General features: G+C 39.5%; 5 protein-coding genes and 2 non-coding genes across 10 annotated transcripts; 3 read left to right on the plus strand and 4 right to left on the minus strand.

Annotated features, from left to right (window-relative positions):
• Nucleotides 1–11,876: 11,876 nt before the first annotated feature.
• Nucleotides 11,877–14,475, plus strand: LOC131315924 (universal stress protein PHOS34). 2 transcript variants are annotated; one of them, XM_058345166.1, is made up of 4 exons: nucleotides 11,877–12,350; nucleotides 13,459–13,568; nucleotides 13,662–13,780; nucleotides 14,149–14,475. In XM_058345166.1, the coding sequence occupies exons 1-4, from the start codon at nucleotides 12,173–12,175 to the stop codon at nucleotides 14,231–14,233; spliced, it is 492 nt and encodes a 163-aa protein (XP_058201149.1). In that variant the 5' UTR covers nucleotides 11,877–12,172; the 3' UTR covers nucleotides 14,234–14,475. The 2 variants fall into 2 exon arrangements, with proteins under 2 accessions (XP_058201149.1, XP_058201148.1); XM_058345165.1 differs by having other exon boundaries at nucleotides 11,980–12,350; nucleotides 13,662–14,475.
• Nucleotides 14,476–15,334: 859 nt separating this feature from the next.
• Nucleotides 15,335–16,473, plus strand: LOC131315923 (pectinesterase 1-like). Its single transcript, XM_058345164.1, has one exon. The coding sequence runs from the start codon at nucleotides 15,599–15,601 to the stop codon at nucleotides 16,304–16,306; it is 708 nt and encodes a 235-aa protein (XP_058201147.1). The 5' UTR covers nucleotides 15,335–15,598; the 3' UTR covers nucleotides 16,307–16,473.
• A 1,242-nt stretch (nucleotides 16,474–17,715) lies between these two features.
• Nucleotides 17,716–21,395, minus strand: LOC131315925 (ubiquitin-conjugating enzyme E2 32). 2 transcript variants are annotated; one of them, XM_058345168.1, is made up of 6 exons: nucleotides 21,287–21,312; nucleotides 21,104–21,242; nucleotides 19,785–19,916; nucleotides 19,517–19,601; nucleotides 18,395–18,558; nucleotides 17,716–18,309 (listed from the first exon to the last, which is right to left on the minus strand). In XM_058345168.1, the coding sequence occupies exons 2-6, from the start codon at nucleotides 21,212–21,214 to the stop codon at nucleotides 17,914–17,916; spliced, it is 888 nt and encodes a 295-aa protein (XP_058201151.1). In that variant the 5' UTR covers nucleotides 21,215–21,242; nucleotides 21,287–21,312; the 3' UTR covers nucleotides 17,716–17,913. The 2 variants fall into 2 exon arrangements, with proteins under 2 accessions (XP_058201151.1, XP_058201150.1); XM_058345167.1 differs by having other exon boundaries at nucleotides 21,104–21,395.
• Nucleotides 19,220–19,327, minus strand: LOC131318222 (small nucleolar RNA snoR100). The gene has a single exon (XR_009197557.1). It is a non-coding gene; the product is annotated as a small nucleolar RNA snoR100 (small nucleolar RNA).
• A 10,025-nt stretch (nucleotides 21,396–31,420) lies between the features above and the next one.
• TRNAH-GUG (transfer RNA histidin (anticodon GUG)) lies at nucleotides 31,421–31,492 on the plus strand. The gene has a single exon. It is a non-coding gene; the product is annotated as a tRNA-His (tRNA).
• Nucleotides 31,493–32,114: 622 nt separating this feature from the next.
• Nucleotides 32,115–34,866, minus strand: LOC131315927 (lichenase). 2 transcript variants are annotated; one of them, XM_058345170.1, is made up of 3 exons: nucleotides 34,803–34,866; nucleotides 33,187–33,575; nucleotides 32,115–32,810 (listed from the first exon to the last, which is right to left on the minus strand). In XM_058345170.1, exons 1-3 carry the CDS (start codon nucleotides 34,861–34,863, stop codon nucleotides 32,184–32,186), a joined length of 1,077 nt encoding a protein of 358 aa, XP_058201153.1. In that variant the 5' UTR covers nucleotides 34,864–34,866; the 3' UTR covers nucleotides 32,115–32,183. The 2 variants fall into 2 exon arrangements, with proteins under 2 accessions (XP_058201153.1, XP_058201152.1); XM_058345169.1 differs by lacking the exon at nucleotides 34,803–34,866 and having other exon boundaries at nucleotides 33,187–33,718.
• Nucleotides 34,867–38,336: 3,470 nt separating this feature from the next.
• On the minus strand, nucleotides 38,337–41,183 carry LOC131315928 (DNA-directed RNA polymerases II, IV and V subunit 9A). The gene is made up of 4 exons (XM_058345172.1): nucleotides 41,002–41,183; nucleotides 40,738–40,813; nucleotides 39,596–39,754; nucleotides 38,337–38,682 (listed from the first exon to the last, which is right to left on the minus strand). Exons 1-4 carry the CDS (start codon nucleotides 41,028–41,030, stop codon nucleotides 38,602–38,604), a joined length of 345 nt encoding a protein of 114 aa, XP_058201155.1. The 5' UTR covers nucleotides 41,031–41,183; the 3' UTR covers nucleotides 38,337–38,601.
• Between the last annotated feature and the right edge of the window lie 20,699 nt (nucleotides 41,184–61,882).

A 61,882-nucleotide genomic window follows, 5' to 3' on the forward strand; every position in this document is an offset into this window, starting at 1 on the left:
TATTGTTAATGAGAGAGACCAAGAGTCAGTCATTGTCATTTTTCCAGAGAGAGAGAGAGAGAGAGAGAGAGAGAGAGAGAGAGTGTGTGTGTGTGTGTGTGTGTGTGTTATTTCTTACACAAGGTGGCGCTAATGCTCACTACGTTGGCCAATTGAAGTATGAATTGGGAAAACTGGAAAAGACGATTTGTTACTCGGAACGAAGTTGGCCTATTTCCGCCCGTTTATGATCCGCATAGTTTCAAAGTACAAAGAAGCGCGCTACCGGCAGAGCTCACTAATTTTCTTAATTGTGACTTATTAAATGCAGCATCCATAAACTATTCGAATTTGAGCTTGTGTTCGTTCATAGCAAAGCTTGGCTCGTTAAGGTTTCAAATCAAGCTCGTACAAATAATTGCTTGACTCCTTCAACTTGTTATACTTAAAATTTTTAAGCTACTCGAGATCGGTTAGTGATATGCTTGATTAAAGCAAATTTGAGGACGGTTCATCTCATAAACAAGACAAACTTGAGCGCTCGTTCAGTTTGTTTTTTTTGGTACACCCTCATTTAGTTCGTTAGTGAACCCTATCAGCAACTTTTTTCATAATAGTGAGAAAAATATTTTGAACACTAATGTGGATAGACAGATCTACTAAGCCATTCGATGAGTATGAATTTCGCGTGCATCAAATAGTTCGGAACACATTCGTGGATAGACAGATCAATTTACAAGCACATCTACTAATTCTGGAGCACTTTTGAGTTTACACCAATGTGGATAGACAGATCAATTTATGAGCACATCTACTAATTCTGAGGTTATCCATTGTATGCTAGGGGCCCTGTTTGCAACCCTTGTCCACCCCTACATCAATAGGGATTACATGAATAGTGTTATTTATCGTTGTTGTTTTATTTGTTTTGGGTCTCAAAACTCAACTTCTCACTCTGATCACCAATAAATTTTCTCTATCTCTTTCTTTACTCATTATTCCCAAAAACCATCTCAAAATCCAAACCGAACAAACCAAGTTCGGTTGAAGACTTCTACAAAGCAAGTCGAACCCAAAACTAAATAAATTGGAGAAGGGCATGGAGATGAGAAGACAAAACTGCCACAACATTGCGTAAGTGTTGTTTTTTGATAAGTCAACATTTCGTATGTTCAGAGTTTGACCAGCGTGATCTTGAGGGATCTGCTGGAAATCAAATTGATAGATCATGCATCTAATTTCATAAACATTGGGGGATCGGGCATGAAATCTATGATCTAACAAATTTCTCAAATATACCGCAAATAATTTAAAGTCATCCTTCAAATTTTCTCTCTCTCCAAATTTAATTAGGAATTGCCCTTCACCCCACAAATGTCAAAATATTGTTATTTTAATACTTTCTTTTACTATGTCGGCACTAACAATATACAAAAAAGTAAGCTTTTTCCAACCAAACATACAAAAAATTCTTTTCTTTCATTTGTTTTTCTTTTGTCGATTTAAACATGAATTCCCAAATTAAAAGTTCAAGTATTTGAGGAAAACCTAAGTGCTTGTTTTTTTGTAATGCGAAGACCATATCATTTTACATTTAGATCAATAAAATTAGAAATAGATCAAAAGTACATTACTCTCTCTTTTGTGAAACTTTCATGTAATCGCAAGCGCATGAATCATATTGCAATATGGTATGGAAAGAGCAAGGTCGTACCTACAAGAACTTGTGATTTTTTTATTAGAAAAAACTGAAAAAACTAAGTGATTAGACACAAACAAGTGACTGATTTCTAAAGTAAAAATAAATCAAACAATGACAAAAGGAAACAATTAAATTATCGTAGAAAAATAAGTGAAGATTATGGGTTGTGAAGAATAACTAGGTTTCGGAATTCACATCCACAAATTTCTGTTAATTAACGTAACGAATTTTCATTTAGAGGTCAATTTTAACCATTCTATATAATATATTGTTAAGCCCTTCTTATTTATAGCCAAAATATGTTATTCCTCTACTTCAAAAGTTTAAGCCAAAATTATCAATTGTATTCGAAAGAACAACAAATCACAGTATACACTCCGTACTTAAATATGGACTTCGGTAAACCAAGCAATTCAAACAGTTCACATTTCACCCCAACCATGCAGCAAAAGGAATAACCAATTCATCAATCCCATTAAACTAGTGTTGAATTCAAGGCTAAATTCTAAACCTCCTGAATTCAGCACAATCAAGGTTGCGCGCATAGAGTTGTCGTCGGCTTCACATACACGCCAATAGATTCAAGAACACCTTCTATTGTAGTAGTTCCATGGAACCCACCAAAACATCTCCGGTCCTGCCCCATTTCAAAATGGAACACATAGTCCTGCTCACATTAATTTCTTTCCAAAGGGTCCATGAGTGCCTTGATTGGTACCAAACGTGATAGAGTTCATCACACATATATCCTCCAAAGTAAGTGCTGTAAGTACCAGAGATCGATGTTAGAAATTTGTAGACACCCCATTCTGGACTGTCCAGATAACGTTATTTGCCGATCATTTATTTCTCCAATGATGATTATAGTCGAAAACAGTCTGGGGATAATGTTGTGTTTGAGCTTTGAGCGTCCTTAACCTCTCTCAAACCCTTCAAACCAGAGCCAAACAGCCCCAGCAAAACCCAACTGGCATACGCCAGTGTATTGGAGGCGTACGCCAGTTAGCTGCCACGTGTCAGTCATCGACCGTTGACTCAGCTATTACTGGCGCACGCCGGTCCATATGTGGCGCACGCCAGTCAAACCCAGTCAAATCAACTTTATTCAGCCACATGGACGAGACTTTTGTGCCACCCTGACGTCGGCCACAGTAGCCCCCTGATGATTATATCGGCCAGGCCCGCTCCCCCTCTCTCCTACACCCCCCATCAACTAGTCCCATGCATTTAATGCATGGGAAGGCTCTCTTCTTGACCCAAGCCAGCCAAACAGGCCTTAGCACCAGACTGATCTCAGTCTCTCTCCCCTATAAATACCCCCCTTGCATTCATTTGCAAGGGGTTAGCCTCATTAAGAAGCAAAAAAGCTCTCTTCTCCTCTCTTCTTGCTCTCCATTTCTCTCCTTCCATTGAAAGAGAAAGGAAAGCAACCCACCTCCATACATCCTGCTGACATACAGCCACCTTCCAAGACTCCATCTTCATCCCTTAAGCTCAATACCCCCTTCAAACCTCAATACAAAAGGTATACCACCTTTATGTTCTTTTCTGTTTTCGACTCCTGAGGGGAACCAGCAAGGCCCAGGCTAGTAAACAATACTAGTCCTGGCCTTGGACTGGTAAAATACAACAATCGCCTGAGGTGACACATGGCGCACGCCAGTGACCATATGCCGTACGCCAGTCATGGCAGAACGAGCACTACTGGCGTGGGGATCATGGATCACCATTTCTGTCATTTTATCTTTCTGTCAATCACCTTTGCATGCTAAATAACCAGTTTACTGTTTTCTGTATATTTAGAACTGTTTAGATGTGGTGGTTACTGCTTACTCTTTGTCTGTTCAAAAGGCCTCTGGGATCCTTCTGGTCATGTTCCAGAACCCAGATGAAGCAAAGCCAAGCATTGGATTAGGGTCAAACTGGCGCACGGTTGTCTACAACTGGCGTACGACAGTTTTCCCAGGATCCAGTGGCTGGCTCTTGCATTTTAGCTTAAACTTGGCCTTTTTTATGTCCCCACTCTGTTTAGGGGGTTTCTTGTCTATTTTTATGGCTTCCAGTTACCTCATCTGTCTGTAACTATGAATATTTTGCTCTACTAACTGTGGTTTGTCCTGGGTGTGCGCTGGTCCTTTTCTAGAGCCTAGAGGATTGCAAACAAAGACTGTGAAACCTGGAGAGTGAAGTACGCCAGTCAGGTTGTGGCGTGCGCAGGTCGTCTCTGCATGCACTGGTTCGGACCCTGCTCATGCTCCTTCAGGGCAGCAAACTTCAAATTCAATCGGGTCGTCCAGTGCTTGTTCTCAATCTATGTTTATCATTGCAAGCAAGTCATTTATGAAGCATTTTGTCACTTAACTGCAACTTGTCACAATTTTAATCCCCATTAGCTGCTCCCCCGCCCTAACTGGCTAAAAGATGACCAAATGAGAGAAAAATGCGAACGTTTTTACAAAATGCCCGAGTAGAGACCAATCTCCGGATTGGGCGAGAGGGGGTGCCATAAAACCCTTCCCTTCTCGTAACCTGGCTCCCGAACCTCAGATATCGAAGGTGACGACGGACCAATCTACAAGCCTTTTCCAAAATCAAACAAACGTGGCAAACGTTTTCGAGTTCGGTTCCTTGGGTGCTTTCACCGCTAAAACCCGAGTGACGACTCTGAATCGAGGCGTTTCGCCGCGCTTTTCCAAACAAAAATGGCCGCACCCAGTTTCACAAGCAAAATTTCCGGGTAGCGCGCCCACAAAATTCATCTGGGTAGATGAGCTTAACCTGCTTTAGTTCATCGAAAAGTTTCAAAGGTTCAGAAAGAAAATGCAAAAACTGATAATGAATAATGGCATTTAGCCCACTAATTTTCATCGACCCAGCGGCAGACACATAAAGCGTTTCTTGATTTTGGATAAGAACTCGTTTAACAAGGCGAATAGTTCTTCCAGAAACTTATCAGGTGCTAATTGTTGGGTGGAGGAGTATTGATCACACACTTATAATGTATGAAACTCACAAGAGAATTGCACAAACACACTCACATATATTGAACTCATTCAATCTGAAAATAACATACAAAGAGGAGGAATTTCTCTCTCTGTAACTCTCTTATTCTCTTACTCCACTCACATTTTTTTCTCTCAATACAACCTGTATTTTATAGAGGAACTCATACAATTGTTCATAGCCATGCGAGGCTTCCAAGTCTTCAAGCGTGGGCTGCCAATTCCACGAATTCGGCTGAGCCAAGTCTTCAAGCGTGGGCTGCCAATTCCACGAATTCGGCTGAGCCTCATCCATTCCACAAAGTCCACAAAGGCTGCCAATTCCACAAACCCAATCAAGCTTACTGTTTATTTCAACATCCCCCCTTAAGCTTGATTCTCAGAGATTCTTCATTCCAAGCATTGTCTTCATTTTGACGAAAGCTTCATGTTTGAGGGGCTTCGTAAAGATATCTGCTGCTTGATCATATGTCCTGCAAGAAACTAACTCCACTTCCTTTGCTTTTACATGCTCTCTGATGAAGTGGTAGCGGGTATCGATGTGCTTGCTTCTTTCATGATGAGTCGGGTTCTTTGCAAGCGCAACTGCAGAGCGGTTGTCGACATAGATCTCTGTGGGCAATTTTTGCAGAAAGCCCAAGTGCTTCAGCACATTCCTTAACCATATAGCATGACAGACAGCTGAGTTAGCGGCAACATACTCAGCTTCACAAGATGACAATGTCACAATCGCTTGCTTCTTGGATGTCCAAGTGAAGGCAGTATCTCCAATGAAGAAAACGAACCCTGTTGTGCTCTTCCTTTCATCCAAGTCTCTTCCCCAATCGCTATCTGAATAGCCGGAAAGATTCAGGTCACCGCCTGACTGATAGAATAGTCCGTCATTATGAGTTCCTTTGATGTAGCGGAGAATCCGCTTTGCTGCGAACAAGTGTAACTGATCTGGCGTCTCCATGTATCGACTGACTAGCCCAACACCATAGAGTATGTCTGGCCTAGTACAGGTTAGATATCGCAGACTTCCAACCAAGCTTTTGAAATAGGTTGGATCAACATTCCCAGTATCACTTTTCTTCAGTTCCAGTCCACTGTAGACTGGAGTCGTCACAGGATTGCATGTCTCCATCCCGTACTTCTTCAGTATCTCCATGGCATACCTGCTTTGGGAGATAAAAATTCCTTCGTCACTTTGCGTCACTTCAATGCCTAGGAAGTGAGCCATAAGTCCGATGTCCGTCATTTCGAACTCTTGAAACATCGTCTTCTTGAATGCTTCAAACATGGCTGGATTGTTGCCTGTAAAAATCAAGTCATCAACATAGAGGCATGCATACAACTGGCTTCCATCAGTCTCCTTCTTCATATAGAGTGCATGTTCGTAAGGGCACTTCTCGAATCCATTCTCTTGGAAGTACTTATCAATTCTGGTATTCCATGCACGAGGCGCTTGCTTCAGCCCGTATAGCGCCTTCGTCAATTTGTACACTTTGTCTTCATGACCTTTCTTCACATATCCAAATGGCTGCTCAATATAGATTTCTTCTTCTAGAAGGCCATTCAGGAATGCTGTCTTGACATCCAACTGGTAGATCTTCCATCTTTTCTGAGCAGCTAATGAGATTATTAGCCTGATTGTCTCCATCCTGGCAACAGGGGCGAATACTTCGCCATAGTCGATGCCTTCTCTTTGTTTGTATCCTTTTGCTACAAGCCTTGCCTTGTATCTCTGAACCTCTCCTTGAGCGTTTTTCTTAGCTTTGTAGATCCACTTTACTCCAATTGCCTTGTGACCTTTTGGGAGGCAGGTTAGCTCCCAAGTCTTGTTCTTCTCTATGGACTGAATCTCTTCATCCATAGCCTTCCTCCATTTTCCTTCTTGGGTAGCTTCCTCGAAACTAACTGGATCACAACTGATTTGCAGACAGAACATGGTAAAATCTGCATCCATCTGATCTGTATTCTGATACAGATCATTCAAGTTCCGAATTCCTCTGGGCCTCATGTCTGAAATTTCTCGTTCAACTGGTGAGGATGGTTCACCTTGTTGTGGTGAAGAGAAACCACGGGAAGATGCTGGTTGATCTTCTGGTCTACCAGGTACATCTTTGGTTTGTACCTGTTCTTCATCTTCAAGTGTTAGCTCCATATTCTTGGTAGCTTCTATTTGACCCCAGCTCCAGGATTCATTTTCCTCGAAAATGACATCTCTGCTGAAAATCACTTTCTGAGTGATGGGATTATACAACCTGTATCCCATCGTTCTGTCACCATATCCAACAAGGATACACTTAACTCCTTTGTCTTCGAGTTTGGTTCTGTTAGCCTTCGGAACTTTAGCATAGGCAATACAACCAAACACTCTGAGATGACCCACACCTGGCTTGTGAGTGGACCATGCTTCTTGTGGTGTCTTCGACTGCACATTCTTCGTAGGACACCTGTTCAGTAGATAAACTGCACACTGAACTGCTTCGGCCCAAAATCTCTTGGGCATGTCTTTATCTTTCAACATGCTTCTAGCCATGTTGAGAATGGTGCGATTCTTCCTTTCAGCTACACCGTTTAGTTGAGGAGTATAGGCAGGTGTGCACTGGTGTCTGATTCCTTGTTGCCTAAGGAATCCCTCAAATTGATCTCCAGTGTACTCTCCTCCTTGGTCTGACCGCAATGTCTTAATGTGGTAGCCGCTTCCTTTCTCAACAAGAGCTTTGAACTCTTTGAACTGTTCAAATACTTCTGACTTCAATTTCAGAAAGTATACCCACGTCTTTCTGCTATAGTCGTCGATAAACGTGAGGAAGTATCTGTTCTGACCATTTGAGATTGGCTTTAATGGACCACAAACATCTGTGTGTACTAGCTCGAGAGGCATAGATGCTTTCCAATCAACTTGCTTTCCAAAGTTATTGCGGTGTTGTTTGCCAAGAATGCAGCTTTCGCATACCTCATTTGGATGTTGAATATGAGGTAAGCCCTTAACCATCTTCCTATTTGCCAACAGCTTCAAGCTTTCAAAGTTGAGGTGCCCATATCTGAGATGCCATATCCAATCTTTGTCATTGATAATGGCATTGAGGCACTTTGGCGTGTCATGAAGAACAGTTAGCGGAAACATCCTGTTCTTCGCCATCATTACTCGAGTTATCAGCTTCCCTCGAGCATCCGCAACCGTCAGCTGCATATCCTTCAGGCTAATTTGATAGCCTTTCTCAAGGAATTGTCCAAGACTAAGAATATTAGTCTTCATGTCTGGAACATAGTAGACGTTAGAGATGAATGCATGATCTCCATTCTTCCTTTTGATTATAATATCACCTCTCCCTCGAACTGGTACTTTAGAGAGGTCACCAAAAGAAATATCTCCCTGAACCTTTTCATCAAGTTCAGTAAAAAGCTGCCTTGAGCCAGTCATATGATTACTGGCTCCAGAATCAAGAAACCATGTACCTTGATCCTGCTCGATTGGGCTGTGTGCCATGAGACTCATTGAATCTCCTCCTGATGGCTCCTTGTCTGCATAGTTGGCTATTTCGCCAACTTGATCTGATGCTGATCTTCCCCGGCACTCGTTGCTATAGTGGCCATACTTTTCGCAATTGTAACACTGAACGTTACTTTTGTCAACGTTCGAACGATTGTTGTAACTGCCTCTTCTGCCTTGTCCTACTCCTCGTGGATTATGACCTTGTTGTCCTCGTCCACCTCCTCTTGGAGCATAATTTTGTTGTCCTCGACCACCTCCTCTTGGAGCATGATTTTGATTCCCTCCTCTGGAGAATCCTCTGCCACCTCTGCCTCTGGAATTTGAATTTCTAGAGCCTCTTCCATGGGAACCATAGCCTCGTCCCCTCTGAGATGTCCCCCCTTGCTCGTACCTTCCTTCATTGAGGGATAACTTCATTTGTAGAGCTTGTTCCGGGGCTCTATCATCGTCTCTGTGCAACTTCTGTTCGTGGGCTTGCAGCGAACCCACGAGCTCTTCAATAGACATGGTTGAAACGTCTTTAAGTTCTTCTAACGTAACAACGATGAAGTCGAATCTGCGATCCAAAGATCGCAAGATCTTTTCTATAACTCTCGTGTCGGTGAGAGTTTCGCCATTTCTCCTCATTTGATTTGAAACCACCATAATTCGAGCATAATACTCAGAAATAGATTCTGAGGATTTCATTCGTAAAGACTCGAATTCACCTCGTAGTGTTTGAAGGCGAATCCTCTTTACTTTGTCAGCACCTCTGTAGGTCTTCTGCAGCTTCTCCCAAATTTCTTTGGAAGTTTTGGCGGAAGCGATGATCTCGAATGTGGCTTCGTCAAGTCCTTGATAGATGATGGACTTGGCTTTGCAATCCTTCTTTCGCTCGGCACGAAGTGTGGTCTTCTGTTCCTCCTTTAAAGCTGTTTCAGCTTCTTTTGAGGCGGGTTCATCGTAACCTTCTTCTACCATCTCCATAACATCTTGAGCACCCAGCAGTGCTCTCATTTGGATAGACCAATTATCATAATTATCCTTGGTGAGCTTTGGAATAACAGCTTGGGATGTTCCATTAGCCATCGAAACTAGAAATGATGGAATCTAGTTTACTGGGGTCAAAGTGAAATCTTTGCAACTTTTGAACTTTGACTAGATAACTTCAAAAGTACAGGAGTTAGACTGCAATTGAACCTTCGGTGGACCAGCTTTTATGGAAAGTAGCTCGGTAGGAGTAATGGGATCAGACAACCAACTACCTCTTTGGTTTGTAATAATTGAGATCCCAATCAACCACCTCTTTTTCCCTTTATCACTTTTCTGTTTCTTCCGTCTTCTTCTCAAGAAAAAAAACAGAGACGCGTGTTTGCCGCAACTCCGTCGAACGGCAATTGCAACCTCTGTACACCTCCGTTCAAGATGGGTCTTGCACAAATCTCTTCGTATCGTCGAGATGCACGAGACTCAGGTATCAATTTGAGTCTTGGATAAGATTTTTGTTTCTGCAATTTTGGATAACAGCTCTTCGAGCAGCGCGTGAGGGCCACACCGGAATTTTTTCGGCGACGGAAAAATCCCTGGTGAACTTCTGAGTCCAAAGAACTCGTTTATGTGTCAAAACAAGTTTTCGATTAATTCGAAATTTTGGCCTTCAACCCAGTGGTTGTTTCGACTGGACAAGAGGCGGCTCGTTTTTGTTGCTGGATTTTATGGCGACCGACTGGTGTGGCTGAGACGATCTTGAACTCAAAAATATGATTTTGAGTGAATTGCTTTCTGGGCGGGCTACACAAGCAGTAGAATACCGAAGGTATTTTCTTTTGTGAGAGATTTTTTTTTTTTACGGATGAGCCTGGGGCTCTGATACCACTTTGTTGGGTGGAGGAGTATTGATCACACACTTATAATGTATGAAACTCACAAGAGAATTGCACAAACACACTCACATATATTGAACTCATTCAATCTGAAAATAACATACAAAGAGGAGGAATTTCTCTCTCTGTAACTCTCTCATTCTCTTACTCCACTCACATTTTTTTCTCTCAATACAACCTGTATTTTATAGAGGAACTCATACAATTGTTCATAGCCATGCGAGGCTTCCAAGTCTTCAAGCGTGGGCTGCCAATTCCACGAATTCGGCTGAGCCAAGTCTTCAAGCGTGGGCTGCCAATTCCACGAATTCGGCTGAGCCTCATCCATTCCACAAAGTCCACAAAGGCTGCCAATTCCACAAACCCAATCAAGCTTACTGTTTATTTCAACACTAATGGCAAGGGAAATGAATCAACTAATCCCCCTTTTTTTTTGAAAAAAAAAATAAAAAATAGACAATTAGATGCTCATATTGAACAATAAACTGTCCAGAGGCTACAAACACCCAAATTCCGGAGCCCTCCGTTGGATAAGAAGACCTCAACATAAAATAACAGAAAATGAAAACAGGAAAATAAAACTCCGGTCACCATCAATGTCGTCGTGGCAGCTACCACCACGAATCCAACAAATTATTCGATGAAGGAAGAGCCGAGCCACCCGAGCTAGCTACACCATGCACTAAGCCCGATCGGAATTATGCGAAAAGTAAAACCCGATTTGATTTAGTTGGCTTCTTTTTGAATGAGATCGAAAGCAGAAATTGGATAGGGTCTCCAGGCATATAATATCTGACGTTCTTTAGCTTTTCTCAAATTTTAAAAGTATAGGGAGGTCGTTATTTCATTTTTAATTATTTTAGAATAGTCCACTTAATTAATATAGTGTCAAATGTTAAGTTCCTCTTCGGTACTCTCCACCCATACTCCATCAATGGGGATTCCAACACCTTTATACTTTACTTGGATCTGTTTTCATGCTATTAGCTATTCTGTCGATTCTTTTTCAAGAGTAGCAAGGCTGTCAATGAAAGGTATCCAGAAAGCACAGTATAACTGCTATGAGATAGGAGCCCTCTCACCTAATACTCGCTACTAATTAAGGATTGAAAGTAGCACATACAATCCGCTACAGGGGCAGAACTACAAATCTACGAATGGCCCTTTAAGCTTCAAGCTATCCGGCTTCAACCCGTGAAGGTGAGTTGCATCCTAAAATAAAGAAGATCGTTCATCAGCGCTTTCAGTAATTAAAAATCAACGATATTGTTATCTATTATTTTTGTAATTTCCATCCCTATAAAGCTATTTAATTTGAATCCATCCAAACATGGTGAGTTGAAAACATCTACAAAGCAAAAACTAATTAATCTTGAAGAAGGACGAGGAGATCAGGTAAAACCGCCACGACATTGCGAAAGTTTGAGAATCATAATCTTAGGTGATTAGTCCAAAACCGTTTATTTTGCTTCGAAATCGGCTTTATTTCCACGCAATTTGCAGGTAATTAATTAGCAACTACTACAAAGTGTGTGTTTTAACGTAACATCGCATTTGGCTAAGTTTTGAGTTAGATTTAGAGAATATATTAGACTATCACATTGTCAAAAGTATCCTTCCAATGATGTAAGACAATCAAGACACTCAATCAATGAGTGTTTAAATAGCGAATCATGTTAGTTTATTTAAAAAATTAAATCAGACTAAAATGGTTTTATATTATCTATAAAATTATGTCACTTTACTGCACCACTCACAATTGAGTAGTAGTATTTGGGATCTAATCTAAATCCAGCAATAAATTACTAAAATAATTTTGTAAAAACACCATCTGCGCATCACGGCATATTCAAAGTCAGCATAAGAACGACGGTCGTTGCTTTCTACTCCACAGCCACTCCCCTCCACTAGACTAGTGAGTGGACAACAATCTAACGGTTCACGTGAAACATCACATATAGCAGTAGTACAGTACTACTTTTTACTCCTTATTTTTACTTTTTCTCTCTCTCACCGCACTATAAGCGGTTCTAATTTTCCTTCTCTTTCTGCGTCCGATTCCCGGGAGATTCGCCGATCGACACACACTGAGAGAGAGAGAGAGAGAGAGAGAGAGAGAGAGAGGAAATCGTAGAAGGCAGAGATGGAAGGAGATCGGAGGGTGGGTGTCGCTATTGATTTCTCCCCATGCAGCAGGGAAGCACTCAAGTGGGCGGTGGATAACCTTGTCCGCGCCGGGGATCACCTTATCCTCATCACCATTCTCCCCGAAGGCAATTATGAGGCGGGCGAGATGCAGCTCTGGCAAACCACCGGCTCCCGTAACCCCCCCTCTCTCTCTATCTATATATATACCCATGTAGTATATGTTTGTTTGTGGGGATGTGTATGTATGAATTTGAATGCAGTTGATTTATTATCTCTTGAATTCTGAGCTGGGACTAATTTAAAACACGTAAAAGTCTGTTCTTGGGGTCAACTTATTGTTCGAGGGGTAATAAGAAGGGTAAAATGTAGTTTTGTGGAGCCTTAATTCTTTGATGGTTGTTCTTGAAATCTAGATCTTGGTGATGGCCATGGAGATCTAAAAAAAAAATACTTTCTTTAACAAATTCAGAAACGGGAAATTTGCTGTGGCTGATTTTTTACCTTTGGAGGGAGTAATCATTAGGTGTTTATGGAGACTAGATCCCCCAGCAGTTATCAAACTCATGAAAGGAAATTGCTTTAAGGCAGAAGAACGGTTGCTTTCTTGGAATTTGGAAACATGCCTCAGATGGTGTGCATCACTCGAACACAATTCCGGACACAATTGCGTCCGGAACCATTCGATGCACATGAATTCACATGCATCGAATGGCTCCGGATGCAGTTGTGTCTGGAGTTGTGGTTGTCTGGTTGAGAGTTGTGTATGTAGAGTCGTAGACTTAGGGTCAGATATTATGCTTCATGATAGAGATCCAAACTATATCCATTATTATCAAAGCTTGGTTTATATCTTGGTTGCTTTTCTTGTTTGGTCTGGGATACTTCTATTGATTGGGTGAACTTCCTCTGCTAGAGTTTTACGTGCCGTTCTTCTTTAATATAGTTCTCAGCTACTAAGATAAGTGTAAATACTAAACACAGCTTCGGCTAATGATCATCTTGGGATGTCACAATTTAGAAAATAATGGGGTTGGATTATATAACATGGCATGGCATCGTTCAAAAGCATGATATTGTCACTTTGTGGTTATGTTTCCTTTATTTAGTAATCAAAAACCGAAAGTGGGATGTTTTGAGTTCCAGAATGGCACTTAATTGATCTGTTTATGCGTGTGTTCTGGACTCAGTCCTGGACGTGATTGGAATAGAGTCTAGTTTGAGTTGAGTAGATGTGTTTCATCATGTACTTAAAGGGTGTTGTATTTGGTGTATTTTGGGCAGCTCTAATCCCTTTGAGAGAGTTCTCTGAACCCGTCATTTTGAAGAAATATGGTGTGAAGCCGGATCCTGAAACATTGGATATTGCCAATACTGCTGCTGCGCAGAAAGAGGTGCAGTGTCTTTTCCTCAAAAACCCTTTTGAGTTTTCAAAAATTGTGAGGTTCTCTAACAATGGAAACTAAGTTTGTGCGATTGTGGAACAGATTGTGGTGGTTTTGAAGATCTATTGGGGAGATGCTCGGGAGAAGATATGCGAAGCAATTGATAATATTCCTCTGAGCTGCCTTGTTATAGGGAACAGAGGCCTTGGCAAGCTTAAGAGGTTAATTTCTTTGGATTGCTTTTTTTTTTTTTTTTTTCAGAACTCAAATCTAAAATTCTGCAAGGATGAAACTTTTGGTGGGACGCCCTGAACTTTCCTTTTGTACACTTCTTCATGTGTCGTACTAACTCCAAATCCTCGCTATGGCAACTTAAACTTGGGCTTTCTCTATAGACGATCTCTTTGGTAAGAGCTTGCCAGAGAAGAGCACCCATTATAAAGTTACTGCATTTTTAACGACCTGTTTTTGGAACTGAGTCAGTTTTTGTGAAGTTTTAAAGCAAACCATAATTCCATCGGTGACGTGGGCCATGTTATCTATGGAAATTGATTGTTTCTTGGTTTTATTTGCCTGTTTTAATTTCCAGGGCTATCATGGGCAGTGTTAGCAACTATGTGGTGAATAATGCTTCTTGTCCAGTGACGGTTGTGAAGCATTTGGATCATGAGTGACTGCTATGCTCCATCTATCTGAACTGGATTTATGTTTCTCGTTAGAACTGAGTCCACACGCGATCCAGAATGAAGTTGTATTAATTTTTCATTCTCCTAATTACATTTCTTGGAGTTCTTCTTTATGTTTCAATTCATTTGAATGTACAAGGAGTTACAAGTAAGTTGATTGCAGATGGTGTCGTGTGGGGTTACAGTGTGATAATCCATAGTTTGTGGGAATAAAATTTGCTTTTGAACTACTCAGATTTCCAAGAAGCAATTAGAGTTTCCTAATGGTTTGCTATTCTGGGTGGCTAAATATGTTTGTTTTAATTGCGCTCCATTATTCCTGCACCCCTCTCTGGGTAGTAGATGGCTTATTGTGACAGAATTGAAGTTTATCATCATAGAAAGATGTCTTGAGTGTCCAGTTTTAAATAACGACCGTTACATATCGTATCGGTCGTTATGTATTATTCACTTATCGTATTGGCCGATACATAAAGCTATATAACCAATATGATGAAATTTTCAATACCACGATTTTAAACACACATCCCATCATAACTTTCAAGATGTTTGTATTCGGATAAGAGATTTTCTGTCACATTTGTATAAAGTAGCAGTGTTCAGTATAAAACCCACCTTCCACCCAACTACGGGAAGAGATATGAAGCAAATTGAATCCAAAATTGGAAACTAACACCATTGTTTCATTCACTTGGTGGACCTCAAGACGGAGGGACCAAAGAAAGAGGGGGTGAAAAAAGACCAAAGTCGTTGACCCTACGAGAACTTACTATCTAGAGAGAACAAAGAGGGGGAAAAAAAAAAAAGGAAATCCAGGTAGAGCTTGTATCCCCTTTGTGGTTGGAGTTCCTCTCACAAGTTCAGTGTACCATATCTAGCCTCCTATATATGGTAAAAACTTGTGTAGGTTGCAAGCTTAATTTACTGATCAAACAAAAATTTTAGGTAGTCCCAAGGTCAAGGCAAGTCAGACAACCAACGAAATTCCTTGAAACAAGGCCAAGACAGTTAACAAGGATCAGGTTATAAAAATTATCAGGTGAACTGCGGATTCAAGCATTGTTGTTTCCCCGTCTTACGACACGAAGTCGAATTGTCCCCATCCCTGCTCTTCTTTTTTTTCCTGAAAAATGGCTACGTGTCCTCCTACTATTGGCAGGAACACAGCGACATGATGTGCGCACAACACTAGTTCACTTACTCCAAGTAACTCAATGGTCATCCTGTTTTCATGGGTAACTGGTTGTTTTGAGTTGTAACTACCCTTTCCTTCCTCAGCTAATAATATCCTCATTTCCACCTTCTTCCCATTTTCATTCTCTCTACTTTCTCCAATTCCAAAGAGCAACCGAGATGGAGCCTCTCAATCATCATACCCTACTCATCTTCTCCATCTTCTCCCTCATAACCTTCAACTCTGCAAATGCCATATGTGTTCCAATCAACGGAACAAAACCAACAGCCTCTCCATCTCCGTATGCTTCTCCAATTTCACAACCAGTTGCTGCGCCGGAATCTGTTCCGTTCCATCTACCCGCTTCAAACCAGAAACCAAAATCGCTATTTCCAATATTTCCAAGTTTGATGAAGGCAGTTTCACAATCATCACACACCGATCCATCACTCAAGAAAATATGCGCTGCCACTGACTTCCCTGAAGTTTGCATCTCATCAATCACCCCTTTGCTCAATGGCAAAACCGACCCCATCTCCGTTGTGGAACTTGCAATAAAAGCCGCTACTGAACACACACAAGTTGCTGTTGCCGCAGCTACAAAGATTGCTGCCTCTCCAGGGATTGCTCCCGATATTGCTTCCACTATAAGTGATTGCAAGGATAGCTATGATGACGCTCTTGACAATTTCCAGAAGGCGCTTGAAGCACTTTCTTCGCGTGATGTTGGCACCATGAACAGCATGCTTAGTGCAGCCATAACGGATTTCAGCGACAACGATGATTTTCTTGCCGGGAAGGCTTCTTCGCCAGTGTTGTTGGAATTCAATGCCAAGCTTTCTAAGATGACAAGCAATTGCCTTGCTATTGTTTCTTTGATCAAGTGATCATCTGCGATGTATTTATGTATTTCTATTATGGCACAGAACATTCATGTGGTTGTGGGTTTCACAGGCACTCGCGTGGGTGTGGGACTCGGACCCCTGTAAGTGTTTTGTGACCTTGTTCAATATTTGGTTTGTTTCTATGAAGTGGAGCTGATTTTTAGCGTAAATGGTTCATTATTGTTGTGTTACCGTTACCTTCTTTTATAATGAAGAGATCGATATAGGATCTTGTGAAAATGTGTGTGCGAATAAATCGAGCAAATTTCGAACGAAAATTTAACATGGATGTATTGCAACCTCGGCTATAATTTAACAGAAATGTTGAGCTAATGTGATCTTCAATTTCAATCTAGGATGCCAATTCTTTTCTCCTTCTTACGGCCTCTGGAAACTGTTTTAAATAGTTTTCTTTCAGCCAATATGTATTCTTTGTATCAAAGAAAGTTCCTCTGATTTTATGTTTTTAATTTTCAACGATGTTTGGTTCATAAATAAAATGGGAGGGAGGGAGTGGAAACTAAGGGAGGCTCTTCAGTTGAGGGGATGAAGGGAAAATTGGCCACCATTTTTTCCCCCTTCTCAATTTTGGGAGATTGAGGGTAGGGAATAAACCCCGCATTCTAATATTTTCCAAGGTCACAAAGTATCATACGAACTTGCCAATCGGTTGCCGATAAAATAAAAAAAAATACAGAAAAGAAAAGAAAAAACTTGTCAACCGGCTACTGCCAAGTATCTAGCAGCCGTAAAATCGGAGATTTTGTTTTTAATTGTTCTTGTTGGCAGCGGCATGATTTTTACCTACCTGCAACTTGCAGAAATGATTCCCGAACGACCCAGCGGTGGACGGTTACTCCTTACTAAAAGTGAAATCAATGGACAATTTGGTGTCTATATATACAGTCGAGTGGACAACTTTGCAAAAGTCGAAAGTTTTAGGTTCACTATCAAGTTCTAACACCTGCACTTGGTAAAAGTGAATCCCTGGGCCTGGGGTTGTCATTAAAAAAGCTTTTGGTTTACCATCAAGTTCTAAAACGATTGAGCAGTCATTAAAAAAGTATGCATGGACGAATCCCTGGGGTTGTCTTGAGAACACAACTTCCGAGTGATTTACGGGTTGTCCTGAGACGACAACTTAATTCCAGTGATTACCTTGGTTGCAAAAAGAATACGTGAACCATTGTTGCCCTCAATGGACGTCTCAACTTAATTCCAGTGATTACCTTGGTTGCAAAAAGAATACGTGAACCATTGTTGCCCTCAATGGATTTTGCACACAAAAGTTCGCTAACCTGAAAGCTATAACGTATACACAATATTGAAGATGTTGCGAATATCCTCTCTCGTCCAAAACACAACAAAATCCATGAGATATCAGCAGACTGGTTATCATTACAATGAGGCAATTCGCATATAATTCAAACTTCTTATAATCTCTTTCATCCCATGCCAAACGAATATGAGCTTGTCCTGTCTTTATGTTATTGGTAATAAGCGTAATAACAACAGAGATGGTATAGATACAAATTCCTCTGTTTGGCAGAAAATATAACATTTTATCTCAAATCCCGAGGCAGAACAAAACACGGATAAAACCACAACCACTACGATTCGTCCATGAAATAAGCGCCATGTCCACTAGCTTTCATAAACTTCTTGAACAGAAGAACGATGATGGCAACAGTAAGCCCAACAGCGGCCAACGTGAACAACCTATCATCAGCCGGTTTCTGAACCCTAGGACGCAGCAACTGGTGCTCGCCTATGGGTGGTCCCACAGGAACCTGTCTAGGTACTGCAGGACCCTCGGCTCTCAGATTCACATTCAAAGGACCTTCATTTGGTTCTTCAACAATCCTGTCACCCACAGCTGGATTTGTGGATCCTTCCCCAGCATCTTGAGGGCTCTGGTTAGCTTCATCAGTAGAATGTTCTTCAGAAGGCTGAGAGGGATTAAGCTCAGGAACTGGCGGTGCCTTACTTAGCATATATTCATGGATCTGTACAATGAGAAATGTAAGTGGTAGGAATAAAAAATAAATGAGAGGACATATACCAGAAGGAGAATCCAGGCCCATAGCAAACCTCATCGATGACTTTTTGCCTTTCAGTAGTACCAAATCTTGGAGCAGCTTCCCGAGATTTAATTGCCAGAGTGCGCCTTTCTTCTTTCTTGTAGTCTAAGGAGCCCAAAGCACCATTAGGGTTGGTGGGCATGAACGCGATTAAAGCTACTAAAGCAGTCCTAACTGCAAGCAGTAAAATGCATACTCAATCAATAAAATCCAGTAAAATCTAATGTCGTGTGTCGATAAGCATGTGATATAAGTTGGTTTTCCGATGATATCATGGGAATACTCAAAGAGGTCTCCAATTTACCAATATCCAGCATATTCTAGAAATTACCTAATGTTATTTACAGCTACGTCTATAATATAGTAACTATTAATCATGAGAGGATGAATAAAGAATAATATGGGCTCATAGCATTCAAAGGTTTGCAAACATATCGAAAGCAAACCAAGACTAGTGCCCCAATCACTAGGCATCAACCACATGAATCCTTTTTCACCAATCCATTCACTGCAATATATGCTATAAATAGGGAGTTGTCTACCTATCTTACGTCCACTTAATTCTCATAAACTTACTTGTTTTACCAACACAACCCAAGCCAGTTCATATTTTTGTTCACAATGGTTCAAACGAGGTTGTTTCCATGCTAATTAGCCACACTATAACAACAACAACATAACATAACCCATCTAGTCCCCAATCATTGGAGGTATGGGCGGGGGATGATTGGAGACAGACCTAACCTTTGGCAATATATGCACAAAGTGGCTGCTCTCAGAATACCACTAAAACAGTGGCCCCCCTAAACCTCCAAGAACCGAGGAGCTACAATGACGTTTTGTTGTAAAACCATGCCCCCAAATCAAAGCCAAATGGCATCAGAGAGGGTAGGCCTAGAGACCCATATCAATTTATGTGCACATTACCATACTTCCTTCATTGATAGTCCAGAGCATCGGTATGCACAATGCTAATTAGCCACACTGAAATTAATAATTATCCTAGCAGTGAAATTGCTCAATTCCTTGGTGCAAGTAAGGTGCAGAATCTGGTCTCAGAAACAACAATATGTAAAGATAGCTTGAGGAGTGATAACATTATACTAAAATTATCCGCGAAATAAGATTTTACCACTCCATGACGGCTGCCAGTGCTCAGGATGATGGTTGGATATGCTTAGACATATCTTCGTTTGTGTTTCAAAGCGACCATTTGGCTGAAACAAGGGCAACAAAAATAGGTTAGCTATCATAACCCTGAAGAATAAATTCGTTTATTGATTGTTAAAAGTATAAGACAATCCCCCTGGGTAAAAGCAATTGACAACATGGACTACCGTATAACAGATGTCAGATAGGGAAACTTGGTCACGAGTTTATTAAAAACAGCGACACATTACCGTCAACAACATAAATGATGGAGGCTTGAACGGATATTCTGCAGGCAGTTGGATTCTTCCATGATAGATACCTCCCTCAAACTCAGTATCACAGGGTCCCCTAATTGCGAATTGCCATTCAAATATATTCTCCTGCAACAAACATACAAGCCTGAGAATACAAAATTTTCCAAGCGGAACATGTAAGTAAAGAATTCAAAAGGAAAAAAACATCAAGCATATGATCAGGATCTACAACTCTGCAAGTATGGAATGAAAATCTTGAATTTGATTCATGAGTAAGAGATTCATGTGCAAACACAAACTACGAAAATCACCAAAGAACAAGAATTTTAAATCCCATGCAACTAACAGTAGACAAGATTGACTAAACCAATTGAAGGCCCCCATCAACATCCACTGAAGAAAAGTCAGCTTAATAAACCTGCACTCGTGATTTGACACCTACTACTCCCCAATCAACCACTATTGAAACAAGTCAGCTCACATTAAACTGCACCATGAAATAAATTTGTATAAATCCTAGGGGATGAAATGATTACCTATATCATGCAAAATAAAAAAGGTAAAATAACAACTTGCCAAAGCCAGTAGCCACTAAGAGACAAGAAATCAAATTCAAGTTTTTAAGCTTATTGTTAGCTTAAGGGATTTGTGCTTTGTCATGAACACTTATATTCATTATAGTTGATTACGAAAAACAAGGTGCCCTCTGTATCAAATTCCTGGATCCACGCCAAAACACAGATGAAGGCGGTCCATTTTCTTATTAATAATATTTTTCACCTAATTAAACAAGGGTCACTAAATTTTAATACGAAATCTGACCATTAGGACACTGGAGTCAGTGGTAAGACACCAATCTCCGTTAAAGCCATAATCCATCATAATCTGAGCCACAGATTGCAATTCCAAAAATTGAAAAGGAGCAAAAACAATCAGAATTACACAAATTCGCATGACCTGAAAATGGGAAAAACAACGAAACAAATAAAATCTATATCTAATCTAATCTAATCCCAGTGCTTGAAGGCCCTGAACTTATCGACCAGGAAAACCTCTAGTGCCCGTAAGGTTTTGGACGGTTGCTCTTCATGAGAAAACTACGTCGAGTAATTGCCAAAATAACAAGAACACACGATCACAAGAGAAATAATTGCCTCAAATCTCATGAAACAAACAAAAATCGCGAAATTGAAGGAGGATAACGATGGATCTTCCCAATTAAAAACCCTAGCTCAATTAGAATTGAGAAATTAAAAAAGAAGGTATAGAAATAGAGGAGTAGTAGGGATTATAGACAATATTGAGGGACCGACCTCGAGAGGGAGGCTCATGAAATCATCGGAAGGGTTTGATTGCATCTCCTTCACCTCCTGTAGAATCCTCTTCACCCCTGGATTCTTCATGTTGTACTTGTCCTCCGCCATTCTTACGTTAGAATTAGAGATAGATACAATACAACCACCGTCGATCGATTCTGTATGTATAGAGATAGAGACACAACCTTCGATCGATTTTGTAGAGAGAGAGAAGAAAAAAAAAAAAAAAGGCGATTAGGGGAGAGAGAGAGAGAGGGGGGCTGAGATTTTTCCGAGTTGACTCGACTATGCCGTAAGTGGATGGATGACACGTCGTTGAGACGCAAAATTGTCCACGCGTCCGTGGATTATTGGTTAGGTGACTTTTCAGTTGAGGGGAAGCTGGGGGCCGAGGAGACGTTGTCGGAGGCCCAACGGCCGACAGAAGCTGGCCCTTTTATTACTGGGCTAAGGTTTAGTAGATTTCTTCGTGTTCTACGAAGTTGTTGGGCCAATGTTGACAGTGAATTTAGGTTGTTGGGCTTTCCATTTTCCACACGCAATTATTCATCAGTGGATAGTGATTTTTACGCTCCTTCTCGATACTCCTCGCACACTCAACGACTTCGGAAAACTTTCCTTTGCATTGTGCCACAACAAACTTTTTCACGATGTCATGCAAGCCCCTTTCGAACTGCCTACACTTCCTTTCTTTAGTAGCTACTAACTCTGGCGTGAAACAGGACAAGGATTGAAACTTTAAAGCATACTCCGATAAGGTCATATCACATTGCTCTAGCTTTTCAAACTCGTCTCTCAATTGGTCACGACTCATTTTCGGAAAATATTGCTCATCGAAGAGCACCTCAAACTCGGCCCAAGTTAAGTTCTCCACATCTTGCTCAATATCTCAATTCCAAAACCGACTCCCACCACTCATTCGCCTCTTTGGTAAATTGAACGGCCAAAATATTGACTCTCAAGTCATCCTCAGAGATTTTAAGAGCCCTGAAGAGTTTTCGGATTTGAGCCAACCAACGGTCGGCCACGAGAGGGTCACTGCTCAACCCATCAAACGTAGGTGGATTTCTACAACTAAACTCCCTCATTGCTGACAACGCACGGCTATCTGCACTTTCCCTAGGAGCTGGGTTTAGAAGGTTTGCAGCTGCAAGAGCCTCAACGAAATCCCTAGCAAAAGGATTCTGGACGACTAGTACTTCCTCTCCCTGATCATGTCCGACCCCTTCCCCGGATTCCCATCCGAATTTTCCCCATGATGGCTAGCTTCATCCTTAACCGGCACCCCTCGGCCACGGCCACGACCAACTCTACTTTCGGCCTCACCTGCTCCAGCACACATTCTCGGAGGCATCTTACTACAAATTATAAGAAAATGAAGATTCATCAATAACAACATTATTTCATGAGGTCAAAGCCCCGAACTATCCCAACACGGGTCAAAGCAACTCTACGCTACTCTACTATATAGAAATGTAAAGCTATATAAGACAAGTGATGTCAATGCACACAAGCACACATATGTTATGCAAAATGCGTGACATTTCGAACCCATGAGACTTGAAGTCTCCCTACGGTCTCAAGTATTCAAACCTAGACGCTCTGATGCCAATTTGTCACACTCTCGATTTTCAACATAAATAAATATTCTATTTCAAAAAAAGATTTTCGCATAACATAATAATACCCAAAATGAGTTCCCACTTGTTTAACTTTACAAACAATTCTCGAGGTTTAAAGATATACAACTTTGGCACTCCCGCACCAAATAAGCTTAAATATAGGCACCATCAAGTATTAAGTTACAAACGAGTTAATCAAAAGGAATTCAAGAATAATTAGTTACAAAATCATCTTCATCTTCATCAAAAGAAAGTCAATACAAAGATGTTCAAGTAACTAAATAAGGATAGGTTCCAAAAATCTTCACATCCAAGCACATAGAGCATGTAAGCTATTGTCCAACGTTTTGTCTTGAAAAAAAAGATAGGTTGAACTACACTAGCCCAGTAGGAAAATCTTTACAAATCTTATAAGCAAATATGGTGATAAGTGCAAAAGATGAAGACATGAAGGTATGGTTCAATCAATGGGTAGCAATCAACTCAAAGGGATGCTAATTATTCACAACAATCGTTCTAAGACATGCCACTATCATCAATTGGCCACATTGTTCATAATACTCACGCGACTCTAGTAGTTTCGACATGACTCGCTATCACCAATCTCCACCATTGGTATTTCCACCACTTGCAATACCATATGACACTACTAGGGTTACCGTATTACCACCCCTTGAGTTGCAAAGAACTCTAACAACTTGGATCACCGTATTATCACCCCTTGCGTTACGAGATCCATTTGAGTATCCGTATTACTACCCCTTGCGTTACAAGACTCCCTAGACCAACTTCCGACCCAAACAACTACTTTCTCATATAATATGCAAGTTAAGATTCCCTCATGATCACATTCATAGATGAGACATCATACAATATACCAACGTTATCACAAATGCATCATAGACATTCACAAGAACCAACAATCAATCGAATGCATTCAAACGAAGTTTTAACCAAGTAATTCTCTATTTCGTTCCTCACTAACGGAAGGCCAATGAGTCAAGAATAATATCCACTAATCACAGAAAGTCATAACGACAGAACGAGAATCTTAAGGGTAGCTAGCGGATGATGGTAGATTGACACGCCCCCACTCAAATGGTCATTACTTTTTTTTTACTAAGAGTTGTAAGATGATTTTAGTGGCAATGAAAAGTTGACTTTAGGACCTTCGAATCGATATAAAGTATGCAAGAATCGGACATCGGACGAGAAAGTTATGACCGCTTAAAATTGGGCTGAAACCCAGAAGGCGAGCAGAATTTTCAGAGAGGGGAGGGATCAATCCCTCCTCTCATGGGTATCAATCCCCAAGGTGAAAAATCCAATTTTAAGTTGAGGGATCAATCCCTCATGCTTGGGGGATCGATCCCTGGGCGATTGCATGGGGGATCGATCCCTGGGCGATTTCTGCACTTTTTTAACAACTTTCCAAAGAACGAATGTGGACGATCAAGGTTCGATTTTCACATCAAATCAACATATAAACACATAAAAGAGGTAAAAAAATCTCTACCTCGTGACGAAAACCAAGATCTACGAGATTTGAACAAACCCTAGCCTCATTGAACTTCAAAATCGAAGAAATCTCTCCTCCAAGCTTGACCCAAAGATTTCCGAGCAAGAGAACACGATCGGGAGGCCGAAGAGAGGTTGATTCTTGGGTTTCTTGAGAGATAGAGTGAAGTTTTGAGAGAGCGAGAGAGAGAGAGAGAGATGAGAAACAGATATGAGAGATGAAAATGTTATCTCCTACATACACACCCCCCCCATATTTATACCCCTATATTTTTTTATCACACACACACACCCTCAAGTTTTCATTCTTTCATTTCAATCCTCAATTCAAATAATCACCACATAACCCATTTTTTTCCAATTAAGCATTTAATAAATATTTTCAATAATTAAGATTTTTCGGGTCTCTACATAGAGCGAGAGATGTGGATGGAGGTTTGGTGTTTTTCGAGATCTAAATCGACAACGTACCAGGTAAGCGTCCCTACACATTGTCGGTCGTTGACTCAGTCGTCGGCGTCGAACTCTGTCCATTTTATGGGTTGATCGGGGTTCACCAGATCGGCCTTCCTCTCTCTATCCTCCTCCTTTGCTCTCTCCTCTCTCTCTCGTTTGGGGAAGAAACCGATTAGGCACCTACAATACGCATGAACGTGTCAGAGGCGGAAAGGTGGAAAGACAAAAATGCCCCTGAACAAAACCCGAAATACCAGACGCATAAAGCCAAAATAGCATACCTTTTTTCAGGACACAATCGGAATTGTTGCAAAGTCAGAAAACCCACATTAGTCATTTGGAACTTTACCAAACATTACCATAGGCCCACCACAAAACAGGTGAAAAGATGCAAATGCCCCTGGGTAATACACTGCAGCCTCTCCCATTGAGGGGCTTGATTGGAGAATTGATGCCAAAAAGGGTCGGCAGAAATTGAGATTCTTGGCCCATTATCTCCGGTCTTTGATATAATATAACAAACATACTAGGATGGACAACTAAATATTAGTACAGCCCTTGATGAGAACCCATTTCATAAGAGAATTTCTCGACCGTATACATTATGTTTCCATCCACAGCTCATTCTTGTTCTTGACGGTGGTGGAGTGGTGATGGGGCTCATCAGATACGATGAGGTCAGAAAAATAGGTAAGTTCTTACAGCTATTATTATTCAGCTATTACGTGTGTATATTTCTGTCTTTCGAAATAATTCCTCTGCCTATATGTATTTGTTCCAGTGTTTTATTCATTATGCACAACGTGTGCTTCAAAAAAGATTTTGTATATGTGCTTCCATTTTTAATACTCCAGTAGGCCTGTAAATCACTACAAGAAAAAGTATGTTTAGTGACGAAAAAGTGGCGACAAAATTTAATTTCGTCGCTAAATGAATATATTTGGCGACAAAAAAATAAATTCGTCACTGTTTTGATAGCTTCCTTGACGAAATTATTTTGTCACCAATTATAACTATTTAGTGACGAAAAAGATATTTTTGTCACCAAAGGCTCCTATTTGGCGACGAAATAAAATTTTCGTCACCAAAAGAGTAAAAAAGGAGACGAAATTATTTTTTGTCACCAAAGATAACTATTTGGTGACGGAAAAAATATTTTGTCGCCAAATGAACCAATTTGGTGACGAAAAATATTTTCGTCTTCTTTTTACGTTTTCAGTGACGAAAAATTTATCATTTGGTGACGAAATTTATGAATTACGCTTTGTCACCAAGTATATTTCGGGCATAACTCTTTACTCAGAACTCCGATTGAAATAATCTAAATTGGGTTTGAACAATAACATAAAGAGCTATGACTTTCATGTTTATTAAAATTGCTAATTTTAATGTTTAATAGTTCAAAATGGCGTTCAAAATATATTTTAATGTTCAATGTATGTGTTATATATTAGATATTTCAAACATATGCTGCAAAGTTTGTGTGGTGTAGTTGGTTAAAGCATGCGTGCAAAACGTAGGAGACTCGGGTTCGAAACCCCGTAGGAGCAAGAAAGTGAGATTTTTTCACATATAAGAATGTCTTTCGTGACGAAAAATTTCGTCACCAATGGGTCACCTTTGACGAGCCAAAGGGAATAATTTGTGACGAAATTTTTTGTCATCAAAAAAGCACAATAGGTGACGAAGAAAATTTCGTCAACAAATCATTTTTCCGTGACGAAATTTTTCGTCACCAAAAGGCACTATAGGTGACGAAAAATAGATTTCGTCACCAGGTAGGAATCCTCGACAACCTTTAGTCGACAAATTTTTTTTTGTTACCTATATTATTTGTGACGAAAAACATACAATTTGCGACGATTTTCATTCGTCACCTAATGCAATTTTTCTTGTAGTGAATGGATTGGATTCAATCCGAAACGAACACATGCTTTTTGATTTGGACCTGGTCGCTAAAATAAGTGCCATATGTACCCTCATGTGAAGTTCACTAGCGGCTCGTTTGACGGGTGAGGAAGGAAGGGGATAAAGGCCCGATTGGATGCAGTATATGGGAGGGGATGAGTTATGTGGGGGAGAGGGTTGATTGATTTTAGGAGTAATAGATAGAGATGAAATGGCATTTTGTGTCCTTGGAATGGGTTGAAAAAGGCATGTACTTGACATGTGACCACTTTTCCGAAAATTTTAACACCCGTTACCAATTGGACTGAATGGGTTGGATTTGGTTAGTTTAAGAATGAAATGGGTGATTTTGGTAGTAACTCCAGTTTTCTTGAATTTTTTATCTTATTCTTATTATTTAGGTGTATACACCGTGAGCACAGGTGGGTCACATGACCCATCTGCAATTTCGTGTTATTTTAATTCTTTTTTAAATTTAGGGAATCCAAACGTGAGCACAAATGGGTCATGTGACCCATCTGCAATTTTCGTGTTATTTTATTACTTAGGCGTATACACCGTGAGCACTGGCTGCTCTCTCTAAAACGAATTGTTCTCGCCCAAATCACCGAACGGCGGAAACTCATCATATCCTCCTCAACCTTCATCATCTCGATCAGTCTTCAACCCTCATCATCTCGTCTAAGTCTGAAAATTCGGTTCAGTCAGTTACGCAAAACATGTCTTTTATTGGTTTACTGATTTTTTCATGCTATTTCTAGTGTCTCCTGTATCCCATGGTGTCGGTGAGACAATCTCTTCTCACCATGGATAGCCTATGGACGATGGACAAAATAATTTTCCTATAAAAAAAAAGTAATGCTTGAAAGATGATCCATCTGTATAGAAATCCTGAATCCGCCACTGCTTACAACAAAAAGAAAATATTGCTGAGGACTGGTAAAGCGTAATTTACTTGATGAGATAGGCACAACTACAAGAAGTCCAGCCCTTTGATGAGACACACCTGTATTACCCATTTCGTAAGATAATTTCTCGCCTAGATATACTCCTAGGTTTCAACAGGTCCTTGTTCTAGGGTTTGTAGTGAGAGGGGGGACCGAGCGAGAGAGATAGGGAGACAGAGAGATACAATGGTGGAGTCGCTGCTATAGGTCTCGTTAGATATAACGAAGTTGTAAAAGTGGGTAAGTTCTTACAACTATTATTCGGCTATTCTGTATGCTTGAACTTTACATGTACATATATGAATCCAGAAAACTTTGATTATTGACAGGTGATTTGTATAGGTTTATATCTCAAAAAAGTTTGATAAGTTCGGTGACTAAAATTGGTGGAAATTAAACTGGAGAAGAGAATGCATTGAAGAAGAAGAAGAAAAGGGAGTTTTATTGATAGATTCGGGGAACAACTAGCTAGGAACCTTTGGTTTAACGTATTGGCGTTCTCTTTCATTTCACCATTGAAAAATACAGTGTTAAATTAGCAAAAACAGATTGATAAGTGTAAATTTTTAAATGACTACCCTCGTGGTAATTCTGAAGCCGCCTCTGCATACTTGGTTCAATGGTTAACCATGGGGGTTCCAAGGGTGAAAACATGGGTGGAGTATGACTGTGGCCCCATTATGCAAATCATGCAAAAAATAGGTATATCTTAATCAGGACATTGGGCAATAACCTTTTGAAGTTGCAACCTTCAGCTTATCAAGGAGAATACATTTGAGTCTCTCACTTTTTGGGAAAACGAAGTGTATCTATGGAATATATATCTACAGTTTTGGTGATTGATTAAGTAAAAGTTAGTCTCTTCTCCAAGCTGGTTATGTACTAGTCCTAGACTTCTGTGGGTTTTTGATGGGGACTTAGATAGTGTGCTTAGCCATTAGAACTGTGCTCAAAGGATATTTTATTGTAATCAAGAGGTGGAGGTCGAGGCAGGGAAAATGTTTTGTTGTGCAACATTCAGGTGAGGCACACTGCATGTTGCGAACCTCTCAAGTGTTTTGTAACTTCTTGTTGCCAAGAGCATGTGATAATTCAGTATGAGAAAGTAGACATGAGCTTCCAATAATTATCTGGAGAATAAGACCTTTTTCCAACGGACTAACAATGAACTGAAGTCATATTGACCTACTTATGATTGTGTCTTTATTATTTGAGTTGATTGTAACAAGTCAAACTGGGGCTTGTATTTGAAGAGAAGATGTAGGGCGAAGAGAAGAATAGAGATATTAAGTAATAAGGTTTTGGGAATTTAACCAACCCTTCTCAACTGCTCATGTATTTACATCAAAACACGATATATCACAGTTACATATGTTACCCTCAATGCAAAAAGTAAACAGAATAGTAAAAACTATTCTGTTTTTGCTTCATATATGTTTTTGTAATACCACTTGTGGTCTATTTCCGTAATAGCACTTGTGATGTGGTCTGTTTTTGCTCTAATTCTTATCACAATAACAGGTTTTATGGAGTGAAAGACAAAGTGAGGTATGGTATAATTGAATTTTGAATTTCAATCTCATTATTATTTTCTATTGTTTTTTGAACTTCGTTCCAATTTCAGCGAGATCTACCGTGGTGCCTCGGGAGGTGAAGTCAAGAAACCACAGGGACAGGGTGGTGACGTGGTGCCTTAGGATGTGATCTGACGGGGTGTTTGAAACTTACTTCTTCGTATATTTGTGCTTTAGATAAACAAGAAAGTGCAAGTAGCCTATTCACTTTCTAAATTAACACACACTTAACACATAAAATTAGTACTTTCTATTGGGTAAGACTAAGGCCCCGTTCCGCTAAGGTTATTTTTTGAGTACTTATTTCTCGCTTTAGGAGACAGGTCATTCTCTTACAATACATCACCTTTAATTCAAAAAATAAGTACTTATTCCCTTAGTGGAATGGGGCCTAAGAGCATCTCCAATGAACCTTTCCAAAACTTGTTCCTAAATTGTACTCCCTCTATCTCAAAATGTTGGACACTTTTGGATTTTCGTGCCATCTTTAAATTATTTTTAGACTTTTGTATGTACACTAAAATTTTGAATCTCATTATTTTCATGCCATCTCCTAAATTGCAATTTGCTTGGTTGAATGACTATATATTGAGTATCGTGTACATCTGTGTGTGTGATACTTAAATTAATTCTGATACACTAGATAAATGCGATCATTTTAGTAGTAATGCTCATTTTGAAATCCATATCCTAAAGGCAGAACAATAACGCTTGCAAGTTTTCACCCTTCTGATGAAGTAACCGAAAGGGAGTGTTTCGTCATATTACTTAAATTTTAAGATCTTCGCGTTGAATTTCTCTTGAATGTGCTGCTTATGCCTTGAGCTTATTCATGTGTGTGCTTGAATTCAAACTTTTGTTGCATTATTACCCTTGGGGTCTCATTGCTTTGCTTGTATGCATGACTTTACTCCAGAAATTTTGAAAATTTCCTCCTCTTTTCCATTGGTTGCAGGGCTTGTTGGTGGTTGATCAAGCTTTAGATGGTTGACCATGGTACCGTATATTTTACTCCGTGTCTGGTATACTTGGAGTACCCATCAGATGTCCTCTTTTTGTACATTTGAGACTTGCGTATCTTCGGAGATTTACCTGTTACCAGGATTACAAGTTCTAGCATTCTGTTTTTTGTTATATATTGGAAACAAAACACTGCTTTTGGGATGTTTATGGTGTACTTTTCTTTGAGTATAGTGAGCTAAGCAAAATGAAACACCTTTCCGCATTGGCCATGGTTTTTCTACTACGTGATCGATACTTGAAGTAGTTGTTTGGCCTAGTTAAAAATTCATAGGCAAATCAGGTTAGTTGTTGGTTATTGAAAATATGTTTCGGTTATGCTCCCAAATTTCACTGGTTTAGCAAGGTCTCCTGAATATGTCAATCGATGAGGAACTAAATAAAACTGCATTATTCAGCTTTCATACATTCTCTCATAAAACTGCATCACTAGTATATGACGATTGACAAAGAGATGGGTGCAATTAAAAAAAAAAATTTTTAAAGTTTGGAAATAAATTACCTTAATAAGTTCGATATAGTTCCTGTAATATTCATACTCCAATATATTCTCTCATCAAGTGAGGTAAATTTTATACCGTCATGAAGTGAAGTTTTCTGCTGATAAAAAAAAAAAGGGGGAAGTTTTCCCACATAGTAAAGATCATTTTGGAGAACACGTGGGCATTAATTGGCCAATCCACAAAGTCGTTTGCTTTTGTTTCTATGCAATTTCAATTGCACGATATGACGAAAATTTGAAAATGCACAACCTTCAATCAAAGACAATCCTAGTTATCTAATGTCGAATTGCTCTCTAGTTATCTTACGATGTTTAAGGCCGTAAAGACAATCTTTTTTCGAAACACTGGATAGTGCTTTGAAATTGACACTCTAATAATCAATCAAGAGCTAGCAAAGCGGATGAGTCATTATTTTGTATAATTACCCTCTTTTTTTGCATCGGAGTAGTGATTTCTTTCTCGTAAAGTACATCTCCAGCCTAACTCACTCTACTAATTAATTAAAGTGGATTGATGTTAATTTAAACCTATTCCGTACACTATTATTTCATGCTCGATATTATCAAACTGCACATCTGGTTAGCTATGATACCTTTTTTTGTTTTCATTCGAAGGATTCCAAATATGAGAAAGTTCAACAGTACTAACTCTTGAGCTTGTGGTTGTGGATAACAAAGTTCACAACCGGGCTTGTGTATAGAAAAGGCATTGGGCTAGATGAAGGTATTGGTTAAATAATTAAACTACGACGTTGATCAACCATCTGGTGGCTGTAGTTTAGTGGTAAGAATTCCACGTTGTGGCCGTGGAGACCTGGGCTCGAATCCCAGCAGCCACACCATTTCTTTTTTCTATACCCATCATCTCTTTTACATTGCAGACTTCAACTTTTGTAGTTTCCGTTCCAGAATACCTTCTTAAAAAATAACTATTTATTTTATATTTTTAAATTTAAAAATAATACAAATAAAAAATAATTTTTTGATTTTTATTGCACCGTATAAAAAATTTTATCGAGATCTTTCAAACAAGATTTATATTGCATATTTTTAGATTTCATGAAGTCTATTATTTTTGAGCTTGAAATTGCTTTCTTAAAAAATAAGGACTTATTTCTCGTTCTGGAAGGGGACTTTTGCGATGCCATAATCTTTGAAGAGAGAAACTTATTCACGGCGGAGCCGTGCCGTGAATAAGTTATTCACGACTCAGCTAAATCTTACCCGTCCATTCTCGCAATCAATGGTTAAGATGTGTTTTCAATTTTTACCAGTCAAAATTAATTTTTAATTCGGGCCGTTCAAAATACTTTTGGACACGCGCGATTTAGCGCCATAAATCTTCTTGACAAGACACCCCGTAAAGAAGTTTTTCTCATCTTTGAAAGGCTCGATCAAAAGATTTGCAAAAAAATTTACAGATGCCAACAAAGCAATATGTTATAGCTAGCTACATGTTGAAAAAGATCACACATGATATCCCTTATTTAAAGTAGCATAGGATCGATGATATATAGCCCTGATTCCTTATTACACATCACCACTCAGATAAACTGATGCATTATTTCCAGCAGTAACATCCCAAATCCTTTCTGCCGCGCCAAAATTGAGCGGATACTTCGGCTGCTTATTCGGGGAAAACAGCCCAAAGTGTTTTTCCAACTCGGGTTGCTTATTATTCTCGTCGAACATTGCAAACAAGTATGCTTCTGTAGCTCTGTTAGGCCTCCTCGGGGTGCCTCCCTTGACATGCCGAATCAAATTTGAATTATAAGTACGTGCATTATCGACTGACGCTCCAAACGCCCCTGCAGAAGGCCACCCGGTTTCTGACACCACCACGTCCAAGTTAGCTCCACCAGACCTATCAAGGGCGGCATACAAGGCATCCAACATGGCATCGAACAAGTTTTGGTACCCACATTGCCCATCCCAAACTACATTTGACGGAGAAGTGAACAAGGCATAGGGCAGGGAGATGTCACGTGGGTTGCCGGAGTAGCTAAAGTAAGGGTAGATATTCGCCAGTAAGGGCGATTTGATTTGTGCTAAGAAGGCGATACTTGGGTTTAGGAATGCCGTAACTTCACCTCGAAAGGCACCTTGTGATGGCGGATAGGAGTTCCCTAGAAGTGTCATGTCAATTGCAGTCGAAACCTGTTGAGAATTGAATCACAAAATCATTATAGATTGTCCCTCAAAAAACATTGTAAACTTCACAAATCACGACTTTTCATTGCATGACTTGTTGAAAAAGAAGGTTTGTCATTTGACTGAAAACTGCGAGATATAATCAACTTATAATTCAACTTTTTGCTTCATGAGACCAATTCAACTTTTCGCTTCATGAGACCAGAGGATGAATGAGCGATGGAAAGGTCGAACTCAAGTTGAACAAAGTTTACCATACCCAAAAACCTGTAATGCCATCCAAAAATTCACTTTGAAATTATAAACTTCACTTCTTAATTCCTTTTGTAAAGTAAGAAAGACCCAATTGAATGATTTCCATGAAAAGTAGTATCAACGAGACCTTGATTTGGTTCTGGAGTCCAGCTGAAGCAATGGCATTGTAGACATTTCGCATGGCAGGAAGAACGAATTGGGCTAGGCCTGTTGTGGGCCCAACCTCATTTCCAACGGCTATGTACCGAAATTTGACCCCTGGCCAGAAGTTCCTAATGTTTCTTTGAACCCATGAATTTGCATTGGTAGGATTGGAAGCCAGACTCAAGAGATCCGAGTTCGGGACATCCAGCATGAGTTCAATGTTGGACCCTCTGAGCGCATGTAAAGTGGCTTGATTCGGATCATAGATTCTCATCTTTTGGATTCCTCGAGTTTTGTAGAGGGCTACGACTTCTGATGCTGGTGGTAGGTTGTCGCCTAGCATACCATAACACACACCTATCGATTGTGCAGCTGCATCCATTGAGGGTATGGAGGTGGATATGAGTATCAATCTCACAAGCGCGTTTAAATTATACGATCGTGTCTCAAGATTCTTGCCCTTTTTATATACATAGGAGGAGGTAAGACTTGATCTTAGCATCCACTCATGTATGACTTGATAGGACACCTGGAATGTTAAATGACACTCTAATTGAATACGTGTTTCTCAATGATTGGGGATCGAATTGCTATTCATTCATGGAAAAACAGTATTAGTGACAATAAAAATAAGTTGATAGTCAAGGCCACGATTGTTTAGGCTTTATACTGTTGCGTATTGGCATGTATTATACCATCTTATACATGTAAAATAGTGTTGAGATATAGTTAATTAGTAATACAGCGTGTTCCTAATAACAATAAGTTTAGTTAGTTGATGATAAGTATTACGGATGGTAGAAATGACACCTCATAAATAATTGGTATTTAACCCCTAATGTACAAGTGTCCCTAGAGGACACCTAGCAACCAAAAAAGAAAAAAGAAAGGTTGTATGACATACGTTTTAGGGCTGGAGCTGGGTTCGTTATAGTGATCTGGAGCTGGGTTCGTTATAGTGATCAGGTGTTTAAGAGATTTTTTTTTTTTTTTTGCTCGGCGTTAAAGAGAGATTTTTTTTGGTCACACTTTATATATCAGCGGGGGTTAGCGGATTATTACTATGTTAGTCATGAACAAAGGAATCAGAGATTGTACATAGCCTAGCTTGAACCCAAAACCCGCCCCTCGTGGGGCTCAAACTCAAGCCTCCATTGGTCTCGGTTACGATTTGCAGTAAATTCTTTTTCTTTATTTAACATAAATGCCTAAGCAAGTCTATCCTGGGAAATGCACAGGTTGTGACAGGATGTCACCACTTTGTGCGGGCCTTGATCATGCAAGAGTGGGGTGTGACATAGGATCTATAGGATCATGCCATATGTGTTGAATAGAATTTTTTTTTTTTTTTTGGATAAGCGTGTTGAATAGAATTTATGCGTGCGTTACTCGATCAAATCTAATTAATAACATTTGACACTAGCCAGGGTATTGATCATACGAGTTAATCCTCCGATATGCTTTATTGGACGTTTTGTCTAGTACTGAGTACTACATATATTTGTAGAGCTCTTAAATTATGAATAAAATGAATCATATTTTTTTGGTAATACCCGCACCCTGACCATGTAGCAGAGAGAGAGAGAGAGAGAGAGAGACCTGTACGATCAAAGCATGCTAGGAATAGTACTCCCAGAAGAAGCATTGTAGCAGCCATCATCAAGGAACAGTTACTTGTTTTTGTGGAGGTAACCATGGAATTGGAAAAGAACAGGACAAGGCAATTAATGGATATAGAGTTCGTTTATCTTACCGTCTTTTTGAGTATTCCGGTTGGGAGTTAGTAATTCGTTTCTGGATCTTATTTTTCCACCATATCCCAACAAGTTAGAGATGCCAGTCTACATAAGGAAATTCATGGAAAGCTAAAGTCTAAAAGCTAAAAGCTGGCTTCCTAATCCCAATTTCCGTCTTTGAACGAAATTACCATTGGAATTGATTGAATTGTTCCATGGGGTCGTGCAAATGATGTACTAATTAATTAAGGAAAGTGCTACAATATACACCTCTTATTTGGATGTGTATCATATGCACTCTTATTAAAATACACCAAAATGTTATGAATCCCAAAATGTTATGAATCTATTGCTAAAATGATGTAGAACACGTGGAGGCCCAATTCCATGATCAGCTGGACCGAGCCAAGCCCCGAAAGTCCAAACGGTGTTTAATTTCAGATTACCCAAATTGGCTAAATTCGGACGAGCTCGGAATAGGCCCAAACTTGGTGGGCTGACTTAATTTCGCGCTCCGGTCAATACTCATTAACCCTAAGTTGATGATCGATGGTGCTTTTCGGCCTAATTCCTTCGTATAGGCCTTCAATTGCGTTATTTTGCCGTTTTAGGAAAGATTTGTTTCATTAATAACTCTTTAGACCATATTTCCTTTTAAGTTGATTCTTTTTGGGAAAGTCTTGTTTTTCTTTCCCGTTTTCAGTTTTAGGAAAAGCCCCAAATTATGGCACTTTTTATTTTCCAAGTTTATTTTTAGGGTTTCTAGGGTTTCAGCCTATTTAAGGGTTTGTAACCTAGAGTTTATGTAGCTTTTTGATTAATAATATTGCAGAGATTTTCTCTTTCTTTCTTGTGCGCAAGATTTGCTCGTTGCGACGAGTTGTTTATCTCGTTTGGATTAGTACGCTAACTAATCTCTCGTGAATTCCGCTGCGTCATAAAAAGTTACGAATCATATTGTTGAAAAGTTACGAATTTTTAGTATAAAAGTTACGATACGAAATAAAATGTTATGAATGACCGATCCTACAAGTAATTTTTTATGAGGTGGCACAATATGAACCACACAATAGGTGCATATGGTACACACCTTAAAGGGGTGTGTATTGAAGATTTTCCCATTAATGTATTACTTTCAGATATTACCAAGAATGGAGTGTTACATGTCAAAAACCAACAACACATAAGTTTCAAGGGTTAGTTCAGTTGGTTGGTAGGTTTACTTTCACGCCAATTGACCAGGGTTCACTCTTTCCGGAAGGAAATTAGTTGATGTGATTTGTCTCTAACTGAAGCCGGAAGAAAATTAGTTGATGTATACGTAAACTGGCCCGGATATCCTGACCGTCAAAAAAAACAAAACCAACAGCACATTGTTGTGAAAAATGGACGGACTACTTTCGTGTCCTTTCCATGTCTACTTTTTATCGTCGAGCAGAATCTATTCATTGTAGAATGCGCCCTTTTGTTCATGTCATTCAAGGTAATTAAGGCATATGCCGTCCAATGCGCTTTCAAATCAGCACTGCAGAATTAGCCATTGGTAATTAGGCAGCTTGCAGAGTTGAAACGTACTATTACAGAGAGAGAGAGAGAGAGAGAGAGAGAGAGGGTCTAGGCAGCTGCCATTGAAAACCCTGTTTGGTTTGAGTTTCGAAAGATGTTTTTAAGAGTAATAAGCACAGAGAGAGAAAAACCGCTGCCCACTCCCTCCTTATTCCCACAGAATCCCTCACCTCCAATCTCCACTGGAAATGGATTTGGCGCCTTCTGTGTACCTATCGCATCCAGCACTTCGTCTGGCTTGCTGTCCAGGATCGTCTTCTTACAGGTAACAATCTTTTTACTCGTCATATCACCTCCTCCCCGGACTGTAGTTGATGCCCTTGTGACTGTCACGTTCTTCGCGACTGTAGTCGAGCTGTGCCTATTTGGACGGCAATTCAGTTTCCCTTGCTTAACTCTCAGAATAACTCCTTTGACTGGATCATCACCATTGCAAGGATTTTGGGTACCCACTGTTCGGGCACCCCTTGGAAAGTCGTTTTCCTCTTTGCTATTTGGCATATTTGGGTCGATAGAAATAAGCACATCTTCGAATTTAACTCCAACTCGAATTGGCCGGACCTGCTTCTATTGCTAAGACCATCATAAACAAATCCTTGGAATGGCATTTCTTGGTCCAGGATAAACCCAAGGGGCAGAGAAATGGCATTGGTGTGGGGTGGGTTCCTCCTTGTGAAAATTTTTTCAAGCTCAACACAGACGTAGCTTTTAATGCTGCACTGGCACGGCAGGTACGGGAGGTATTCTCCGTGATCACTTTGGTAGATGGGTTGGTGGTTTCCATAGAAATTTGCAGGTGAACTCCAGCCTCATGGCTGAAATTTTGGCCTTACGGGATGGCCTGGTTTTGGCAAAGGCAGAAAATGTGAACAAGTTGGAAATCGAAGTTGATGCTTTGGGTGTGGTACAGTTGATTGGTGATCATCACACGACAAACCACCCACTCGGTAACATTTTACTTGATTGCAGGTCTCTCCTAGAAGAATTTGAAGCGGTGTCTATCAAGCATATCTTCCAGGAAGCAAATCATTGTGCGGATGCGTTGGCAAATAATGTACCTATTTCGGCGGGAGATTTTCATATCTACCCTTATATGCCTAATTGTATTGCTAGTTTATTTTATGCGGATTGATTGGGGTTGTATACCCTCGGTTTGTAAACTCTTAATTTATGTTTAATGCATCTTCTATTACCAAAAAAAGAGAGGAAAAAAATTTATTGGAAATCGTGCACAGAAGTTTTGAGACCCCAAACGAATAAACTCGTATCTTAAGTCTTGGAGGCTAGAGCTGGCCAATTAGAAATCAGGCGATCGAAAAACAAATCATAGTCCTTTTGATATACCCTCACAAATGACACATAATGTTACTTGGTCGTATCTCCTTAATTTTCATACCGCAGCTAATGCTCAATACTAGTAATAATTACTATGATTCTTGTGGACTAGATGATATATGCCCGTCATGTATAACCATAGTGGTTTTTTAACTAACTAAGAAAATGTTTTAAAGATCATCTTTTCTTAGATTAATTTTTTTGGCTACAGATGAAGATTTCCCAAGTTTCACCCTGACTAATCTCCAAATTACAAAGTCCGAATTCAATGGTGAGTGAGGAATAGATTTTTAACCATCCACCCCTAGAAGTCCAAACTCATGGCTTCACATATGGAAAAGTCACAGGACCTGACCAACTGGACCAAGGCTCTAGCCAACTAGATCTATACATACAACCCAGTCAGTTTCTGGATACCAGGCTTAGCCGCTTAGATACCATCTGTTCTTTATGCCTTATTGATTCGTGTAAGATGTCATATTAAGAAAACCAAACATAGAACCGAAATGTGATCACTCTAATATTACCGGTAAAAAGTACATGCAGAATAATGTGACTGAGTAGTTTTGCTAATTAAATATAGCAACGGTTAGATTTGAGATTCAGCAATTGCACAGATTCATGCAAAAGTTCTCATCTTTCGCTGGTAACCAACTAAGAAGAACAAGGACGACGATCAAAAGAAAGAAGAAGAACAAGGATATGGTCAGTTGCATCAAGACTGAACTTCAGCACACGGAATTACCACAAGCAGATCGACCTCAATCTCTCCAACGATGGCCGCAGTTAGGGTTGCAGCAAACAAAGAACAACGTCATACCTTCTTCTCCCCTTGCAGTTGCCTGCACATTTTCCGCAACGAAAAGAAAAAATTCAGAATGATAGAAATTATCCCCAATTTGTGCACTTGGCAAAGGTATACAGGAAAATTGGAACCCACAGAATAGAGTTGCCAGATTAGCAAATCAACTCCAAAACTGCAAAATCTCTTTGCAGCCATAAAAATATTCACCATTAATTAGTAATTTCTAATTACTTTTCTCTAGATTCACACAATGCTATGCAATATGGTTGTGAATAAAAAGAAATCCTGAAACTACGACATGCACTCCAGGGTTAGATGCGAACACCAATATAAGAGAATTAGCGGATGCGAACAAACATCTAATTTTCTGCTTTAGATACCCATAGCCAAAGGCAGAACAACAGTCAAAATGGGTTGAACTAAATCATAGGTTGAGAATAGAAATCTAATTGCTTGAACAGGTCATACAATGTACTCCATGGTTAGATGCGAACACCACAAGTGGATGAAATGGCAAAGAGAATCAGAGAACATGGCAAAGAGAATCAGAGAACATGGCATGAATGCAACTTTTGTAATAGACATTGACAAACTGAATGCACAACTACATAGTGTTCGAACATTAAAACGTTACTCAACTGATTTCTTAATGTTCGCTGGTACTTAAACGTATACATAGATCTAAGTTTCAAATTGCGCAAATGAAAACCATAGGACTAGTATTGTTCCATTTGATATACATGACAGCAAAATAGTTCGACTTACGTCTTTCTGAGGTTGGAATCTTTAATCCCTAGGCTATACTACATGCACAGGGGACTCAAGCATTGATATGCCTTTCTAGTCTCTGCTCAGAGAATGCATACAGCAATGACTTTCAACCTTAACTAAAGAAGCCATATAGACAGATTTTAGAAAATATAACCCATATTCACATCACAGAAAGTGACCTGGAAGAAAACTGCTTCTCCGTGTCCGCATTGAGCACAGCGAACTGATTTGGTGCGCGGAAGAGTCGGATCCGCAGCCACATCCTGCAAAACTTGTGTTCGCTCCGCCACTGAATGGTGTATCTCATTTCTGTAGACACAATTGTTATCGGCAACCTCCTGAATATCAATAAGAAAGAAAATGAAAGAGCATCAGACATTGTCAACCCCTTGTCAACTAAGATACCGAGTAAAATCTGAATAAAGTCAGAACATGATCTCACACCCCTACAGAAACATAATGAGGTGATTTTTCATCATCAGTCCTCCACCAATTATTTATATCCTTCAACTTTCACACGAGTACAAATGCACAAAGCTTATAAAACCGAACACTTTCGGCTCAAACCATTTGAAGTTTCTACATCGCCACAGGCCCACAGCTACCGAACATGAAAAAACCTCCCGACAAATTAGCATCACAAATAATTGCAGCAAATAATGATATCTATGAATCTCTTAATGCAACAGTTCTACACTTCACCCTTTCACGTCTCAAAATAAATTGACATAATGTCAAGAAGTCTTTCCCTCCTAGGGCTACAAACGAGCCGAACTTTTGAAGTGTTCGAGCTTTGCTCTTTAAAAAATAGTCTGGCTAGAGCTGAAGTCGAGCGAAATTATCGAGCTCGAGCTTGGCTCATTTAGTATCTAGTGTTCGACTTCGACCTTGGTTCGTTTACGAAAAAAGCCTCTATAAACAAGCCAAGCTGCTACAAACGAGCCGAGCTACAACTAACTGGAGCTCGGCTTATTTACTAAACGAGCTTAAAAACTTGAGCTCGAGCTCGTTAACTTACGAGCCAAGGCTCGAGCTACTTGTGAATAGCTCGGTTGCGTTATAATCCCTCCCCATTTCATGTAGTATCCTGGGTTAAATAAGCGTTGAGCTATTGTCAAACGACTCAAACCCAAGACCATGATATTTAGAAATTAGGGTTTTCTAATTGGTCGAGCTTCAAATCAGCGGAGCAAATGCATTACCCTACATGGAACATGTTTCAATGTCTAAGGTCCCCTTTGATTGTGCATAAAGCCGTACCCATAAAACCCTAACCTTCAAGAGCATAAAAACAAAATTATGCAGAGAGAGGGAGAGAGACCTGGTGATCGCAATTGCGGCAAGCGTAAAGGAGGATTTTCTGCTCCTTGTCTTCCTTAGGGTAGAGAATGTTGTTGCTAAGGGAGTACAAGGAAACAACAATACATATGATAAGCACACATGCATTAGTTCACTGCATACTTTCGTCTACAAAGTATCTACAAATGCATAGATGAGTTCATGTGTAATAATCTACTTATGCGGGTGTGTGGGTGCGTGTTTTCGGTGGAAGAATGAAAGAGGGAATGATTAATCGACCACTGACCATTCGCGGCAAAACTTCATGGTACTCATCTTGAAGAGCTGAGATTTTAGAGGGCTTTTACAGAGAGAGAGAGAGAGAGAGAGAGAGAGAGCTCTTCGCTGTATGTTACTCGGAAGAGGTGTTTTGTGTCTCAGTATTGGGATTTTCGTTCGAAACTTCGAGGAGCACGAAAGTGTGTTTATTTCCGGAACTGGGGCGTGCTGGTAATCAAGGAAAAATGTGGGGGCTTCTTCTGAAATAAAGTTTCCTCTCTTTTACATCGACAATTTCTAGGGCGCCGCTATTCGCAGCCCTCTATTTACTCTCGTAGCCCACTAAATTTCGGTAAATGATTGTTGAAAATCATAAATAACATTTCGGTAAATTGCTGTTGAAAACAAGATTATATTTCGGTAACTATATGTCGAAAATATGTTCAACTTTCGGTAAACAACTGCTGAATGAGATTTTCGGTAAACATCTGTTGAAAAAAATATTATATTTCGGTAATTGGACGCTGAAAATATATCTCAATTTCGGTAACTAGCTGTCGAGTATAATTGAAAATTTTTAACGGGCTATGGGAGTAAATAGAGGGCTGCGAATAGCAGCGCCCAATTTCTATAACCAACTCAAAAAATAGGACCAATATACGGTCGTCTCCAATAAGTTCGATTCAGTTTTGGGGTGGTTCTAAGTCCACGCTCAGTTCATAACAATAATCAAAATCAAATATGTCTCGTTAAGAAGTACTTGTACAATTAAAAATTAGCTTGATTAGATATCAATTGCTAAGTTTTACTAAGTCTATAATACTTTACTAGTATATTTTAATTTTCGGTCTTGTGAGACTATCCCAAATTTTCAACAATAATCAAAATCCTTAATATTTTAATAATATGCACATGCATAAAGTCGACATGGGCACTTATCATCAAAAAATTAAAAAAGTCAGACATGGGCTGACCCTGCAAGACAAAGCCATAAGGATCTTCTTCAGGCTTGAACATTTCAATGAGGCGTTGAGTGTTGAGAGCTCGTCACCCCTACGGGCATTGTTCCTTTACTTGCTTTCCGCGGAGGACATCCGAATTAGCTTTGATCAGATATCTCTCTCTTGCTCACATTTTAAGAAAACGTACTACTACGCAAGATATAAAAATGAATGGATCTAATCATTGTTTTGGGCCTTGGATGAATCCGCAATGCCTCAAATTAGACCAAATAGGAGCATGGATAGCTGCATTAAAACTAGACCGAATTGGAGCATGGATAGCTGCGGGAGTTTGGTTCAAGAAGAAAATGCTCTCCTTTGCAAACACATACACTCGTTGTTGTTCTTCGAGTATTCCCCCTAAACAAAGACAAAACAAAAACACAAAGTGCCGAAGCTCCTTTTACCTCACTAAGAGCATGTTTAGCAGATGAGCTAAAATGCCTTTTTGAGGTATTATACCGAAGGGAAACAAAAAAACCAAGCAGCAGAAGCAGAGGTAAATCCCAAGGTAAAATGACTTTCCTGAAATGGCTAGGTATTAATACCTAAGCACTGTTCGTCAGCTTCTCTTTAAACAATTAATTTCTCTCTCCTCTTCTATCATCTAGAGCATTGTCCTCTTCTCTCTCACTCACTTCTTCCCTCTAAAGTAATAATATTTTAATAAAGAATAAGTTAAATAGATAGTGTTGGTGTGGTGTTAAAAGAGATATGAGTAGGTATAAAATGAAAAATGTGCACTGTTTACGAGTTTTATTAGCTAATAACTGGTGTACATGCTCTAACTTGCAATGGACTATGCTATTTCCGCTTATATATCTGTACATTGTGAAATGTTCATTTTAAGACAGAAAAAGAAGAAAACAGTAAGGATTTTCACCTCAATCCTTATAGCATAGTCTCCCTCTTTTTTAATTCAAGAGACCAGCTAGACACGAAACAAGAAAAAAAAACAGATATTTTCTTTAACCGAAGACCACATTGCTCCGACAATACGGACAGACCTCCCCATGGGGACAGACCTCCCCATGCTATGTAGCATAAACAAAGGAGTTTTGCTTCGACAGAGAATTCGAAGTAATCGTTTTGAGTTTAGAAATTTGACATGTACTACATGTGCGCGCGCAGTTAACAAAACATGAGTAACTAAAACGCTGATCCAAGAATAAGATGATAAGATCCAACAAAGTACCAACCTCAGGTATCCAAAAACAGATCTTCAGGAACATGAATACCCCACCCCTCCAGATGCTGTCACATCATGGAGCTGCTTACAAAATACAAGTAAACAGTAGTCGTACCAAGGTCTTTTTCCCACAAGAACTAGACATGTATTTCCATATGACGTTCACAAGAAGCTACTTAATTCCTAGGACAGGTTTCCAGAAAATCACTTTCAGAAGGTTAGCAGCGGTTGCAATTGCAGCCTCAGTTATACCACTTTGAACGATCTGTTCTTGAGAAGAATCATCCTGTAGGAGCCAGCGCTGCCCCTGTAATTTCTCTTGCCATTGCACTATTTTTCTGCACCAAAAGAAACCGACGGACTGATGTGAGATACTAGCTCTGCCCAAACCAGTGCTCGACAACTTCTAGAGAGTAACCACAGATATGCCTACTTGAAAGAGAGAAGACTCTAACCCGACATTGGATACAAAAGACCGTTAAGGCATAGCCTTTAGTGGAGTCACCAAAGCAAAACCGCCTACTAATTATTAGAGAATACATTCTAAACTGAAGTTATGTTACCCTAGTGAAGCACGTTCCACAATTCAATTTTTTTCTTTCCTTCATTTCAAAACTGTGAATTTAACGAACCAAAAATATCCCTGCACTTGTCCAAGGACATCAGTCATCATAAACCGGAAATCTAGAGAGTGGATTTTGATGAGAAAATGTTGAAAGTTCCCAGAAGCTCCTAGAAATGTGTTTTGTCTGATTACCTTAGAAATTCACTCATCGTTTTGTTGAATTCCATGAAGCTTACCCATACCAAACCACAGAATAGGGCATGTGGTGTATCACATTCCTGTTACCTGTTCCGGGAATGATAAGTGTACAAATCATAGGCATGGAGAAGACACTGTACAAAAGCTTAACAAGATGGGAAACATTTTGGACTTCCCATACTCAAAATCAACTTAAATCAATTTCGGAACTTGCTTCCTGCTATGTACGACTCCAACCACGTAATTTCTAGTAGTACTAGTGAGGTGTATCAAGTCGTTGAAACAAAAGCCTAAAAATCCCATCAAAAAACCCTTCAAGGTTTATTCAAAAGTAGCGGGTACACAGGTCCAAGACATTGTAATGAAAAGTAATAGAAGATGATTGGCAATTTACCCGATCATGAGTTCCACGAGCCTCTTTTAGTCCAAAGGTGAGACCAGAGAACATTCCAGCAGCCAGCCGTACAGTGCAAGAACCATTGTCACCATCCTTCAATTTCAATAATAATGGAGGCTCCAATGGCTCTTCCTGCTCGACCATAGTTGTAAACTTGTAATGGAACACACTTTAATGAGACCTACCTGCTCGCCCATATTGTATTCTCTCTTTTTCGTATTGTTTTCAGGTGCCTCAAAAGGATTGTGTAAGACTAACAACAAACATAAAAATTTGACTGTTGAATATGGTCGATAAAATGAGAAGTCAACCGAATGTCATGGTCAATCCTTTTGAGCAAATGGAAATTAAGATTTTAAAAAAATATTTTATATGGTGACAATTTTTAGATTTTTATAGATTGAAAATGTGATGTGGGAAGTTTTGATTATTCAATTTTGATTATGCCATTGTAGGCATCTACATTGCTAACTTAGCAACCTCTTAAATGGATAACTAAAAGATGATGTGACAACTTTTGATTATTCCACTCTGGATGCTCAAACTGGGGATTCACAAAGCATAATAACAAACGTACTACTAAGGGTATCCACAATGCTATAATCAAAAATTGATAATCAAAAGTTGTCACGTCAGCTTTTAATTATTCATTTAAAAAATTGCCAAGTTAGCAATATATATGTCTACAATGGCATAATCAAAATTGGATAATCAAAACTTATCACATCATCTTTTCCGAACTACAAAAACCTAAAAATTCTGATCACTAGAAATAGTAAATAGTTTTTTTGTAACTTTTTTTTGGAAAAAAAAACTGTTTTCTAAAAAAAACTAGTAATTTTTTTTTCATGAATATTGTTCGAAAAGAAAGAGAGAGAGGAAAAGAGAAGAGAGATAAAACATTTTTGTATAATGATTGATGTATTTGATTGAAAATATGTAACGTCTATTAAATTTGATTATTGTCAAAAAATTGCTAATTTTGATTATCCAAAATCCAAAATTTAATTATTTCTAAGAAGGTTGTTAAATATGATTATAGCATTATAAATCATATTTTGTATCAATATTGTTAACTTTAAAAACCTTTTGATTATAGCATTGTGGATACTCTAAGGAAGTATTATTTAAAGGATGGTGATAATGCCACGACCATATTCTTTAATTCCACGACTTTTTCATGTAGCTGTACAATTATGCCTCTCTCTCTCTCTCTCTCTCTCTCTCTCTCATTTTACTGTATTCTGGACCACCCAATCGCTGAGGAACGCCACTAGAGAGGGCCATGAATACAAAACAAATTAGAAAAGCTTCAAAATCATTCTCAGGGTGAGATTGATGCCCTTCAAATCAGCCGTACAGGATGAGATCGACGGCCTTGGTCCTTTGTCAATGATGACAGTGACAATTTCCCTACATATTTGAATCAATCTACAGTACCACCATACCCAGCACTTAAATTCTATATTGATTCAACTCCATATTTTAACACAAGAAAGTGGAAATGGGTGATCTGAAAAATCCCAACATTAAATGGCTATGATTTACCAAAATCAACCATTGCTCTGTCTGTTATTTGTATACATGCATAGATTGCGAGCTAATTTGGAGAGCAGAATTTGACGTATGGGTTACAAATGAGGCCGGGAATTAAAGGAAATTTATTGAGGCAATGGGCAGGCGGTTCCTAATGAGAGGGGATCAGATTGATCTGCGAGTGGGTTGACGGTGACGACAATTGAAGGCCATGGAAGGGACGAAGGGAGAGAATGATTTACAAACTGGGTTTCGCTTCTTACTTTCAGGAAAAATTTGAGAGAGAGAGAAGTGGATGTAGATGTGTGTGTCGCTTGGACTGATCAGAAGGGTATAATAGTCAGGGACATCAAAATGTCGTGGCAGGAAAGAATATGACCGTGGCTTTATCATTAACTTTAAATGGTATTTTTTGCCCTACTATGGGTACAACACTTTGTGTACACCACCTACCATCTGTACATCACCTTTTGAGAGACCATTTCGAGATCTCATACAAATGGTATGAGGCATTCAATTTGTTCAGTAATTTTTTTAAAAGGTCCATACAAAAATCAGTTCAGCCAGACTTGATCCTTAAGTTCTTTTTTTGTTTTCTAATCGCACGGACCAAACAAATAACGTATAGATTAAGCACTTACCGATATCGGGTTGAGCTGATTTTCTCCAGGAACCCTTAAAAAAATTCTAAACAAATTGAAATGACTCTCCTACACATACCGCTAGGAGCCACCGTCGAGCACGCGGGGCCCACTCCGCACACCGCACGAATGACCGAGCCGTTCAATAATTTTGTAAAAAAATTGAGTGGGCCCGTCAAAAAAAAAAAAAACCAATCCGATATGTTTAGATTCTCGATCTAATCTTTTATTTTTTCATTCTTCTTTCGAATTCGTGAAAAAAGAGAAGATTGGATCGAGTACCCACACAAGTAGGATTGAGCTAACTTTTCAGCAGTCCGCTCGGTTTTCTTAAAATTATTGAATGGCTCAAATCATCCGTGCGAGACCCGAAGTGGGCCCCACGTGCCCGTCGGTGGCTTTAGACTGTTCTGATTTTGAAATACAATACTAGTAAAGCGTAATTTTAACGGGCTGCTAAAACAGGTACAGCCCTTCGACGAGAACCCGTTTCATAAGATAATTTATCGACCGTATATATTATGTTTCCACAGCTCCTTGTTCTTCCAGGGCTTAGAGAGAGAGAGAGAGAGAGAGAGACGGTGGTGGAGTCGCGATGGGGCTAGTCTTCGGCTGCTATTGTGTTCAACTATTATTCGGCTATATTTCTGTCTTTCGAAATAATTTCTCTACCTGTATATATTTGTTCCAGTGATTTTTATTCGTCGTGTGCAACGTGTGGAATTGTCTTGGGCGAGAAGCTGGCGGAAGGGTATGCATTAAATATTAATTGTTTGCCGATTCAAAAAGTATATTGTATATGTGCTTCCACTTTTAATAGTTTTCTTGAATTCAATTTTGATCTGATTCTTATTACAATACTGCTGAGGACTAGTATTATTGAAATACCTGTAAAGCGTAATTTACCTGATGAGATAGGCACAACTAATACAGGTCCAGCCCTTTGATGAGAGACCTTTATACCCGTTCATAAGATAATTTCTTGACTAGATATATTAGGTTTCAACATGTCCTTGTTCTAGGGTTTGTAGCGAGAGAGGGGTGACTGAGCGAGAGAGATAGGGAGATAGAGAGAATAGATTGAAGAAGAAGAAGAAGAAGAAAAGGGAGTTTTATTGATAGATTCTGGAAATAGGGGAGCAACTGGGAACCTTTGGTCCCAACTTTTGCATTACAATTCTCTTCCTCTCATCCCCAACTTGAATAAAACATATCAATCACTAGCATGCGCCACATAAAACATAAAAAAACAGGGAAATTGGGGCTACTCTTATAGTATTCGTAGCGTGGTATATAACTTTAATAAAAGAATTCCAGCCAAAAAGAAAAGACAGACTAATAATTAAAAAAATACAATAAAAAACTGGAAATAGGAGTATGCTAAGTTGTGGTGTACTACACTATACACTATCTAATCTCAAAAAGTGGTGCACCTTCCATCTCTACTGTTTCTCTCCCTCCTGGCCTAGAAAAGCCAGAACCTTTCCTATCCGTAAATCTTTCCGTAAATCTTTTGGGAAGGAAAAGAGCAGGAAGAGTCACATTTTGTTCTAGAGAGACAAGATCGAGCGGCTACGTTACGCCGAGAAAATAATCGAAAAATAAAATCAAATAACGATACAACATAGGATAAATGTTTTGCCTCAAGCATTACCAAAGAAAAAAAGTTTTACTTCATGCTTGAACCACTTGCCCCCTTCTTAGATTGATCAGTGGCGACATCATCCGTCGCCGCCTTCTTAGCCTTCTTGATTTCCTCAACATCACCTGAGATCTTCACCAGAGTGTTCGACATAGTTCCCAACGTTTCGGTCACAGCTTTCTCAAACCTGTCGTTTCACCCCCACAACTCAGCCGATGACAACAGTCGCACCGGCATAATGACCACCCCATACAGCCACGCCAGCTGCGTATGTGACCAGATCTTGATTTAGTTTCTCCTTAATCGACATCGTCGTCGTCTCTCTCTCTCTCTCTCTCTCTCTCTCTGGCGGGCGGCGTATTAGATTTTTAGGGTTACATAAAAATCTCCTTTGCTATATATAGTAGTATAAACTTAGGGTAAATTAAATTACACTGACTTCCCCTACAGAAACTTCCCCACGGTTTCTGAAATTACACTATTTGTCCCTGGATGGAGCTAGTAACAAAAAAGAGGAAATGACACACTTACCCTTAGAACGAAGAAAGGGAATCTGGCTTACAATGTACTCCTAAATAACGATTTTCTAGCCCAATCCATTACCATTTACCGTACATTTTTTATATGCTCGTTTACCATACAATGAAATTTCAACAAGTGGTCAAACTGAACTTTATACCTCACTTCTTTACCCATGCATATAAAACCTACCTTTTCATTGCGCGATCATAGTCAGAGCCCTCTTCAGAGAACAAAATTCCCGAGTGACGGTGGATGGATTAGGCGCTCCCTAAACATGATTAACCAACGTTTGGGTACTTTAGCAAGCACATTTTGTCCCTCTCCTATTTCCCTTCTGCACAGTAAACAAAAACAGATTAAAACAAAAACAAACAAGAGAACATTGAAAGCCATTCAAACATGTTTAAAGAATGAAAATGCGAATGCAACAATACATCCGTTGATGGACCTACATTGCACAACCAAGTTGCCAATCAATTTTGGAATCACGAAATAGAAGAGACCTTTAAAACCATAGAAGATCAGTCAGCATCTGGCAAATAGCTATTGTTTGCTATTTTTTGGGATTATTTCTCCCCTTGATTGGCTTGTAGTTGGGTTTCATTTGTTTATCCCCCTAATGAGACTTGTAGTTGGTTTGAGCTTATAGTAATTTTTGAATTATAATTGTATTTTTCTTACACTTTGACCAAAAAAAAGTAGAGGAATAACTGATTGTAAACTCTTTAGACTTGTATAATTTTAAGTATATTACGGTTAATAATTTAATGAAAAGTTGAAAATATCCTCATTACATTCCAATTGTTGATCATTTAATTTTGGAAAAAAGGAATTGGCTATAGAAGTACTCGATTGAGTTATGTTGTTAGGGTCTGATGATTGTAGGAGAGGTAACTGGTGGCGTTAGCCGCGTTAGTGATGGGCTTGGTGGTGGAGGATCACTGGATATCCTGAAAAATGCATAGGTAAAGAAGTGAGGTATATAGTTTAGTTTGACCACTTGTTGAAATTTCATTATAGGGTAAATGAGCATATAAAAAATGTATGGTAAATGGTAATGGCTTCGGCTAGAAAATCGTTATTTAGGAGTACATTGTAAGCCAGATTCCCTTTCTTCGTTCTAAGGGTAAGTGTGTCATTTCCTCTTCTTTGTTACTAGCTCCATCCAGGGACAAACAGTGTAATTTCAGAAACCTGGGAAGGTTTTGTAAGGGAAGTTAGTGTAATTTAATTTAACTAAGTTTATACTACTATATATGGCAAAGGAGATTTTTATGTAACCCTAAAAATCTATTACGCTGCCTGCCAAAGAGAGAAGAAACGACGACGATGTCGATTAGGGAGAAACTAAATCAGGATCTGGTCACATACGCAGCTGGCATGGTTGTATGAGGTGGTCTTTATACCAGAGCAACTGTTGTCGTCGGCTGGGTTGCGGGGGTGAAACCGTTTGAGAAAGCTGTGACCGAAACATTGGGAACTATGTCGAACACTCTGGTGATGTTGAGGAAATCAAGAAGGCTAGGAAGGCGGCAACGGATGATGTTGCCACTAATCAGTCTAAGAAGGGCGGCAAGTGGTGGTAAAACTTTTTCTCTTTGGTAATGCCTGACGCAAAACATTTATCCTATGTTGTACCGTTATTTGATTCTATTTTTGGATTATTTTCTTGGCGTAACGTGGCAGCTCGATATTGTCTCTCTGGAACAAAATGTGACTCTACCTGCTCTTTTCCTTTCCAAAACATTTACGGATAGGAAAATGTGACTCTTCCTGCTCTTTACCTTCCCAAAAGATTTACGAATAGGAAAGGCTCTGGCTTTTCTAGGCCAGGAGGGAGAGAAACAGTAGAGATGGAAGGGGCACCACTTTTTGAGATTAGATAGTGTAGTACACCACAACTTAGCATACTCCTATTTTCAGTTTTTATTGTGTTTTTTTAATATTTACTCTGTTTTTCTTTTTGGCTGGAATTCTTTTATTAAAGTTATATACCGCGCTGCGAATACTATAAGAGCAGCCCTAATTTCCTTGTTTTTTAATGTTTTATGTGGTGCAAGCTAGTGATTGGTATCTTAATTTTGGACTTCCAATTCATGATACTCGCGTTCATTGATGAGCTCCAAATGATTATGTTTTTCCTTATTTTTTTTCTCAGTGTGTCACAAATTATTGAAAATTATTTCTTTTACTCAAAGTCTAATAGACATTGTTTTGATCAGGTTGTTGCTGTGAAAAGTATTATTGAGAGTGACATGAAGCCTTTGTCAGCACTATTTTTTCTTACCACGCATTTTCGATTACTTATCTAGTTGTTTGTATCTTTTCTTACCACGCACTTTCGATTACTTATCTTGTTGTTTGAACAAGAGGGTTAAAAAGTTCAAAAATGCTACAGGTACCGAAATTGGGGGACCGAAATCGGACCGACGGCCGCCGGCGGGCCGTCTCCGGCCACCGGACGGCCGATCCGAGCCGTCCAAAAATTCTAAAAAAAAAAACCGAGGGGGCCCACGCGGGAATCAACGTCATCCGAGGTGTGTAGGGTGCTTGATCGGAGCACCCCTTTTCGTGTGTATATGTAAAAAATAATTATTATGTAACCACAAACACTCACACATATATTGTACACACATTCACATCTTTCGATGGGGCTCACACACACTGGAGGTGTAGTGTGTGTGGGCCCCAATGTGAATATGAGTGGGTAGGTGTTTATGGTTGTGGAATAATTGAAATACCAACGAATTAATTTATAGTATGGTAAATTAGTGGAGTAATTCTTACTATCTTATTTGGTTATTTATGTAATTGATGCCATATGTAGTCAACCTATGGAACTAAGGGCCTGTTTGATAAAACTGAAAAATGAAACTGAATGCTGAAAAATTAAGTACAAAAAGCTGAATGCTGAATTTTTTAAGCTGAAAAGTTATTTGGTAAACATATTAAGTACTGAATTAAAAAAATGATAAATTAATTTTAGTTTCGATTCTCTCTTAATTTACTAATGGTCACAATGTACTTATAATAATGGTGGAATGGTGATTATGGTGGTGGTGGTCGTGGTGTGTTGGTGGTGATGGAGTGGTGGCGGCGGTGGTGGTTGATAAGCACCCATTATTGTAGATATTTGGTGCTTCTAGTCCCGTTTTATGTCATTTGCTTTATGTTTATTTGCTGTTTTAAGTAATTTTGCGCGTAAGGTTTCTCGTTGAGCGTTTCAGGTGATACGTGAATAAGAGGCCTTATTTTGATGCCTCGTACAACCCTTGAGGAAATTTGAGTGGCGAGGCCCTGAAGAATATAATCGTCGGGCTTTGGAATGATCAAACGGAAGGTTGGCGAGTGCCCAGGGGCCGTCGGGTGGCAAAACTGGGCACGTGGGACTTGATCTGCCAGGAAGACAGACCCGTATCGATACGGTTCATGGCGTATCGATACGGTTCATGGAGTATCGATACTTCATTAAAACAGTGGGTTTTGCAAGCTTCAGCGTATCGATACGGATTTTGGAGTATCGATACGGTTCCTTTTGTATCGATACGGTTCACCTACGGGAAATCCTGGATTTCAGAGCAAGACAGCTTGGTATCGATACGGGAGGCTTACCGACTTACTTTTTGATAGCTTTTAACTTTCCATTAGTGACAACTTTCTACTTTTTGTGTATTTTTGGATATTTTGGAGGAGAGAGATAGTCTTTTTGTATAAATAGGACCATCTCTCTCCCTCCTTTATTATCTAGACAATTACTTTCTTGGCTTGTACTCCATTAATGTCTTCTTAAGCTTTTCAAGTTTAATTTCCATTGAACTCAAGTAAGTCTTTATTGTTTGTCAATTTCCTATTTATTAAAGTTGTAGCTACAGATTAGATCCTTGGTAATATCAAGTTTGTTTTCGATTTCTGCGGTTAAATATCATGTCTAGTTTTTATGCGTTGGTCTATGCTTTAGCTATGAGTGAGTAGTTACTAGGTTAAGTCTCGGGATACTCTTTCCCGAGGACTTAGGTCGTTATTTGGTTCTCAAACCACCGGGCTTAAAAGCATGATTTTCGGAATAGAGCTTAACTTGTATTTTTGGTCTAAGCAAGGGGTGTTAACTCCTTGGTAAGATGTTTAGTCAAGCGGTCTTGGCAAGCAGCTTACCGAGGGCTTGTGGCCTCCTATGTATTCGATAAATATTAAAAACAAGTTGGTTCACCTCCGTTTAATCACATCTTTCAATAAACGTAGTAATTAAAGCTAAACTCTCCTGGCGTGAGCACGCGGTTGTGACTCTTGCTTGAGTTATAATCGAGAACCGGTAACGGCTTTAGTCAAGGGTTAGACAATCCCTTGACTTGCCTCTTTTAGTTTATAAAGCTCTTTTTTAGTCTTTTGCCTTAGTTTTCCACTGTTTAAAGCAAAACCGAAAGTTGGCCGTCTTAAACGCCAAAATCCATCGTATAAAACCGTCAATCCGAATTAAGCTGTATTCAATTCTCTGTAGGAACGATCCCGGACTTACAGGTTATAATGCTATCGCCGACCTAGCTCTACGCTTGGGGTTTTCTCAACCTTATATTTGAAGGCGAGGTTTTGGAGGCTAAGCAGTGGTGGTGTTGGAGTGCTGGCGATAGTGGTGTAATGGTGGTGGTAGAGTAATAGTGATGTAACGGTGGCAGTGAGTGGTGGTGGTGGCGGTCTAGTGATGGTGTAATGGTGACAATGAGTGGTGTCGGTGGATTGATAGTTGTGCGATGGTGGCATTGTGGTGGTGGCGGCGGTGACGGTGCGGTAGTGGTGGTGGCAGTGTGGTAATGGTGGTAGTGGTGATGGAGTGATAGGAGAGTGGTGGTGAGGTGGTGGTGGTGGAGGAGTGGTGGTGAAGTGGTGGTGGTGTTGGAGGATGGTGAGGTGGTGGTAGTGGTGGAGTGGTGGTGATGGTGGCGAAGTGGTGGTGGTAGTGGTGATGGTGATGGTGGCGAAGTGGTGGAGTGGTGATGGTGGTGGGAGTGGTTGTGGTGATGGTATGGTGATTAAATGCAAGTACACAATAATTCAGCCAGAATTAAGTAGCTCAAAACTACTTAATTTTTTTCAACTTTTTAGCCTACATTTTAAGTAGCACTTAATTTGTTAGGTAATATATAATATCATTATCAAACTTATTGAATCACTTATTACTTAATTGATTCAATTTTAAATGCTGAATTTAGGTTATCAAACAAGCCCTAAGTTCCTCACTTTTTCCATCTGAAAACAAAAGAAAAAACAGTGAGGGTGACAGTTCTATCTCTTCAGTCTTCAAAGTGAGGCCTTTCTTATCCGTAAATCTCTTGATCAATTTAAACATCGAATTACCATGATAACGTTTTGATTACTCAATTGCGCGCAATAGAAACAAATTCCAATTCTTAAGCCACTCCATTCAATCACCCAACACTTTGTTCTTCTGAAACAATCGATTTTCATGTATTGAACATAGAGAGATCAGAGAGATTCAATTTAAGTCCCTTCTCACGGCCAGACTTGTTAATAATAACGTTCGTTATTAAACTGTACGCCATCTACCCCTTGTTTGATACTTTTGGGATTTCATGCCATCATTGTTAATTTTTAAACTTTCGTATGTACACTAAATTTTGAATCTCGTCATTTTCGTGCCATCTCCTAAATTGCAATTTGCTTGGCTGATTATATATTGAGTATTGTGTACATCTGTGTGATGTTATTTTGAAGCATTAAAAAAAAAATCTCAAGTGTTATGTGTTAGAAAAATAATTTGTAACCTTGTTCTAGAATAATGTAGAATAAGTATCTAAGTTTAAAATAATTAGAAGTGTGTAGAAGTTATTTGTTTTTATGCACACAGTAGTTTTAGATAATTCTAGAAAGAAGCAGGAGATTTGTTTGTTTTGTAATTAAGCACATGAGTTCAGTGCCGGCCCCGACATTTGGGTTGCCCAAACTTAACCTTCCGCTTGGTTGGGAATATATATTTTTGCTGGATTTCTAATTTTTTTTGTATACATTCAAATTTTTTTTTTTTTTGTTGCCCCTTGACGGGAGGTTGCCCGAGCCGGCCAGCTTGCGGGGCTTAGCCCCTGGCCGGCCCTGCAGGGGTTTTAACTAGACTATTCTAGAAATGGGAAAGTCGGCAAAATTGCTCTATAAATAGAGCTAAGTTGCACTCATTTTTGTAATGCAATGAAAAGCACTCCTACAAAGCCTTTGACTCCTTTGTACTAATTGCATCAATCATCCCTTCCTTTCTTTACAACCTATTTCTCTTGTCCAATTTCATTCAAAATGTAACTAGGCACCCCAACATTATGAAAGTACTGATAAAGGTTTATAAATTGATCTCTTATGATTCTTAAATAAATTTTGATATACTTGATAACAGCGAGCATTGTAGTAATGCTCGTTTTTTTTTAAATCTATCGACCTTTATGTTTGCAGTGATGCGATCATTAATTTTGATATAATAGATAAACGTGAATTCTCGAGTTTGCAACCCTGTGCTATATTTTGCGCGAGTACTTATGAACTCAAGCGCTCATAGACAGCTGAATTTTTCTGTGTACTCATCAACCCTTTCACCCCCTTGGTGAAGAAGATGAAATTTAAGAAATAGGCTCTGTTGATCGTCCATGTGAAGAAACCTTCCGTGTAGCACAGTTCTCATTTCATCAGAAGTAGTTTCTTCACCTCTGCCACTTCTTCTATTTGACTCTTGAGTTCTTACCCACCACATTTGTGCTGCTCCTTTTCATTTAGCACTAGCAAATTGCACTAACTTCCTTCAGTTAGTTGATGCCAAGCAAAGAAATGATCTACACTAGTCAACCAATCGAGGAAAGTTTCTGGATTCATTTTTCCATTAAAGTCAGCCACCTCTAGTTTAACCCCATTCAAATAATTTCCAGTCAAGTTCCCATCATTTGTTTGGTCTATATGTAGGCTTCAATTATTTATGGAAATTGATTGTTTCTTGGTTTTGTTTACCTGTTCTATTTTCCAGGGCTATCATGGGCAATGTTAGCAACTAAAGTAGGACTCCAAAACCCTAGTCGTCACAGCAGCCGAAGAGAGAGAGAGAGAAATGGCAATCGGCTCTTTCTTTAGAGCTTTGCACACTGCTCCGGGCGCCACCGCCCGAGCGAGGTTCTCTCAGGACATGACGACCTATGCGTCGGTCATCTTCATTCTTACTGCAAGCATTGGCGCCGCCGGAACTTACATCAGAGGCACTTTCTCCAGCATGCCAGCGTTTGAGCAAGTGGTGACGGAAAATATGGAAGCATTGGATGCTACGCTGACGAAAATCTCTACCACAGCAACAACTATCTCTACCACAGCCACAGGTATGAGCAAAACTCTAGCAGATCTGTTGCCGACCCTCTCAAATCTTCTGAAATCCAAGGGCAAGTGAGGTAATTCTTTCGGATCTCTCTTTATAAGCTATAGCAAACTTCAACCAATTAAATTTAAGTGGGACAATGGATCCGAGTATGATACGTACACGAGTATTTCTGTTTCTGTTCAATTGCAGTTTTTGTTTTGACTCTGCTTTGCCATTATTGTATTGCTTTCATGCTTATAATATGACTCTGCTTTCTCCACTGGTTTTATTAACAGAACGAGTTTTTTTATGGAGAATATTAGATAAGTAGGGCTGAAAAGATTCTCTTTTGTGTCATTTGTAAAATTAAAAGGGCAATCTAACCCCGAGGGAAAGTCAGGTTGGTTAGTGGATTTGATCCCCACACAATTGATCAGGTTGGATTCTTGGAGTCATGTTGAAAGAAAGTAACTTCTTGTGAATTTTCTAGTCGCATCGTGGATGGTCTGCCATCTCCTGAATCTCCTAAATTGCAATTTGCTTGGCTGACTATATATTGAGTATTGTGTACATCTGTGTGATGTTATTCTGAAGCATAAAAAAAAATCTAATGTGTTATGAAAGTACTGATAAAGTTTTATAAATTGATCTCTTATGATACTTAAATAAATTTTGATATACTAGATAAATGCAAACATTGTAGTAATGCTCCTTTTTGAAATCCATCAACCTTTATGTTTGCAGTAATGCGATCATTAATTTTGATATAGTAGATAAACGCAAATTCTCGAGTTTGCAACCCTTTGGACATTCATTGAACTGGTCGCCGTCTAACCTATTTGTCCTGCTTTTTTTAATTTATCACTAGCAAATTGCACTTACTGTCTTCAGTTAGTCGATGCCAAGCTAAGAAATGGTCTATACACTAGTCAACCAATCGAGGGAAGTTTCTTGTTTCACCTTTCCATTAAAGTCACTCACCTCTAGTTTAACCCCATTCAAATAATTTCCAGTCAAGTTCCTAACATTTGTTTGGTCTATATGTAGGCTTCAATTATTTATGGAAATTGATTGTTTCTTGGTTTTGTTTACCTGTTTTATTATCCAGTGCTATCGTGGGCGTGAATAATTGTTGTTCTGTAGCATGTGGATCACAATGCCTCCCATGTGATTTCTATTTCTTGTTATAACTCAGTCCACAACTTTTAGTGGTAACTTGTCTGAGAGTTAATTTTTACTTTTGCATCTATTTCGAGTAATTTGACTGCATATGGTGTGAGATTATTATTGCTGTAATCCATGGTATGTGGATAAAATTTGCTTTTAAACGTCTCAGATATCCATGAAGGAATTAGAGTTTCGTAATGGTTGCTATTCTTGGTGGCTAAATTTGTTTTGTTGCTCTGTCTCATTCCTTCACCCTTCTTTGGGTATTTGAGAACCCGATTTTTATCTTTAAAATTAGAATTATAATTTTCAAATTTCGTTTTAAATTTCCATAGCTGCGGTAAAACCCAAATCGAACCAAATTGAGCTTTATGTCCCAATCACTTGGGGTCGGTTACATGAATCATTTTCCTCCATTGAGCTCTATCAAGGGCCACTTGTTCACACAAACCTACTATACTCATATCTTTGCGCACCACAACATCTAATGTCAATTTAGGTCTACCCATCCCTGTAGCATTGCTACCCAAAGCTATCATATCTGATCTCTTAACTACTGCATCTTCTGGTCTACGGTAGACATGCCCAAATCACCTTAGCCTATTTTCCCTCAACTTCTCTTCTATGGGTGCTACACCTATCATCTCACGAACTGTTTCATTTCTAATCATGTTTCGTCTAATCTTACCACACATCCGCCTCAACATTCTCATTTCCGCTGCACTCATCTTGTTAATAGGCCAACATTCTGTCCCATAAAGCATCGCTAGTCTGATGGCAGTTCCATAGAATTTTCCCTTCAATTTATGGGTACCCTTTTATCACACAGTACACCAGTAGCGCTCCTCCACTTGAGCCACCCCACTTGGATCCTATGGGTCACATCAATGACAATATCTCCATCTCTACTAATAATTGAGCCTAAATACCTAAAATGATCACTCTTAGGTATCTCCTGATTTGGGATCATCACTTTTTCTTTTTGCACACTGTTGGTACCACTAAACTTGCACACCAGATACTCAGTTTTACTCCTACTTATCCGAAAACTCTTTGACTCTAATGCTTCCCTCCAAATTTCTGGTTTCGTATTAACACCTTTGGCGGTTTTATCTACGAGGGCAATGTCAATTGCAATCATACACCATGGGATATCCTTCTGAAATTGTCTAGTCAATTCATCCATAACTAAGACAAAAAGGTACGGGCTCAAGACTGACCCTTGATGCAATCCTACAGTGATTGAAAATTCACTCGTTTTTCCATTCCTTCCCATTAGACTCGATAACATGACTTAATAAAACGGTGAACCTTACAGACGGGCTTTATATTGTAAGTGTCATCCCAAGCTGCCCAAAGGCCTCCCCTAGCTCGCACAGAATCCATACCACAATTTTTTTCTGGTTCACTAGTGTAATTCAATGTGCTTCGCACAACACCGCGTGCTTGGTTTTTGAGAATTTTGGTTAAACTCGGACTATAGTGGTTTCATAGTGAAAAATATTTAGAGTATAAAGTATTACTTATTTGCAGATACATAAATTATTTAGCCTTTGATATTAAATGGATTATTTTAATAATTATCTTCCAAACAAAGATTTTTTTATGATTGGCAACAATCTTTATTAAAACTCGACAGATGGTACAACAAGGGTATTTGGAGCCATATCCAACCCTCAAAAGGAAAATGCGGATATAGAATATTGCAAAAAGAAAGAAAACAGAAAAAGAGATTACATCCAACAAGAAATTGAAAATGATACTCCTTGAGTGACTGCATCATAAGGTTGAAGGAGTAGGCAATATAGCAGTTGAGACAAATTCTACATGGCTTAAAGGCATGAAGCATATAAGATCCCAAAAGATAACTAATCAGTAATGAGTATCCAATTGGTCAGCAAAATCAGTGATAAGGGTCCAGTTGAATTTGATCATTGAAGTTGCAAGAATTAGGCAGGCCTCCATCCTGGCCTAAAAATGGGAGGGCCGGGGGGAGGGTTGGAGGGGGGAAATTGGTTCCATAACAGGCATGGATAATCCAAACCAGCACAAAATTGACATCCAAAAGAACATCCACAGGCACAAAACAGCTTGAGGATAAGCATCTGACTCAGACGCATGCCAAAACTTGGAGAAAATTTCCGAACTCTGGTGTGGGAGAAGGTTACCAAAATTTGGATTAAAACTCCATGCCTGGCATGAGAATTGATTCAGATCTTGGCAGGAATAGCCAAGACTGCAGCAGCAACATATACCTCTAAGTTGAATGGTTTTTAGCTCATCACTGTGGTTGGATTTAAGGTCCAATTCCTTTGTTCTATGCTCCTACTGGATACGGGTGATCTACCAAATGAATATTACAAAAGTCAAACTTCTGTACTTAAAGAGCAAAATTTTGTAAAGAAGTTCTTATAAACAATTTTAGGACAGGTCACTAATAGACGATGATTGGGAACTTACCCAATCATGAGTTCCACGAGCCTCTTTTAGTCCACAGGTGGAGAAAATTTTCAGTGCCGGGTGGGCACTGTCACGTGGTGTTTGTGCGCGCATCTCGGCCATCCAAACGTGTTACCCAAACAATCTGGACCGTTCAAAACACGATTGGATGGGACGAGATGCACGCACAGGCACCACACGGCGGTGCCCACCCACACTGAAAATTTTCACCCATAGATCGATGAGCCCAGAGTACATTCCAGCAGCCACCTACAGTGTAAGAATCAATTCTGTGAAGAAAAACACAAATTTTTTTTTTATAACTGTATCATAAGGAATGGGAAAGAAATAATTTCCCTAGCTATTTGTCCAGACTTCTATGAAAGAAGCAATTTAAGTGGAGGTAACAAACGCAGTGCCACATAAGATTTTCCCTTGTCTTTTAATTTTTTTTTTTCCCTGTGCTCTGGCATCCACCAATGGAAATGAAAATGGCAGGGAAAGTACAGAGGAATACCTTAATAGCCTGCCTCCATGGCATAATCGATCGCAAACATGCATTAATTCAATTGGCATTTCGGAGAGAATTGCATGACACCTCTGTCGTATTCAAGTTTGGGAGAGCTTTGGTCGATGGAGAGGATGAGTTTGGAGAAAGATTCGTGCTCTGTTCAAACGAAGAAAGATAAATAAGCCTATTCATGGTGTTTAACTCTTACTCCGTACATTATTAGTTAGGATTAGGAAACCCAATGTTCTAAAAGTTGCTATGAGCTAGTCAGGCGGTCGGCCATCTTCAAGCGATTAATCAGATTAATTGATCGGTGCATATTAATTAGTAATCGGTAATTAATCGTTAATCAAACCTAATCGGATAGGCCCCGATAGCAATTAATCGGCTGATTAATTCCTTGTTTTAGAACACTAAGAAAACCCCAATCCAAAGATTCCAACTATGCCGAAACCAATAGCCTAAGCATACGCACTAACCTCGTTAACACGAATCTCATCAACATGGAGTATAAAAAACAAACAATTTATCAATTCCTGACTTTTGCATGCACAATGTCCAACACAAAAAATCCCATAAAACGTGAAACTTTTCAACAATCAGTTTCTCTCATAGGCTCTTCAAGTCCACCATCCATTCCAAATTGATGTTGTGAACATTAAGGTTATTAAGAAACAATAAAGCTTGACTTTATTTATAAACTGGTGAATAGAATTTTATGCACAGGGAATATTAAACAATGATTGTCAAAAACTGGAGTACTAATAAACAATAGCAATGGAATATTATGCATTAAACAATGTGTTACATTTTCTTCCCATTTGCATGGATTTTTCGTAAATCAACACAGATGAGAGAGCGGGGGGGGGGGGGGGGGGGGGGGGGGGATAAGCCTTCTTACTGTTTTGGAGACCGCGGTCGGGATGAATCAGTGGCGGTTCTGGGCAACGAAGGTGGGGAGGAAGCCGCGGAGATGGGAGACACTGGAGGGAACCATTGATGCGCAGCAAGAGTGAAACGAACTGATTTATTGGTATTCGCTATCTGGGAATTTTATCCCCTACTTTGCAAGAGCATTCTGTGGGTGCGCCTCATTAATCGAAAAAAGCTACAACCATCTCATTAATAGAAACGACGTCGTTTTGGGATGGGTACAACCGAGACACTTGTACACCCGTTTCATGAGATACTTTCTCAACCATACATATATATATTGGTAGGTCTCATTCTATTCGAGGGTTTGTAGAGTGAGAGGCGACCGAGCGATGGGTCTGATCAGATATGAAGAAACGAGGAAAGTCTGTAAGTTTTGTTTCTTTCTTCTCTCTCTCGAATAGTAGTTTCACGCATTGAACTTCTCTCTTTCATTTCACCATTGAGAAAAACAGTGTTAAATTAGCAAAAACAGGTTGATAAGTGTAAATTTTCTACTATAATTAACTTGCACAAGTTAAATGACTACCCTCCTGGAAATTCTCGAGCCGTCCCTGCATACTTGGTTCAATGGTTAAACATGGGGTTCCAAGGGTGAAAACATGGGTGGGTCCGGAGTATGACTGCCGCCCCATTTTGCAAATCATGCAAAAAAAGAAGAAGGTAGTATATCTTTATTCTTACCCAGTACGTTGTTAATAAACACGGGTGGATATTTTATCACTCGTGGTCTGTCTCCGTAATAAGACTGTTTTGCACCATTTTTGCAGCAGATTTTGCGCTTGTTTTGCTCCTCATTTGCAGCAGTTCATGCACCTGTTTTTTTGTTCAATGT

This window comes from Rhododendron vialii, chromosome 2a (assembly GCF_030253575.1).
Source record: "Rhododendron vialii isolate Sample 1 chromosome 2a, ASM3025357v1".
Lineage (NCBI taxonomy): Eukaryota > Viridiplantae > Streptophyta > Magnoliopsida > Ericales > Ericaceae > Rhododendron > Rhododendron vialii.

Excerpts from the sequence above, each read along its gene's own strand:
- LOC131315927 (XM_058345169.1), bottom strand. The coding sequence starts at position 33,705 with ATGCTAAGATCAAGTCTTACCTCCTCCTATGTATATAAAAAGGGCAAG. Across the intron at positions 32,811-33,186 it reads GACTCCAGAACCAAATCAAG|GTTTCGACTGCAATTGACAT; the intron begins GTCTCGTTGATA and ends AATTCTCAACAG.
- LOC131315925 (XM_058345167.1), bottom strand. The coding sequence starts at position 21,214 with ATGGCGGAGGACAAGTACAACATGAAGAATCCAGGGGTGAAGAGGATT. Across the intron at positions 19,917-21,103 it reads TCATGAGCCTCCCTCTCGAG|GAGAATATATTTGAATGGCA; the intron begins GTCGGTCCCTCA and ends TGTTTGTTGCAG. Across the intron at positions 19,602-19,784 it reads CATCATTTATGTTGTTGACG|CCAAATGGTCGCTTTGAAAC; the intron begins GTAATGTGTCGC and ends CCCTTGTTTCAG.
- LOC131315923 (XM_058345164.1), top strand. The coding sequence starts at position 15,599 with ATGGAGCCTCTCAATCATCATACCCTACTCATCTTCTCCATCTTCTCC.
- LOC131315928 (XM_058345172.1), bottom strand. The coding sequence starts at position 41,030 with ATGAGTACCATGAAGTTTTGCCGCGAATG. Across the intron at positions 40,814-41,001 it reads ATGAAGTTTTGCCGCGAATG|CAACAACATTCTCTACCCTA; the intron begins GTCAGTGGTCGA and ends GTACTCCCTTAG. Across the intron at positions 38,683-39,595 it reads GAGAAGCAGTTTTCTTCCAG|GCAACTGCAAGGGGAGAAGA; the intron begins GTCACTTTCTGT and ends GAAAATGTGCAG.
- LOC131315924 (XM_058345165.1), top strand. The coding sequence starts at position 12,173 with ATGGAAGGAGATCGGAGGGTGGGTGTCGCTATTGATTTCTCCCCATGC. Across the intron at positions 12,351-13,458 it reads CTGGCAAACCACCGGCTCCC|CTCTAATCCCTTTGAGAGAG; the intron begins GTAACCCCCCCT and ends TATTTTGGGCAG. Across the intron at positions 13,569-13,661 it reads CTGCTGCTGCGCAGAAAGAG|ATTGTGGTGGTTTTGAAGAT; the intron begins GTGCAGTGTCTT and ends ATTGTGGAACAG.